This window comes from Nylanderia fulva, unplaced genomic scaffold (genome assembly GCF_048542155.1).
Source record: "Nylanderia fulva isolate GAGA-0341 unplaced genomic scaffold, ASM4854215v1 Scaffold156, whole genome shotgun sequence".
NCBI classification, from domain to species: Eukaryota; Metazoa; Arthropoda; class Insecta; order Hymenoptera; family Formicidae; genus Nylanderia; species Nylanderia fulva.
The window spans coordinates 1-58,300 of record NW_028189795.1 but is presented as its reverse complement, the minus strand read 5'-3'; the positions used below and the strand labels follow the sequence as shown (position 1 = coordinate 58,300).

Below are 58,300 nucleotides of genomic sequence, written 5' to 3'. Positions count from 1 at the left end.
AATTGACAGGCAAACTGATCGACGAACTGTCAATATATTTCGGGTTAGCTATTCGTAGAAATTGCGAATCAGTCGAAAAAATGAAGACAGCTATATGGGCCACATTACTTCACAAAATATCTACGGATAACCATCCCCAACACGACAATTGCCCGACTGGAGAAAATTCATGGTGCTCGTGGCAAAGGGCGAAATCTTCTAACACTTTGGCTACCTATACGCACAAACCACCAATGTCTGATGTAGTTTATGAAGCAATTAAGCCAGTTTACGAACAACTCACTGCGGATGATCTTCTCACTCGCTGCATCGGCGGTTTCACACAAAACAATAATGAAAGTTTGAATTCGACAGTGTGGGCGATGGCTCCAAAAACTTTGAATTCAGGCAAAAAAATTATCGATATTGCTGTGAACATCGCTTCGTGCGTTTTTAATGACGGGTTACTGTCCATTTTACACATAATCGAAGTCATGGGGATGAAAATCGGCCCGAAAAGTTATGAGCTGTGTATGGAATTAGATGAAAAGCGAATACAGAAGGCGGAGCGATCCATGACAAAGGCTGCAAAACAGGCCAGAATCGACCAGATGTCAATTCGAAAGGCCAAACATCAACAGGAAATTGACGAAGAAGGCCAATTGTATGGTGCAGGCATCGCCGATTAGAGGTATATAAAAATATTATATGATTTTACAGTACTTACAACTTTAAACGCGTTTTTCTCGAAACCACTTGTTTTTGAATGGGCGGACACATAACTCGAATAAATCTTTACCAATCGGTTTGAAATTTTCACAGTATATTCAGAATACCTTTCTCTATGGAACTGCGTAAGGTTTTTTTGTTAATATTATATGGTTTTTTTATCAACAATTTTATGGCGTTTTTTTTTGTTACATTTGCAAGTTTTTCTTAAAACGTGCGCCATTTTGCGAAAAATTAACATATCGAAAAAATCCTACGCAGTTCCATACCCATTTATATATAGAACCTAAAAAACTTTAATTTTTTGTTCTAGGTCAAAAATTACGGACTGTAGATGTCCGCCCATGGGCCCTCCTGTAAAAATAGGCGCCACAGAACAAGTGCTGCACAGCCGCCATTTTGTAATAAAAATGCGTCAAAAAATTTTAAATTGTAGTTTGTTTATGATATTATACTGCTCATTTTACAGATTTTTGATTCATCATTTCATTGACCCAAAAAAAATTCTCGAAAATAGCCTTACTTTTTCGTGCTCTACTGTGGGTTCCCCCCTTAAACCTTTTTATTTAATATAAACTTTGGAAATAATCGACCAAACTAGCAAGTAATAATCGTTTATTTTCACACGTTTTGACCATATGGTTGTGGTTCTTTTCAAGTGAGACTACAAAATAATTTATAACATATATTATTATTATCAACAAAAACACTAGTAAAATTCGCAATTGGAAACGCACGTAATACTTACGTAAATTTAGTAATAATTAAATCATCATACAGCAATAATCAATATCAATTTTTAGTGAGAAATACAAGTCAAAATTAAAATTAAATTGAAATTGTGAGACAGCCACAACATATTCCAACAAAGGATTGTCAAATTCTAATGTATTTTAAGTGAGATTATTTACACGACCTTAATTATTTTATTATATATATATCTCGTTAAGACTCTCTGCATCCCTCTGTGAGCTTATGTTGTTGTTTAGTTTTTTAATATAAATCAATTTCGGCTATCTCTCTCTCTTTTCCTCACATGTTTTTCCGTGTGTAAAATGTTAAATCTATTCCAATCAAAATCATGTTCAAATTCAGATCGATGTTTAATTATAACCGAATGTGAACTATGATGTAATTTAATATTATTGCAATGTTCTTTTTTATTTAAAATTAATATTTATGAAGATCTATATCTTATTATTTATATTATTAGAAGATATTTATTAATTTTTTATTCACCCTTTATATACATATATACATATGTATGTATATACACAGGAGTGTACGAAATATTTGGACAAACTTTTCTAGGGCGTATTCTCAAAATAAAGAAAAAATGTATACAGGATGTCTAATAATAGTCACGTCAACCGTCGTGTGCAGGTAAAGCACGTTAAACTAAATAGAGAAGTCTTATACCATTTTACTAAATTCGCAATAATTATTGAGTTATTAATTAAAATATCTAAGCAAATAAGCGGGTAGAAAGTGATAGGCCAGGTTCGATGAGCATGTTGGATGGCTGTCGCTTAGTATAAAAAGTATCATCTTACTTTTCGGTGCTACATTGCTCACCGTTCGCTGCATGACGCCGCTTCTTGATCAGATAATGCTTTTGTTACTAAGCGACAAATGTACTCATAATGACATTTTTTGCAAAATTTTTAAAGATATAACATATCCGTGTGTTGAGTAGTATACATCTATGTCTATTTTTATCATCATGTTTTAAGAAATATGAATACAATATGAGTACAGAATGCATATATTTTGCTATCTGGGATTTGTTTATATCTACAAATATATATATATATATATATATATATATATATGTATATAGGCATGGTAGTCGGGAAATCCCCAGAAGACTGCTAGCACTACTTAACCTAACTCACTATTTAGTTCCTTAGACTGTCACTGGTAGCACTTACATCAATGTCAACGTAAGAAGGCTTAAGGTCGATATAAGATGTAGACAATTTTGTGTAGCTGGTTTCATTAAAAATATTATCAAAACTATTAGGTAATTATTACTTTATATATATATATATATATATATATATATATATATGCAAGAACATGCGTCGCGCGGGAATACGTCGCGAGAGAATACATCACGAGAAGATGTATCGCGGCGAGAAATCGAGCTGTGTAAGAGAAAGAAAAAGCTTGCTGAGCGCGAGCTTGATCTCGCAGTACGCGAAATTTTGCTGTTGCGTTGACAGTTGATGAGGACGGAGGACTCTTCCGATGGAACGATAGAGACGGTGACATTCGATAACGGAGAGTTAGCTCACGTGCGTCCATGAACGAATCTGACAACAGTGGCCGATTTATTGAGCGATTTTGATGATACCTCCAACAATTTCGACACATGGGAGAAACAGCTCAGATTCTTAAAGGCGACGTACCGATTGGACGATGATTGCGCAAAGCTTCTGATCGGGATGCGATTAAAAAAGAAAGCATCTGAGTGGTTCCATTCAAGATCGGAACATATCGAGATGCCCTTTGAGAAACTTCTCGAAGAGTTGAGCGCGATTTCGACATTGTAAGAGCAGGTTGCATTTGCGGAGGCAATTCGAGAATCGCGTGTGGAAGAAAAAAGAAACGTTTCAAGAGTATCTCCACGATAAGACTATTAAAGACAACCAAGTGCCGATCGAGAAAGATGAATTGTTGGAATATATCATCAAGGGTATATCAGATGCCGCGATGCGCGACCAAGTGCGCATATAGGGATTTTTGACCGTGGAAGGTTTGCTGAAGGCGTTCGAGAAAGTAACGTTACGTGACCGCGGTATGGCGAGTTCGAGCCGGTGTTGTGGCGATAAGGGCATGACCGATAAAAAGAAAAAGAATTCGACGGACGCGAAGCGCTGTTTTAACTGTGGCGAGCGCAAACATGTCAGCGCAAATTGCCCGACAAAGGTTTTAGGAGCCAAGTGTTTTGAATGTGGTGCGCGCGGTCATATATCGGCGAAATGCCCAAAGAAAAATAACAGCGCGGGAAAATCTGTCGTCGCGTTGATTTCACGAGTGCTTAAAAAAAATACACGCAAAAAGTATCATTGAACAACCAAGTTATTACGACATTGATTGACACCGGAAGCGATATATTGTTAATGTGAGCGAACGAATATGCGATGATAGGATCGCCGAAAATGTAAATGTCGGATGCAAAGTTTTGCGGGATAAGAGGATTCAGCGCAAGAATCTGAGACAAATTTCAAGCAAATATTTTAATTGACGAACACACGTATCCGATATTCCTTTGAGTCGCGCCGGATACCGCTATACCGTATGACCTATCGGCGCTGACTTTATTGATATAATAGAAATACATTTTAAAGGGGATATGATTTCAATTAATCCTATTCGCGAACTAACGGTTGACGATGAGCCGTGATCCGAAATATTTATGGTTGACGTCATGGATGACTCTAACGTGATAGATGTGTTGTCGATGTCCGAATATAAGAATATCGTAACGGATTTGATAAATAAATATAAGTCAGTTAAGACGCCAGAAACAACGGATATTAAAATGAGCATTATTCTAAAGGATGACAAATCGGTCTATCAAAAGGCGAGGCGACTATCGCAGTATAAGAGAGATGTCGTGAACGCGCAAATTGATTGTGGAAGGAGGAAGGTGTAATTCGAGAATTTGTGTCCGATTTTGCGAGCCCCGTTGTTCTCGTAAAGAAAAAAATGGCTTCCATAGACTGTAGATTATAGAATATTGAATAAGAAAATAATCAGAGACCGCTTCCTCTCATCAAAGATCAATTGGACTGCTTGCAGAGCGCGATAGTTTTGAGTATAATCGAATAAAAGAATTGATTTTTTTAGCAGTACGAATTTTTGGGAGTTTCTTTCAGTTTGTGTAATTCTCTTTCCGTTTTTTAGAAATTTATCAACGCGGTCTTTAAAGACCTAGTGAAATAGAAAATTGTATTAGTTTATATGAATGATCTAATTGTACTTTTGATTAATAAAGACGAGGGATTAAAAAAATCTAAAAATTGTCTTGGACACTGCAAGTCAAGCCGGTCTAGTAATAAATTGGAAGAAGTGTTGTTTTCTATGTCGCGCGGTAGAATTTTTTGGACACGTCGTCGAGAACGGTAAAATATGGCCGTCGCCAGAAAAGAGTGGTTGTATGTTTTCCGGAGCCGGAGAACACACGATAGGTACAATCATTTTTGGACTTGTTAGAAGAATTCCAATATATATAGCACAGAATAATAGAACACAAACCGGGCAAGAGTATGATGCACGTCGATGCTCTCAGCTGGAATCCATTACCAACATGTTTAATAGTTAGTGAGTGCGAGAGAGGACTGCTTACGCGATTGAAGAAGACCCAGAACGCAGATGACGACTTGAGAGGGACGTTCGAGGCGATTCAACAAGGTCGAGCGGAGGGCTACTTAATCCGAGACTGAGTTCTACAAGGAGGACGATGGCGATTGCAACGTACTTCTCCTTCGACAATAGAAAAGACGCGCAACTTCGTCGTGTCTCCTTCGTGCTAGGCACGCTCTTTTCCCTCGATATCGAAATTCTGGGCGCCAGGTACGGATAGGCTGCACCACTTGAAAAGAAATTACAAAATTCTCGAAATACACGACGGCTCACCCTTGGTAGCTTAGAATCCGGATAATCGCAGAGTGGCGTGGTTCTTTCCTAGAGAGAGTACTTAAATTCTAAACCCCAGAGAGAGATAGAAGGAGCAGAAATATAATTGACACATTGAGATTTAAAATAAAATAATATAATATATTTCGGAGGAGTGTGTACAATGTCGTGGTACAATGAATTTGAGGAGCTGATTGGAGATCGTCGTTACTTCCGACGGCAATCAATGGTGTTACAATTATTATTTCTCCGGCTCGGGACTCTCGATAATCCGTTCTGTTAATATACTCCTGATAATTCGGTACAATTTACTTAAACTGACTATGTGGCGGAGACTCGATACTATTAACTAACAAAGACTCGACTTAATTAATTGACAAAGATTCTATATAATGGTTTGACAACGACTCAACAATATAATATACAAGAACGAATTTCACGCGTACATGGACTGTCAGCTCGTTATGGCGTCCCTCGGAAAGGCTCGGAAGGCTACAAGAATATACGCTATTACGCGGATTCTCTACGCAGGTCCCGTATTTCTTAAGAATAATAATCTCGATAATTTAATTAACAATCCGAGCTTCTTGACTCGGTACGCGATATCTATTTGAACCCACGGGTCCCGACCGGGTCCGCGCTTACTGAAACGTCGAAGTGGTGGTCTTACAATTTCCTCGACGTGGAACGCTGCTTCGTCGTCTGCCGGGACCGCCGTCTGGCCGAACAGTGAGCGACGTTGGGCCGACGCTACGCCGGTAGCTTCGCACGGTGACGTTGTCGTCGCCGCTTTGGGCCGGCAATCTTCGCGCGGCTGCGCACCGCGCGCCGCTCCGATCCAGGGATCGATCTGGTTATCGCTATCTCGTTGACGTCGTTCGCGGACTCCTGATTATCGCGGGACCCCGAACTCGCCCTCGGAGACTCGTCCTCTGCAGTCCTCTCAGGCGGCCTCGTTTCCATCCTGGTAATCTTCGGTCAGTTTTTCGGCGGATTCCTACGTTGCGGGAACCGTCTCGGGGTGATCAATCCCGAGCGATCCCATTGTCCTCTCGGGATGTGGCGGTGGGCCCCTCGGGAGTGATCATCTCCTTCTTGAGATGCAGGCGTCTGTTCTCTCCCATTGTATCCGCAGACGTTCGGTTCTTCGATGATGTAAGAAGTTCGCACGCAGTAACGGCCCTTGCGTGACTCAATATGATAAGTTTAATTACTTGGGTGACTTACGTGCCCCGCGCGTTCCGGCTCCGTGCGCAACGCTCTCGGCCACGCCGCTCCATCCTCTCCCTACCGCCTGTCCTATAGCCTCTTCTTCCTAAAACAGTTCTCCTCGGGACCACTCACTTCGACACGCGCCAAATAAACCGAAAACGGCGAGTCGACGATGAAGTCGTCCGCAAAATCGAAAATCGGAGCGCTCTCTGAACCGCCGAGCGCGTCCGCCCTTGTGACGGCTCTCGTGTCTCACCAAAGGCACAACACAGTGTATAGTAAGAATGGTTAATTGTGATTGATCAATTTGTTTTACGATTTTATGATTATGATTAAAACTTTACTTAAAGCGCATTTTTTGAAATGAAACTTCTTTTGGCGCGATTTAGCGCGAGAGCGTTACGTTACGGCCGACCGTCACAAAAAATGCAAGCAATAAGTTAGTGGCAGCAAGAGGAGGATGGAGGGTTCTTTTGCCTTCTTTTGCGTAATAATCTAATAAAAAAAATAATAATGCTCGTTGCATTACGGAGGATAAAATATCTATTATGATGATCGTTATTTATATTTTATCTAATCAGAAAATTGAAGATATTATAGAATTCATTCATCAATCTTTATTGGCATACACGGTCCAGGGTGCTGCGCTACTTGACTCCGATTTGGACAAAATATTTATGATCCTCAGCGGTAACTTTAACTTCGCCTCAGAGGAATCACAGCCATTGATCGAATTTTTACAAGAAAAATTACAATTGAAGATGACAAACGATTCAAAAAAAGCAATGACAAGATCTGGGACAACTTTAGATGCAGTATTCACAAGATTTCTAAACAACTTTGAGTGTAAAATTTTTATTTCATATTTCAGTTATCACAAACCCATTGTTTCGTTCTTAGAGTCACAACAAATGGAAACAGATTAATATGTCACTCTCCAGTCGAGATGTCTTACTTTTTTCTTATTTTATATTTTAGCACAAAATACAAGAAATAATTGTATATATTTTTGTATAAGTTTCACTTCTACCGTGTGCTCCTCAGCACACAAATTTTTTTATATCAAAATATGCACATTATTTCAAAAAATAGACAAGTCTCTGTTCTTCGACGTAATTTTTGTAAGTGACTCAATTATACTCATATAAACAGAGTTCACTTTGAATCATTTAATTTGATTTGTACATATTATTATCTATCTCATCTTTTATAAAAGATAAAAGAGAATTTATACTATAAGTCTTACAATATAAATATATATATATATATATATACAGGGTGAGCCATTTGAATCTATCACCCCAAATATTTCCGTTCCCTTGCATTTTACAAGAAAATGTTTCAGATAAAAGTTATATGGTTTCGAGGGGAACATAAGATGGTGTCAATAAGTTGACCTCGAATAGTTGCTTAAAGGTCACATGAAGGTCACCTTCAATATGTTAAATGGAACTGCCTATTTTTTATTGCATATTCTTGTAGCTTATCTCGAGACGTTTCCAAAACACTATAAACAAATGTATTTTCGTTAAGTATTTTTCGAGTTGTGAGGCTTGAAAGCTACAGTGTTCTGTAACGTTCTGTTCGTTAAGTAGTTTCCGAGTTGTGAGTCATCTGAATAGTCAGAACATCTGAAGGTCATCAGATATGTGGCTGTTTTAAAAATTTCAAGATGGCGGACAAAAGTTTTAGTCAACCGATTTTCACCAAATTAAGTTTACGAGGGTTTTTGGGGTTGCTGGTCACGAATCTGAAGTCAGATTTACAAAATTCAAAATGGCGGTTCCAAGATGGCAAACAATTTCAATTGGATGGTGCGCCAGCACCAAATTTAATTGCGGCTAAAACTTTCGTCCGCCATCTTGGAACCGCCATCTTGGAACCACCATCTTGGAACAGCTATTTTGAATTTTGCAAATCTGACCTCGAATTCGTGAGCAGCGACCCTAACGATGCGCGACTAGTTCATGTAGCTCTTCCGCTAGGTTGCTATGACCATGACTACATATCATCCTGCAATCAAAAAGCAGACGTGAATGCTTAAATAGCAACGATATCTCCGCTTATTTGTATCTATTGAGAAATCAATACTTTTAGAACTCAAATAATTACCTATCTTTAATATGGCAGCCTACCCACCAAACGAAATCGTGGACATGATTAAAATATTGGGGGAATGTAGGAATAATTTTTCGAGAGCTGAACGTCTGTATGCTCAACGTTATCCTGATAGACGGCATCCAACTAGGATAACCATTAAAACCCTTACGAAGAGAGCAAGTGATGGGTCTATGGTTCGCCGATCACGACATCATGAATATGATGTTAATAATAATCGTGTTATAACCATTTTAGCGAAAATTTATCGCGATCGTCATATTAGCACTCGTCAAATCGTAAGAGAAATTGGCATACCTCAGCGAACAGTTGCGAGAATATTAAAGGCGAGAAAATTTCATGCATATCACATTACGTTGACACAACGTTTGAATTTTAATGATTATTTACTTCGTGTAAATTTTTGTGAATGGGCTCTGCAAATGATCCAACAAGATGGAAACTTTTTCCGGTACGTACTCTTTTCGGATGAGGCAACTTTCAGTAGCAATGGAACTTTAAATAGACATAATTGTCACTACTGGTCCGATGAAAATCCCCATTGGTTTCGTTCAATTATTTTTCAAAATCGTTGGTCTTTAATGGTCTGGTGTGGCATCGTAAATGGCTATTTAATAGGTCCTTATTTTTTTGAAGAAAACGTTAACGGACAAAACTTTTTGCAGTTTCTTCGAGACGATTTACCGGTACTATTGAAAGATGTTGATTTATTCACCAGAGAACGGATGTGGCTTCAATTGGATGGTGCGCCAGCACATTATTCAAATATTGTAAGAAATTATTTGAATAACCGATACAATGGTAGGTGGATTGGGAGATTGGGCGCGGTCGCGTGGTCTCCTCGTTCGCCAGATCTAACTTCTCCCGATTTTTTCTTGTGGGGAATGCTGAAAAATATTGTCTATAGCGAAAAACCAACAAGCAAGGAGAATATGAAGGAACGTATTCGGACTGCTTGTGCCGCAATATCTCAAGAAATTCTTTTGAGAACAGTCACATCATTCAGAAGGCGTATTGACCTATGCATTCAAGAAAATAGACGTAATTTCGAACATTTAATTCGCTAAATAAAGCACCCCGATAGTGAAAGGCAAGGGGACTCACGTAAATAAAGCACCCCGATAGTGAGAGGTAAGGGGACTCACGTAAATAAAGCACCCCAAAGGGAACAAAAAACTACCACGTCCACGCCGTTGTTCCTGGGTAGTGCTAAGAGTAGTAATTTCTATTAATTTCGGCTAAAAATTTCGTCCGCCATCTTGGAACCGCCATTTTGAATTTTGTAAATCTGACTTCAGATTCGTGATCAGCAACTCCAGAAACCCTCGTAAACTTAATTTGGTGAAAATCGGTTGACTAAAACTTTTGTCCGCCATCTTGAAATTTTTAAAACAGCCACATATCTGATGACCTTCAGATGTTCTGACTATTCAGATGACTCACAACTCGGAAACTACTTAACGAACAGAACGTTACAGAACACTGTAGCTTTCAAGCCTCACAACTCGAAAAATACTTAACGAAAATACATTTGTTTATAGTGTTTTGGAAACGTCTCGAGATAAGCTACAAGAATATGCAATAAAAAATAGGCAGTTCCATTTAACATATTGAAGGTGACCTTCATGTGACCTTTAAGCAACTATTCGAGGTCAACTTATTGACACCATCTTATGTCCCCCTCGAAACCATATAACTTTTATCTGAAACATTTTCTTGTAAAATGCAAGGGAACGGAAATATTTGGGGTGATAGATTCAAATGGCTCACCCTGTATATATATATATATACATATATATATATATAGGGTGTCTCAGACCTACTGTATAACCTATTACAGATTCCTGGAATCATTTGGAAACGATTTTCTCAGTGAAAAATAAAAGCACTAATTTTCGAGTTATAAAAGCGGTTGAAAATAAAGGGTTTTTTACAAACTAAACTTTTAATTCAAAAAAAAATATTAATATACAATAATATTCTTCAGTTAATTTCAAGTTTTAATAGAGAATTTTAATTTTATATATATGGGGCATTCTGTACCAAATCAACGACTTTTTTCCCTGACCATTTTTGTATTTGCTTCATTTTTTCTCTTTTTGTACCTATTGAAAGTAGCATCCATAAATTTTTTTAGATTTTTATTTTTATTAATTACCGAGTCCTATATTTTTAAAAACATTGATTTTTTTGAATTAAAAAAATTTCAAATATTTATAACTTGAAGAAAAATAAATATATTGTTATTAATAAAGTGGTAATTTTTTTGTTCTTGAATGTATTTCTCAAATAAAATATTGAAATAATTAAAAAAAGAAATTAAAAATAAATGTGAGACGACCCAACTGGCTTAAATTAATTCTTATTATTATTAGTTTGATGCCATGTACAAGAAAAGACAACGTTTCGACCTTAGGTTTAGGTCCTTATCAAGTCTAAAATTAACATTAAAAAATACAATAGATGTACATACAAGAATTTTGATTTTTAAGAAAGTAAAGCGCAAACCAAGATTATAATAACAATTTAAACGTACCTTACAAATTCTTTAGTGCAATATATAATTAATTTTTTTTATTTTACATATTTCAATATAAATACTGTGTCACGTAAACGTTCAGTATGGATGGTAAAGACGAACTAAGTTAAACAGCTTTGATTATTCTATCATAGATCGGATTCAAATTCTCTGTGTCTTTCTGTAGGTTGATCGTGTTATTAAATTTTTTTATAAAAAACATTTCGGCAATCTCTCTTTTCCTAGTGTTTGTTTCTCGATGTAAAATATTTAAGTTTGTCCATTTAAAGTCATGCGAAAAATCATTTCTATGTTTGCTTATAACATTTTGATTGCTGACATGCATTTTTATATTATTCATATGTTCTTTAATCCGAGTATTAAGGTATCTTTTAGTTTGTCCGATGTATGTGGCGTCACAGTCATTGCAGTCAACTTTATAAACTATCTCGGTCATATCGGCTTTAGGTAATTTGTCTTTTCGGGGTTTAATAAACGTATCAAGTTTTTTTGGAATCGTATAAATAACACTTAAGCCTGTTTTCTTAATAGATCTCTCAATAGTCTCACTTAGGTTCTTAACATACGGCATTAAAATACAAGACGAAATATCAAATACATTATTTTTGTCAACTACATTATGAGAATTTTCTAAAAAACATGTTCTTTTATACATATATCGGTCAATGACCGTCCTAGGGAAACAATTATTCAACAAGATTTTTTTAACCATCTGTAAGTTCTCATTATGAAATCGTTTATCCGATGACAAAATAGCGTGGTCGACTAAGTTATTAATCGTGTTAACTTTGTATTTAAACGGATGGTTAGAGTGGTAGTTTAAATATCTACCAGAGAAGGTGGGTTTCGGGTACCAACTAGTCAATAGTTTACCATTGTTTCTAAAAACCAATGTATCCAGAAAGTTAATCTTGTTATTTATCTCTGTTTCATGTGTAAATTGCAAACGGTGATGGTATTTATTAAACGTAGTCAAAATGTTATCAATTTTATTGCGTGGTACTATTGCAAAAATATCATCAACGTACCTATAATAAACTGAAATGTCAAATTGTAAAGAGCTTAAACATTCTGTCTCAAGATCAGCCATAACTAAGTCTGCTAAAATAGGTAAAAGGGGGGAACCCATTGGCGTACCATGTATCTGTTCATAAAATTGATCGTTGAAACGAAAACTAGTAGATTCTAATACAGCGTCGATTCCATATAAAAATTGTGTCAAACTAAAATTTGTGTTACATGAAATATCTTTCCAACGTTTTTCAATAGCTTTTAAAACTAATTCCTTAGGAATGTTTGTGAATAAAGAAGTGACGTCAAGAGAAATTAACATTTCATTATCTTCAATACTCAAATTCTTGATTTTATTCGCGAACGTCCAACCGTCTTTTATATGTGAGATAGGTTTCGTAATTGATCGTTCCAATATATCATGTAAAAAACGCGCTATACTGTACACCGGGCTCCCAAGTGACGAAACAATTATACGTAAAGGCGCGTTAACTTTGTGAATTTTCGGTAGACCGTAACATCGAGGAAGGTTCCCATTTGTGGTATTAAGACGTTTAAATGTCATTTCATTAATCAATTTGTTATCTCGCCATGATTTGATTAAAGAATTGATTCTACCCGAAACTTTCTTGAGCGGATCTTTTTTCAGTTTAGTATATGTACATTGATCACTTAGTGAAACATTCATTTTGTCAATATAATCTTTTTTGTCCATAATAACTGTAGTTTGACCCTTATCGGCTGTCGTAACTAAAATGTCATCGTTATCACGTAGATAACTATGACATTGTTTAGAGTTGTTTATAATGTATCTATCTATGTAGCTAGTGTGTTTCTTTTTGCTAAGAAATCCATATGCCGCTTTAGTTACCTCGTTTCTTGTCGATTCAACAAGAGCATTAGGAATCTTAGTGCAATTAATTTCTAGGTTCTTAGCTATATCGATAACAATGTTAGTGCGGTCATTCTTATAATTCTGTGAGACAGGCAACCCGAATTTATCACCTAAGCTTAAAAAATCTAGAATGTTCTCTGGAATAATTTTATTGCTCAAATTTACTATCCATTTCGATCTGTCAATTTTACTAAAGGGGTTAAGTGAAACATTATTATTTCGTATTAAATTATTGAACTTTTTAATCGCGTTATCCTTTTTCGTTTTATTAAAAATAAATAATTTATGTTGATTAAGTTCAAAAAATCTGTTAATTAAAGTACGTGGAAGTGAGTCAAACATCCTTTTTTCGATGTTATAGAGTTTGGAATGTAAGAACTTTATGTTATAATTTAAATCTTTAATTTCTAAGTTCAACAATCTAATTCGAGTTCGTCTAGAAAAATAATCAAATTTTTGGTTTACGCTATTACTGTAGAAAAAGATGTTCAATTTCAATTTCTTGATGTGTGGTGGAAGTAAATCCAATCTTCTGCATCGGAGCAGGAAAATTAGTTGATGTTTCGATGTAAATAACTTCTTCTTGGTATCAATCCATGATTTCAGCAATAATGTGTGGTTAAAACCATAATGATCAGAGATTGTTTGAAAAAAATCACCTCTCCGTGTAAGCACCATCATTCGGTCAATGTGCAGTAAAATTAATAGTAGATATCTTGTATCGCCAGTGATGAATAAAATTAAAAATAAATGTGAGACGACCCAACTGGCTTAAATTAATTCTTATTATTATTAGTTTGATGCCATGTACAAGAAAAGACAACGTTTCGACCTTAGGTTTAGGTCCTTATCAAGTCTAAAATTAACATTAAAAAATACAATAGATGTACATACAAGAATTTTGATTTTTAAGAAAGTAAAGCGCAAACCAAGATTATAATAACAATTTAAACGTACCTTACAAATTCTTTAGTGCAATATATAATTAATTTTTTTCATTTTACATATTTCAATATAAATACTGTGTCACGTAAACGTTCAGTATGGATGGTAAAGACGAACTAAGTTAAACAGCTTTGATTATTCTATCATAGATCGGATTCAAATTCTCTGTGTCTTTCTGTAGGTTGATCGTGTTATTAAATTTTTTTATATAATAAATAACAAGATTAACTTTCTGGATACATTGGTTTTTAGAAACAATGGTAAACTATTGACTAGTTGGTACCAGAAACCCACCTTCTCTGGTAGATATTTAAACTACCACTCTAACCATCCGTTTAAATACAAAGTTAACACGATTAATAACTTAGTCGACCACGCTATTTTGTCATCGGATAAACGATTTCATAATGAGAACTTACAGATGGTTAAAAAAATCTTGTTGAATAATTGTTTCTCTAGGACGGTCATTGAGCGATATATGTATAAAAGAACATGTTTTTTAGAAAATTCTCATAATGTAGTTGACAAAAATAATGTATTTGATATTTCGTCTTGTATTTTAATGCCGTATGTTAAGAACCTAAGTGAGACTTTGGTGACCCCGACGTGATATTAAAGCCGACGCATTTTAAAGGCTGATGCGGAATAAGTGCCAAGTGATCGTCGTATTTGAAGTCTGCGAAATATTATCATCGCTTGGAAGAATTGCTGGATATTCTGATTTTAAGAGATTCATTCTCCGGATCTTTGAAACATCAGAGGCGGATTAGTCCTTCACGGAAATTCTCAAATCATTTTATCGGATTCCTGGAACAAGAGGAAAATGTCAATCGATAGATCACCAGTTAGACCCTGTTCGGATACACAGATTGATATGGATTTGGCGAGCGGATCAAATCAGGTTGGATCAGAAAATATTAATATTTTATCTTCTCAAACTGGACATCAGGTGAGTGATCCTATGTTACAAATTCACTCAAATGAGTTTCGTTTATTAAAACTACCGACTTTCTGGCATAAACAACCTAAACTCTGGTTTGCTTCTATTGAAAGTGAGTTTACGGTTTATCGAATTCGATCAGATGATATTAAATATAGTTCTGTCATTCGTCATCTTGATGAACAAGCCTTAGTAAACATATCTGAAGTCATTGAAAATCCACCTGAAACAGATAAATATAATTATTTAAAGAAAATATTAATAAATCGCTTTACGGATTCAGAGGAAAAACGTTTGAGACAAATATTAGCTGGAATTGAACTTAATGATAAAAAGCCTTCGGAATTACTTCGAGAAATTCGTCATTTGTCTGGAGGATCTTTAGCAGATAGTGTTTTGCAAATGATTTGGCTTCAACGCTTACCACATAGAATTCAAACGACTTTAGCCGTAGTAGAGGATGTTCCTCTTGTTAAACTTGCGGAATTAGCCGATAAAATTGCTGATCGGGACGGCGGTTTGCAAGTCGCGGAAGTTTCCAATAATACAAGTAATAAATCTTCGGATTTCGCGGATTTGCTACGAAGAATCGAAGCTCTAGAAGTTTCTCGTCGTCGAGATCGTTCCAAAAGCCGGTCTAGAGAGAATAGAAGATTTAGATCGTTATCGCGTAAGAAAGACAAATCAAATAAAGATATTAAAGATACATCAATTTGTTTTTACCATAAGAAGTTTGGTGATAAGGCTAAACGATGTACTTTACCTTGTTCTATGTCCAAAACATTCTTGGCTTCACAGGAAAACTAAAAACGCCGCTTAAGACTGAGGCTGCTTACGACGGTGTTTCTAACAATCGCCTCATTATTTTTGACAGACATTCAAATTTGAATTTTCTTGTCGATACGGGCGCTGATATATCGTTGTTACCTAAAAAAGTTTTATTGAAGCCGTGGCATACTAATTTAAAACTTTTTGCCGCAAATGGTACTCAAATTAATACTTACGGTTCTAAAACTTTAATTTTGAACCTCGGTTTAAGGAGAGAATTCAAATGGAAATTTTGTGTCGCGGATATTCAACGTCCTATTTTAGGCGCCGATTTCCTTTGTCATTTTAATCTCCTAATTGACATTAAAAACAAGAAATTGATTGATAATGTTACCGGTCTTATGAATACTGGAAAAATTCAAGAAATTGCGCATTTGTCAATTTTTACCACATCTCCTGATTCTGTGTACCACAAATTTTTAACCGAATTTCCAGGACTCACCCGTTTTTCTCCAATTTCCTCGGTAAAAACACATGGTGTTGAACATCATATCGTTACGGAAGGTTCTCCTAAATTTTCGACTCCCAGAAGACTTACTCCTGAGAAACTTAAATGTGCCAAGGAAGAATTCAAGTCTATGATGGAGCAAGGAATTTGCAGGCCTTCAAGCAGCTCCTGGGCAGCCCCTCTACATATGGTACCTAAAAAGGAACAAAATTCTTGGAGACTGTGTGGTGATTATCGTGCACTCAATTCAGTGACTATCCCGGATCGTTATCCCTTACCTCATATTCAAGATTTTTCTTCTTCACTTTTTGGTAAGAATATCTTTTCTAAAATCGACTTAGTTAAAGCGTACTATCAAGTACCCGTCGCTAAAGAAGATATTCACAAAACAGCTGTCACTACTCCATTTGGGCTTTTTGAATTTGTCGTAATGCCTTTCGGTTTACGAAACGCAGCCCAAACTTTTCAACGGCTCATGAACTCTTTACTTAATGATTTGAGTTTTGCCTTTTGTTATCTTGATGACATTCTTATTGCTTCTAAAGATGAGAAAGAACATATTGCTCACTTACGCATTATTTTTGATCGTCTTCAACAAGCTGGAATGACAATCAATGTCGCTAAATGTCTTTTCGGTCAAAGCGAGATTTCTTTTCTTGGTTACTTAGTTTCTAACCAAGGAGTTAAACCTACATCCGAAAAAGTGAAATCAATTATTGATTATCCTAAACCTAAGACACTTCATGAATTACGCAGATTCTTAGGAATTATCAATTATTATCGTCGCTGTCTCAAGGATGCTGCAAATCATCAAGCTCTGTTAACAGAATATTTAAAGGACAGTCGCAAGAGGGATAGAAGAATTATTTCTTGGACTAAAGAAGCGGAATTAGCTTTCGAGTCATGTAAAGAAGAACTTTTACAAGTTACTACCCTTTCTCATCCTGCTCCTCATGCTCCTCTTATTTTAACTTGTGATGCTTCTGACTTTGCTGTTGGTGCATCACTTGAACAGTCTATTGACGACGATATCAAACCAATAGCATTTTTCTCAAAGAAACTAGACAAAGCTCAAAGAAATTATAGCACTTATGATAGAGAACTTCTTAGCATTTATTTGGCTATTAAACATTTCAGGCATTTTGTTGAAGGAAGACAATTGATTATCAGAACTGATCATAAACCTTTGATTTTTGCTTTCCGTCAGAAATTGGATAAAGCGTCACCAAGACAGATCAGACAATTGGACTTTATTGCTCAATTCTCTACAAATATTACCTATATTTCTGGAAAAATGAATTCAGTTGCTGATGCTCTGTCAAGAATTGAATCTATTTCAATGCCTATTATAGTTTCTTTAGTAGAACTTGCTAATTATCAGAAAGAAGATGAAGAACTTCAAGTTTTACTTTCTTCAAATTCTTTACTTCTGTTGAAGAAACTTATTCTTTCAGTCCTCAATGTTTAAAGTCGACCAGACTGGCAATAATTTATTATAAATAATTATTTGAAATACAACAACAACGTGACTAAGATTCTTGTGAACAGTTAACATCTATTTAATATGTGCTTACTTCTGTCAGTCTTACATTGTTCATCAAAACAAGCGTTAACATTGTCGGTAGTTTGCATAGAAGTTGATTTACTGTTTTAAATTTGATGTACTTGAAAAGGGCTGCAATGACAGCCGAAACGTTGTTGTTGTATTTCAAATAATTATTTATAATAAATTATTGCCAGTCTGGTCGACTTTAAACATTGAGGAGTGGTTTTTTATTAATTATTACTGGCAACCTTAAGGATTATTATTTATTCTTTCAGGATCAACCATACCTATTTATTGTGATTGCTCTTCGGAATCAATTCGTCCATATGTTCCTAAACTCTTACGCAAGAGAATTTTTGATGTTGTTCATGGACTCGCTCACCCCAGCGGCAGATTGACATCTAAACAATTACTACTGAAATTCATTTGGCCTTCTTTGAAGAAAGATGTGAAGGAATGGACTCGAACTTGTCTTCCATGTCAACGTGCGAAGATTTCAAGACACACCAAGAATTCTCCAATTAAGATTGCAATTCCTGATCAACGCTTTCAGCATGTGCATTTAGACATTGTTGGACCACTTCCTATTTGTCAAAATTACCGTTATTGTCTTACTATGATTGATCGTTTTTCCAGATGGCCTGAAGCTGTTCCTATTTCTGAGATTTCTGCTGAAACTATTTCTACAACATTTTATTCACATTGGGTAGCACGTTTTGGTTCTCCTATCAGCATTACAACAGATCAAGGTCCTCAGTTTGAAGCAGCTTTATTCAAAGCTTTAACAAACCTAATTGGATGCCAAAGGATTAGAACTTCTGCTTATCATCCTGCTTCAAATGGAATTCTGGAAAGATGGCATAGGACTTTGAAAGCAGCGATTATGTGCCACGAAACAACCAACTGGGTAGAATCTTTACCTTCAGTTCTTTTGGGATTACGTTCGTGTTTCAAAGAAGATTTAAAAGCTTCACCTGCAGAACTTCTTTATGGATCCACTCTTCGTATTCCTGGAGAATTTTTCATTGAAGAAGATTTTCCTGCAGATCCTGAAATCTTTCTTGAAAAACACAGGATTCATATGAGGAATATCAGATCATCTCCTACAAGTCATCATTGCAAAAGATCACCTTTTGTTCACAAGAATCTTTTTGATTGTACTCATGTTTGGATTCGAGAAGATACTGTTAGGAAGTCACTACAACCTCCTTATTCTGGCCCTTTTCCTATTGAGAAACGTATCTCTGATCATTTATTTGCAGTTAATGTTTCAGGAAGAGTTGTCAATATTTCGACAGAACGTCTCAAGCCAGCCTTCATTCCTAGAACTTCAGATTCTACTGAACTTTCTACCAGATCTTCAGCTTCTGTTCCTGCTATTTCAACTCCTGTTCCTGCTATTTCAACTCCTGTTCCTGCTACTTCAGCTCCTGTTCCTGCTACTTCAGCTCCTGTTTCTGCTACTTCAAATCCTTCTTCTTCTTCTACTGTTGGAAAAGCTTTACGCACCTACCCACCAAAGAAGAAGAAAGTCCATTTCGCAACGAATATCGTCACTTGGGGGGGAGTACTGTAGCATTCATCATCCACACCTTTCATTTACACTCTACACTTTTATTACACCTTACACTTTTCACTGCACTTTTACACTTTTTACATCTTTATACATTTGTAATAACTTCAATTCATTAATATACATAATGTTTTTAAGAAAAATCAATATTTCCATAACAACACATTCATTCATTTATTTGTTACATATTAATTCTTTTTGTTCTTTTGCTTTATACTTTCAATGAATAAACATTACTTTTTCAAAGATCTGGTGAATTTATTTATAAGTCGCTACAAGACTATTGAGAGATCTATTAAGAAAACAGGCTTAAGTGTTATTTATACGATTCCAAAAAAACTTGATACGTTTATTAAACCCCGAAAAGACAAATTACCTAAAGCCGATATGACCGAGATAGTTTATAAAGTTGACTGCAATGACTGTGACGCCACATACATCGGACAAACTAAAAGACACCTTAATACTCGGATTAAAGAACATATGAATAATATAAAAATGCATGTCAGCAATCAAAATGTTATAAGCAAACATAGAAATGATTTTTCGCATGACTTTAAATGGACAAACTTAAATATTTTACATCGAGAAACAAACACTAGGAAAAGAGAGATTGCCGAAATGTTTTTTATAAAAAAATTTAATAACACGATCAACCTACAGAAAGACACAGAGAATTTGAATCCGATCTATGATAGAATAATCAAAGCTGTTTAACTTAGTTCGTCTTTACCATCCATACTGAACGTTTACGTGACACAGTATTTATATTGAAATATGTAAAATGAAAAAAATTAATTATATATTGCACTAAAGAATTTGTAAGGTACGTTTAAATTGTTATTATAATCTTGGTTTGCGCTTTACTTTCTTAAAAATCAAAATTCTTGTATGTACATCTATTGTATTTTTTAATGTTAATTTTAGACTTGATAAGGACCTAAACCTAAGGTCGAAACGTTGTCTTTTCTTGTACATGGCATCAAACTAATAATAATAAGAATTAATTTAAGCCAGTTGGGTCGTCTCACATTTATTTTTAATTTTATTCATCACTGGCGATACAAGATATCTACTATTAAAAAAAGAAAATTTAATAGTATTTTAATTAATTTTAACAAAAATTATTTAGTTTTTTTCAATGAAACCCCTTCGATTTTTTCATAAAAATGTATAACATTTTAGACTTCAAAAAAATTTTTTAAGCTATTGGCGAAAAGGTGATTCAAATATTTTCGATTTTTAAGGCCATTTTTCGAATTTTTTTTCAAAAAATCGCATTTTTTGGTTGTTTACACATTATTTTGATTAAAAAAATTAATATTTACAAAATTAATAAGCACTAATTTCGAAAAGTCAAAAAAATTGCAATATTTGTAATTTTTAAAAATTTTTGCTATTTTTTCAAAAATTGTGTTTGTCAGTTGTTTAGACAACTTTAATTAAGAAGAACACACTTCAAAAAAAAAAGATATTAATACAATCAAACGTATTTTAGTGGAAATTAGTACATGGAAACACTTTTTGTTGTTAATTTATATAGTTTAAATAATTAATAAATTATTAATATTAATATACGATTTTATTATTAATATGGCACGTCAATGTTCGGCGGATTATTCTTATTATTATACAAGTGTTTTTATATAACTAATTTCCATTAAAATACGTTTGATTGCATTAATATCTTTTGTGCAACCGGCGCGCAAAAAGTCGCCCTTTACGCACATGATGGAATTTTAGAAAGGGCTCCCTTTCCATGCACCGGTCACACAAAATATCGTAGCCAACATGTGCGGGTCATAAATCAGCCGATCGTGCGGATTGTCACTCTCGGCTTCACCTCGTGCGCCAAACTTCCGCATTCTCGGCCGATTTACGATCCCCCGCACTTGTTAGCTAATATACTATTATTTTAAGAGTGTTCTTCTTAATCGGAGTTGCCTAAACAACTGACAAACACTATTTTCGAAAAAATAGCAAAAATCTTTAAAAATTACAAATATTGCAATTTTTTCCTGACTTTTCGAAATTAATGCTTATTAATTTTGTACATATTAATTTTTTTAAATCAAAAAAATGTGTAAACAACCAAAAAATGCAATTTTTTGAAAAAATTCGAAAAATGGCCTTAAAATCAAAAATACATTTGAATTCCCTTTTTGCCAATAGCTCAAAAAAATTTTTTTAAGTCTAAAATGTTATACATTTTTAGGAAAAAAATCGAAGGGGTCTTATTGAGGAAAACTAAATAACTTTGAGCTCGTAGTCCATACATTATTAAAAAATGGATATCCGTTGGCTTTTATATTTTCAACAATTACAGAACGCATAAAAACAACAATATTTTCGAATAATATTGATACGATTAACATTAACAATATAAACAACACACACGTGAATTTCTTTTTTAATACCCGGGAAAAAAAAGTTCATGTATAATTATATATATTGTCCATGTATAATTATATATAAATGTATATAAATATATATAAATATATACAGGGTGTCCGGTAACTAACGGACCAATGATTAAGGGCGGATTCTCTGGCCAATTTGGAGACGATTTTTCCTTAGCAAAAATATTGAGAAATCAATAATTTTCGAGTTATAAGCAATTGAAAAAAATGGGTTTTTTGAAAACTAAACGTTTTGGAGTTAAAAGTCTAACATAATTACATTCTTCAGTTAATTTTAGGTAGAGTTTACTATAATAAAATTTTAATTTGAGGCTTAGTTATAAAGATACATAATGACAAATATTGGAAAGTTGTAAAAAATGATGACCTTTTTCGACATTTTTGCTGAGGAAAAATCGTTCCCAAATTGACCAAAGAATCCACTTGTAATCGTTGGTCCGTTAGTTACCGGACACCCTGTATAATTTATATATAAATATATATAATTGTATAAAATTATATATAAATATATATAATTTCATATACGATTATATATGATAATATATAACATCATATATGATTATATATAACTATGTATATAATTATATACAAATATATTTGATTACATATAAATATAATATGTTATATTCAATTATATAAAATTATATGTAAATATATATAATTTCATATACAGTTATATATGACAAAATATAACATCATACAAGATTATATAGAACTATATATAATCATGATTACAGAAAATTTGTCCATATATAATTATATGCAAATATTTGATTGTATATATATATATATAATCAATTGTATAAAATTATATGCAATTATATATAGCATTATATGCAATTATATAAAATTATATGTATATAAAAAATTTTCTCTCTTTATATAAAATCAAGTATATAAAATCAAATATAATTTTAATCTAACGGGAAAATTTTAGTTTGTATATGAGTCATTCTACGTCAATCGCGGACCACCTTTCTGCCGAGAATAGATTACAATTTAAAAATTTTTTTGAGTGTGCAAAAGAGTGATGGCAAAAAGACCTGTTTTTTTCGCCCATTTTATAAGCGAATTTTGGGACCTCTGAAACTTTTTTTATATCAAATAGTACTATATGATGAGACATTAATCCCAGAGAAATTTTAAGATGAGCATAGGCATGGTTTCTTAGATATGAAGAAGTGAAAGTGATAATTTCTAATAAAACTGACTAAAAATCATCACTTTCTCCTTTGTATCTCCGGAACTATGCTTATATTCATCTAAAAATTTTACTGGGATTAATGTTTCATCTAATAGTACTATTTGCCATGAAAAAAAGTTTGAAATTCCCAAAAATGGGCGAAATTTGCCATCATTTTTTGCTAAAAAAAATATAATCTTTTAAATGCCGTGTGCTAAAAATTACGATACATAATAGCGGATCCAACATAAAAATCATCTTGAAATTTTTAATGAACTTGATCAATTTTTATTACATATTCGTGTAGCTTACCTCGAGAGATTTTCAAAACTAATACTTTTTTATTCAGTTTTTTTAAAATTATACTTGAAGTTTATAGTATTTTGACAGCTTTACTTTAATATTAAAGATTGATTGTAACATACAGTATTGAAAAAAAATGTTCACCTATTCAATTATTGATGAAAAAACTACAAAAAATTATTAAGAATTAATAATAACATAGAGCTCAATTAGAAAGTGAAGTTCTTGTCCGATCATTAAAGTTAAGAATACTTAAGCATGTCAGTATTTAGATGGGTGACCGCTTGGGAGCATTATTATTTTGTATAATAATATATAATTATATATATTTATATATAATCATATATATTTATATATGGGCATATTTCATATATATTTATATATATATTGCTTTATATATATTTATATATGTTTATATATGGATTTTTTTCCCGGGTATTCCATACGTTTCAATATTTTCCGAACAGTTTGTAATTTGTGATCCGTGATTTGTAAATGAAATTGTCATACACTGGTTTAAACAAAATGAACAAATTTATTTATGTCTTAAAAGATCGATTAAATATGGAAATGCGCAACAATGTGGTATATAAAATTTCGTGTAAAGACTGTGATGCTTTATACGCTTGACAAACTGGGAGATTACTCAAAACTCGCATCGTATTCATATTATTCCGTAATCATATTATTAGAAATATGAATCAACGGTAATCACGGATCATAGACTTAATAACTACGAGTTCGATTGGCAGGGGGTGGAATTATTGAATAAGGAGAGTGTCTGTGGCAAACGCCTTATGTCCGAGAAATGATTTTCATAAAAAGACAATTTAATAGTCTGAATTTACAGAGCGACACGGAAAATATGCATCATGCATCATGCGATTTAATAAAGATATTACCGAAATTATAAATTTATTTTAATTTTACTTTAATTTTATTTACAATTTTATTTTATTTTATTTATGTATATTTTATTTATTTCTTTAATTTTTATTTATTTATGTTAAATTTTTAATATTTATTAATTTTTTATTAATTTAATTTAATTTAATTTAATTTATTTCAATTTTATTTGTGCTGTTTAGTTAACAATTAATTTTAATAATAAACAGATGTATGACGATTGGATTTATTTATTATTTTATAATGTAGGACTTCGCTAAAATTTTGTATAATAAAAACGTAGATATTTGAGAATCGCCAGACAGAATTTAAAAAAGTAAAACTTTTCTCTCGACCGTACTGGCAAATATTATTTATTAAATCACAACGTTTCGACCCTTCCTTGAGTCCTTGAGTTTCTCATAATTCGTCTAAGAGTCTTGACGTGTTGGCAAACCGACACTATGTTCGTTTTTGACATCTTAAAATTATAATTTTATTTTTATTTTCACAAATCACTTGATAAGAACTCAAGGAAGGGTCAAAACGTTGTGATTTAATAAATAATATTTGCCAGTACGGTCGAGAGAAGAGTTTTATTTTGTATAATGTTTAGACTGTCTTTTTTAATGACTTTGACTCTATAATATATAAACGCGTAAGTCAAAGTCAGTTTTGATCAGTGTCTTTCGTTTATCATTATGTATGTACCTCGTTCTCTGCACATCGAAGTATTCTTATCGGCGACTACCAGAATAAGATGCAGACACTGATCTGATAGGCTTCATTGCAAAACAACAATTTTGTTTATACCATTGGTTACATTGTAAATAATTTTATTATATTCCGGATCCATTATTATATTATATTATACCTTATTATATTTTAGAAGGCTGAAGATGATCCAAATGATAAGACCAAAACGTACAATAAATATATAAATTAGAGTTAATTGACAAGCTCGATAGTTAAAAGTATAAGATTTAATTTTTATTAGGCCTTTTTCGAGCACAAAGTTAGAATAAAATAAAATAAAAAAGACATAAATATCAAATGTAACATTTATTAGAAGCGGAACGTTTCGTACTTTTACTTAAGACTTCTTCAGCCACAATATACAAACGCTATAAACGTGTGTCAAATGATAAAAATTATTCTGTATGTATACGTGTCAAAATTATTCGGCGTATAATAATCACGTTTACTTAACAATAACTATTGAGTTATGAAGACAATGACATCAATCTTAATGCGACGACAAACATTTGACTAAAAAAATCGTGAAAGTTTTCAATTCATGTCATGATAGGATTCAGTTCACGATGGAAATAGAGGAGAATAGATAAACTTTTTAAATTTAAAGATTATGATTAATAAAAATAATAAAATTGTCACAGATTGGTTCCATAAAAAACACATTTAGACAGATATTTATCGTATTTTTCTAATTATTCTTTGTGTCATAAAATAGGCACAATTTATAATTTGATAGATAGAACCGTATTATTGTCACATCCTCAATATCATAATAAAAACTTGAAATATGTAATAGACAAATTGTTGGAAAATGGATATCCCCTGTCTTTTATCTTTAAGCATGTTAAGGTCAGGATAAAAAATTAATGTTTACGAAATTATGTCAAAGTAATACTGTTGATAACCAATTTAATGAAAAACCAGATGCGAAATTTATAGCAATTCCTTATATTAAATATTTAACTAAACATATTTGCAAGTCCTTTCGGAATACAGATTTTGAAGCGGGACATAAATGCTTGAATAGGCTTGATAATATTGTTGAGGTTCATAAGGATACCACTCCAAAAGAATATAACAATGTTATATATAAGATCGAATGCAAAGAGTGCTCAGCATCATATGTTGGACAAACTAAGCGACAATTACATACTAGGATAAGAGAACACAAGACGAATATTAAACAACATGAGACAAAACACACGGTAGTGTCTCAACATATCATGGAAATCAATCATAATTTCGACTGGGATAATCCCAAGATTTTAGATCACGAAAGAAATTATTATAAAAGGTTGATCTCGGAGACTATCCACATAAAACAACAACACAATGGTCTAAATGCAACAGAAGATAGCGAATATTTAAATTCTTCTTACTTTCTTGTTATTAGATTCTATTTTTAATAAACAAAATTATACAACATGATTGTCATTGTCCTTTCGTCACTGTTTGCTTAGTATATTAATACCGTCGCTTTAAGATTGATGTCATTGTCTGTTCATAACTCAATGGTTATTGTTAAGTAAATTGTGATTATTATACACCAAATAATTTTGACACGTATACATACAGAATAATTTTTATTATTTGACACACTGTAAAATTTATTTATTCAAACTTGGACAAACGATTGGTGAGTTTAGTTTAATTATGTAGACAACACCCACATAAAATTTAATATTCTTAAAATTGTTAAAGTTAATTTTTATATTATGTTTATAGCGTTTGTATATTGCGGCTGAAGAAGTCTTAAGTAAAAGTACGAAACGTTCCGCTTCTAATAAATGTTACATTTGATATTTATGTCTTTCTTATTTTATTTTATTTTAACTTTGTGCTCAAAAAAGGCCTAATAAAAAATAAATCTTATATATAAATTAGATTGAGCAAAATAATTATATCAGCGTACTAATTACCTCGCTTGACTCTCAATTGGCCCTTCGCTTTCCTTTATATCATATTAAATAAGTTTGGTTAAAATTGACTAAAACACTATTAAATTTTTTTTTTTAATTATTTCAATATTTTATTTGAAAAATACATTCAAAGACAAAAAATGACCACCTTATTAATGACAATATATTTATTTTTTTTCAAGTTATAATTATTTGAAATTTTTTAAATTTAAAAAAATCAAAAAAATCAAAATTCAAAAAAATTTTTAAATTAATGTTTTTAAAAATATATAACTTGGTAATTAATAAAGATAAAAATCTAAAAAAATTCATGGAAGCTACTTTCAATAGATACAAAAAGATAAAAAATGAAGCAAATAAAAAATGGTCGGGAAAAAAATCGTTGATTTGGTATTGAATGCTTCATATATGTATGTATATCAGCGATCTCAAGAGCATAGAATAACGTTTGCACGAAAACAACGGTATCTTTTTAAGAAATAAAGGATTTGTTTAGAGTCGAACCAGTTTTAAACTATAAAGAGTACGTAGACTTCTGATAGCCACAGAAATTTTTTTGTTCACTTTGTGTTGCAAACTGATTTGGAAATGTAGACAAGAAAACTCTAAAAGTACTAATCTTATATAGTATAAAATGGATTTCAATCAATTAATAAACAGTAACTGAGCCAGTCAACCAATTTGCAGAATCTGAGTTTTTCTCGTTATAAATCAGTAACTGTCTATTATTTAATTTTAGCCTTACATTTTTTATCTAGCAGGTCATAACTGCAACATATAAGAAAATCAGCAGATTTAATCGAAATCCATTTCAGATTAGTGCAGATAGTTTTCAGGTCTTTTATCTTTTTTCAAAGCATATTACATCTTTTATTCAGCAGGGCATAAACTACAATAACATACAGCCTTGGCCAAAGGTATTAGGCACCCTATAATAATTCTATTATCTTATAATGTTTCTCTGTGTAAAAAAGAAATGAAATCATAGAATTTATAAAAGAAAGTGTTTTTTATTGTTTTTTTTCAATATTAGTGGCGCTTCCTTTTGCTTTAATTACAGCAGCAATTGTTTTGGGCATAGTGGCTACTAAATTGACGACATATATTATTCTGGTACTACATTTTCCATTATTCTTTCTTTAAAATTTCTTTTTAAAAATGCGCACTAACATATTTGCAACAATAGTGACATCTGACAGCAGACTAGCACTATCACTCCTAAAATGTGAATATAGCAATTAAAGTAAATCAATTGTTTTTTGACCCATTAACTGAGATATCTATTGTTAAAAATACTCTTTAAACATTTCAATATAATAAAAATTAACAATAGAATCATTTTCAATAAATATTCAAAAGATGTCTCGTAAAATAAAGGTGCCTAACTTTTGGCCAAGGCTGTATGAATAAGCCAGCTGATTTGATCGGGATCTGTATTAGAATTAGCGAGTTCTTTTTCCACACATCAGAAAAGTTGCCACCGCCTTCCTTTCTGCGCGTACGGCCCTGTGTAGCGAAGAAATCACGTGATCGCTGCGACAATCTCGAGCGAAGTCTATTGTGGGTCACGTGCGGGGAGAAGCGAGCAACGAGCAGCTCGAGTTGCTGGACTGGACTGGCAGTGGCGGTAGTAGAGGAGTAGGTATGTCGCGCGAGGTGAATGCGCGCCCGATCACTTCATTCACTTGTCGGTCGCCGTCTATCGGACATGTTTTGCGTTCATGTTCGCCTCCAGTTCTCGTATACAATTACATTTCGTCGATTATTATTTCAACGTAAACAAAATATATGGCACGATCTTTGGGGATATTCAGTGGTATAAATATAATTGTATTAGCGATCAGTGAGTTTTTGGTGCTCTCTGGTGATTCGCGGGAAATGTATCGTTGCCTGACCGGCCATTGAAAAGTGCAAACCAACTCTGCCACTGCCGCTCCCGTTCGAGCATTTTTTTGCACGCGAAAAGGATCTACGCTTTACAATTTCACGGATGAGATGACGGTCGCCGGACAGGTAGATCTACCGAATCTGACTACTAATCAAAAATCGTGTGTTCCTATAATTTTAGATAAAATGCATGTATCTGTTTTTGACGTAAGTTTTGAGAAATTTATTTAAAAAATTGATTTTTTAATTATTAGATATGGTTCCTTTATAAAAAAATTTAAAAATAAATATCGCTATTATTTGTTGATTTTTCACTTGTAAAATTTTATTTTTCAAGAATTGAAATTTCATCTTCGTATTATTTACAGATTATTTAAAAATAATAATTGAAAAAATTTACTACGTAATTTCAAAAACTGCAATTCTTTAATTAAATCAACTTTAAATCTTGAAAAATATCTATTCTTTTTTTATTACATATGTATCAATATAGCAAGTAAATAATTGACACACATAATAATCTTTAGTAAAAAATCTTCAAAAATAATAAAAGAAACATATAGTTCTATTTGCTAATTTTGTTACCTCTCGATAATTCGCTATTGCTTAATTTTTCAATTGTTTTAGTTTTATATGAAAGAATTTATATAGTCTACCCCGGATATGACACCAAATTACGACACGCGTGTTATCGCTCATTTCGTGGCGTGATGTTAGTCGGCGTAATCGGGCTGACGTTAAACGTGACTATAATTATCTGCGTGATTAGTTGTCATCCGGTTTACATTGCCTCATCACTTGACTGCTAATTGATCGCCCTATATTGTCGATAACTGCACGATAAGAAACGCGAAACTGTGCATGGACACACTATTAATTAATTTGGAATTTTTGAATACAATCTAACATTTGATCGATCAATCAACAAACGAGATAAATTCTTGAAATGTTTGGATGATCGTTCTCAAGTTGAAAGATATATTTGATTTATTTGAATTGTCTTTATTTATTTGTTTATCTTTAGATAAAATTAGGCAATGTATTATGAATAGGGAGCTGAACGCGTGAGAGAATATGAGCTTTATTTTTTGTAATAAATATTAATTTTGCTTTTAAAAATTTTTCTTAATATCTGAATTATTTCAAACAATCAAATTTTTTGATTCGCTAAAATAGATTGACCATTCTGTTCAAATTATTCAAATTTAAATTTTTGCTAATGTTTAAAAATTTATGAGTACTTGATACATATAAATATAATTGTATAAATAGATATTTATATATTTACAGTTTTTTCAAGGAAAATGATAAGGGTAAATCTTTTAAAATATTTTAATTAGTTTAGAATCAAGTTTTTTTAACATTTTTTACTTGTTAACAGAACGGGATTTTCGGCGAATTAAATTTTAAAACGAAGAATTGACAATGAAATCATATCTTTCAGTTATTTTCATGTAGACTTCATTTTTTAATTCAAAAAATTAATTACTCTTATTTAAAAAATTCTAATTTAATTGTATTTTTATACAAAAAATTATTAAAATTATCAAGTTGCAGTAAATAATAATGTATAAATAATGATAAATTAGAAATCCTTGATCAACAATTATTTGTTTATTTTCCGTAGGGGGTTCGAGGATATTGAAATTAAATCTCAAGTATGAGATTATTTCATATTTTAAGTCTTGGTAGTATACTGAGAGATTGATACGTGCTTTGTGCACAGTAGTTTATTTCCAACGAAAACTTAATTTTCGTTGGAAATGTACGCAGCATCATCCGCGCGTATGGCTCTTTAGGCCTTCTCATTCATGATTATTATTTAAATCCTTGATATTTTTGCTAAAGAAAAATTACTTTTAAAACACTCAACAAGAATATTGATGGCTTTTAGAAAACATATTCTGAAATTCCATATATGATTGATATATGTATATCGTAATACTTTTATTTCATCTACTTTAATATATGTATTAATTTAGTTTTTATATACATCTACTTTTATTGTAAGAATTTTTTCTTTTTTTCATGTTTTTATTTTAATTATACAGTTAATTGATGATGGTAGTGAAGCCGAAATTTAATTTTAAACTAATAAATAATACCTAAAATTATTTCGTTTTTTTCTCCTCTCTGTCTTTATCTACTCTGTTTGGCTCTTATTATTGCTTTTATTACTTATATATCATACATATAAATATAATATTCACATACTACAAAAAAAGTTAAGGGTAGGATGATCAAAAAGTGAACTTTACAAGATATTTTATATTTTAATTTGACAATATTATAATTGATAATATAGCTGTTAGTTACAAAATATATATATTATATATATAAAAATGTTTTATTAAAAATATTTAAGATGACAGATTTTTTAATAACTTTTTTCAAATTTTTTTATTACATGTGATGAGAGCTTGCGTAAAATAGATTAATTTTTACTATATAAATTTTTTTTAAACTTTTGTGTGGACCGTTACGCTGAGCCTATATAATATATGTATATAAATTACACACACACGCGTGCGCGCGCGCATGTGTGTGTGTGTGTGTGTGTGTAATTTATATATATTATATAGGGTCAGTGTAACGGTCCACACAAAAGTTTAAAAAAAATTTATATATTAAAAATTAATCTTATATAGGGTCAGTGTAACGGTCCACACAAAAGTTTAAAAAAAATTTATATATTAAAAATTAATCTATTTTACGCAAGCTATCATCACATGTAATAAAAAAAATTTGAAAAAAATTATTAAAAAATCTGTCACCTTAAATATTTTTAATAAAACATTTTTATATATATAATATATATATTTTGTAACTAACAGCTATATTATCAATTATAATATTGTCAAATTAAAATATAAAATATCTTGTAAAGTTCACTTTCTGATCATCCTACCCTTAACTTAAAAAAAAAAAAAAAAATATATATATATATATATATATATATACATTATATACATACATACATACATACATACATACATACATACATATATATATATATATATATATATATTTTTTTTTTAACAAGTTTGTCTAATTTGCTTTGTCCTTGTTTTTTGTTTCGTTTGCTCTAAGACTCATACTGATTGACAATTTAATTATGTATTGACACATCGTTAATTTTTAGTTTTTTAATGATATGAATTTATTTTCGCTTTAACACTTCATTTATTAAGAATCTAATTATATATTGTTACACTGAGGAAGACCAAGTAGGGTCCGAAACGTTTGTACAGAGATTCTTATTAATTAAATGTTTTATATTTAGTTAAAGAATTTAATTATTATTTCATCTCATTAATATATACACCTAATATTGCTCGTTTAGTTGGTCAATATTAACAAATTCTTTTATATATATATATATATATATATATATATATATAAATTGTTATTATATAATAAATGATTATTATGATCGAACAATTGTGTTTGTACATTATCGAGAATTTCCGGGTTGGAATACTTGACATTCTGGCCTTTCACGCAATCACGAGAGAGCATAGCAAAGTGGACAAGCGCGATCAGCTCCATTAATCACTCGAAACTCGGCCCGCATCTGCTTTGTTGAAAGTATGTCGAATCCGGTTGAATCTCATACTACGCCTTGATGAAGATAGCTACAGAAATGCGCGACTACTATATGTATAAAAGGACAGAAATATAAACTTTCATGCCAATTAAACATCTGAATTTTTTCAATAATCTGCACTTTTAAATTAATTGTAATTAAACATTTTTTAATCATATAGGTATCTATTTTTTTAACAATAAAAAACGTGTCATATTTCATACAAAATTCGCACAGTAAATAACAAAACTGACTGTGCATTTATATATAATGCAATAAATGTAGAAATTTGGTTAGGAAGTAATATGTTCTTAAATTAAATTAAATTTTACATATACATATTTAATTTATTCAGATAGTCATCTTTGATAATATTATTAAATTAATTAGCAATTGAACTGAATCTTTGAAGTGCAGTCAAAACATTGTCGCGACTATTGTAGAATCAATAAATTAATTTCATTTTGTCCCAGTTAGAAGTAAAAGTTTATAGAAGAATAATAAATCAAGGAATTTTGAAAAAAATGTACCAAATGTCTTAAGAAATTTCATAGAATAATTTTATTCAAAATTTTTAATGCTTTAAAGTAAAAATAAAAAAATATAAGAATTAAAAATGTAAATAAATATAATAAATGTAATAAATATAATAAATGTACATATATATTATTAAAAAATGTAAAATTTGTTTAAAGTAAATAAAAAATAAAAATAAATGCGTTTATTTAGTACATAAGTCACACTTTTACATAAAATGTTAAACAGTAAAAATGGAGCGGCAATAAAATTGACAATTAAGTTTTTTCACAATTTCTACTATTTCCAAGATTGATCAACAGACTGAATTATGCGCTTATAATTCAAATTATTTTTTTATCTATGCTATGATTTTCATAATGTCCAAAAAATTCTCATTATTACTTGTAAGTAGACCCTGAAAGTTATGGGTGCTTTTCAGCAAGCAACACAGGCAACACAAAGACACACTGTGTGCAACATAAGTGCTTTTCTACTATTACACAATTTAACACAACCTTACTCAGCTCTTTAGCTAAGTCGCTTTGTGCTCAATTGTGTTACACTAGTGTTACACAGTGTCTATCTGTGTCTTCCTTGCTGAAAAGCACCCTATGTCTCTTATGCTATAGTCAAAGTTACTTGAACGTCAAAGTATAATTCCGATATCAATATCCGGAATTCTTCGTCATATTGTGATTAAATAAAACTTATTGGGGATATACAAGTTTTCGAAAATTTTAGCTAAGCAAGTATTTTTTAGAGACAGTGTTGTGCTTTTAAATTAAGATTATTTTAAAATTAGATAGAGAGATAAAGAAAAATGAGTTAAAAATATGTAAAATCTTAGATATGATGAAGATGATTTTGTTTTAAATACATATCTAAATAACATTATGGTATATATACAGGGTATCCCATAATTCGCGAACCACCGCGAATGGGCAGATAGAGCGTGTTGAACTGAATAGAAAAGTCCTGTATCATTTTGCGATATTCGCAATAATTATTGAGTTATTAACTAAAATATCTAAACGAATGAGCGGGTAGGCCGGACTCGGTGTGCATGTCGGATGACTTATTTGCTATATGCCGCTTAAATCAAAAGTATCATCTTTTACTTTTCGACGCCACTACATTGGTCGCCGCTCGCTGCATGACGCCGCCTCTCGATCAAATAATGCTTTCTACCTGTTGATTCGTTTAGATATTTTAGTTAATAACTCAATAATTATTGCGAATATCGCAAAATGATACAGGACTTTTCTATTCAGTTTAACACGCTCTATCTGCCCATTCCCGGTGGTTCGCGAATTATGGGACACCCTGTATATATATATAGCGAAATCAAAGATGTCGAAATGAAGAATTTTTTATTTCGCTGCGCGATTTCCCTTCCAAAAACAAGAATCGAATCACCGACCGATATTGCTCTTTTTCCATTTTTCTAAAATCCGCGGACACGCTCGCTTTTTCCACACGCGGCCAAAACAAAACTACGAGTCCGACTCGGCTGAAATTTTGACAGTAGCCGTCTACGAGAATGTACTACACGATAGTAAAACTCTTGCGATACTGGCACCATCGGGCGATGAGGTTAAGTACTTATTGGACTGCCCTCGTATATATATATTTCATCTAGATAACTTCTAAATAATATTATTTTCCAGATAACATTAGAGATTTCTATTTAAATATTATTTTTAAGATCGCTTATATAAACACAGTTACGGACAAATGTAAATTATAAAAAAGATATAAAAATATACTCATACTTTTACTTATAAGTTTTTATCGCTTACTGCTTAAGTTCTACTACTTAACTGTTTTTATATGTTATGCTTCTAAATCAAATTATCTGATTATTCTAGATAATGCAGTAAAGATAATATTTTTTTATCTAAGATGCGGGTACACAGATAATACATATTTTTATTGTTTATATAAATCTATAAAGATAAGATGATGTTAAAACTTCATCTACTAGATACATTTAGACTACAATAAACATTACTATTTAGAGATCAGGGGAATTGTTATGTAACCATTTACAAACATGACTTTTTGTTATAAATCTAATTGCGATTCCGATTTCAATTTTTTTAGGTTATTCGAAATCTTAAGATACAAATAAATTCGGATCAATTACTTTGGTTATCAATGATAATTGTCATTATCTCATTCCAATCAGAATTGTGAGTTTTCACTTGTTTGCAAAGTGTCAATATTTGCTAAATATTATAATTAAGAAATTTATTTCGAATATAAAAGATTATGTATAGAATGATCCACATAAAGTTAATACAAACCAATAAAAATATTTATCATATCAAAGTTTATCAGAAAGTTTCGTTTTCAGGAGGTCTTTCGAACTATGTAAACATAAATTTGTAATATAAATGTAAACATAAATTTCTTGTTGTCATTTTAAGAAAGGCGAGAGATAACTTTATAATTTCAAATAAATCCCCCTCCCCTAAAAATGTTACTTTGGAAGAAAAAAAAATAAATAAAAAATTTGTAACACTTTATTTTGATGTTATTAGGAATGTTTGTAGGTGACAGTTTTTCAAGGTCATTTCAAGGTCAACTTGATTTTTTAAATGGAATCACCCTAAGTGTTTTATGTAAATAGCTATTATTATATTAATATCATTCTACATATTCTGCATAAAAAAATTATAAAGATAAAACAGTAAAAAAATTGAATGGCTTACGATATATTTTATATCTTAATTTGATATTGTTACGCCTCTGGTTTATGCCACGACCGAGTATGCTTTGAAAACGAAGGATCATCCCGTTGTCAAAGAGTTGTCATCGGTCAGCTGTTATCAAATCTGGACATCGCTGTCATCGTGCGCGGGCGTTTGGTAATTTCTCCGATAGATATATCCAATATCTTTGTTGCCATTGTTCTCTCTTGCTTTCTTTAGTAAAGCATTTCTTTCTCAAACATGTCTTATTTATTTTCGGTGCGAGTGTGTGAGTATTTGTGTGTCGCGGCGATTCGTTATTTTGCGAATCCAGACCGCATACGTAACTATATATATAATATAATATATTATATATACAAATTCAAGATGCATACATGCTAATGAGAGCCAAATGCAGAAGTTTAAGCGCAATAATTTTGTTATAAAGTATTTCTTTATTTAAATTGAATGTTTTGGTCCTTTCTTTGGACCATTTTCAATAGACTAATTATTAATCAAAAAATTTGAATTTGTATGTTCTGACTTTAATGACTTTTGATATCCAATTGGACATTGTTTATTGGCGAACTAAACACAGAAAACTTTTGGATTGGTTAATTGTGCTACTCACTCTAGGCATCGTCGATACGAGTGGTTATGTAGGTCTAATCGCATTGTGTCCATTTTGATTTTTTCCATCTTTTATATCTTAAACTGTTTAATTGTTGCAATTTGTTGGGAAATTTTTTATCATCTACAACTCCAATTGCGCCAAGCAATTTCCACCTGTTTATGCATTTAAAGAAATGTCTATAACATCATAGGGAATTCAGATAAGAAATATTTTTACCAACTTTCAGTATTAATAATAATATAAATAATTTTTAAATCGGTCAATAGAGTCCAAGCGCGAAAAATTAATTCTTTGGAACTGTATCTCTTGGTTTGAGATTACTAAGTTCCATCATAGGGAATTCAGATAAGAAATATTTTTACCAACTTTCAGTATTAATAATAATATAAATAATTTTTAAATCGGTCAATAGAGTCCAAGCGCGAAAAATTAATTCTTTGGAACTGTATCTCTTGGTTTGAGATTACTAAGTTCCATATATAAATTAATCTCGAACTTACATATGAATACGAACCTATATTTTTCTCGCCTATTTCTCCATATGTAAGTTTGAGATTATTTTATAACTTAGTAATCTCAAACCAAGAGATACAATTCCGAAGAATTAATTTTTCGCGCTTGGGCTCTATTGACTGATTTAAACATTTTATATTTATATTATAGGAAATATTTTATAATTCGAAAATAACGATGGTGAACTGAAGAATAATAAGTATAAAATTAGAACTTAAATATAAAATTAGAACAATTAAAATTAAAAAATTAATAAGAATGAACTTATAAATAATATATTATATGCACAATATGAACTAAAAAGTACAAATGTAAAAGGAAACGTTAAGTACATCTTTTTCTATTTTTTTCCAGCCAAAATAATATTTTACAAAAATCAATTATTATCAAAAATATTATCTTCTCAAAAATTCTATTTTGTTTTTATTAAAACACAAGAAAAAAGCTTAAAATATTAGTATTTAAAGATAATGAAATAAAAAAATTGTAAGTAAATTTAGGAAAATATAATGTATATAATTGAGATAAATTATTTTCTGTAACATAATTAGTATATATAATTCAAAAATATTAATTATTATACAGAGTGTATCAAAAATATGGGTAATCACAGATATCGATTTGTTTTTAAAAAAAGTACACATTGTGATTATGTTAAGTAAAAAGAAATAATTATGTTAAAAAAAGTGTTATGTTCGTTGACAAAAAATGGCGTTACATAATATAACAGCATCTGACGCTCCAACTCATGCCAACATAAATGAATTTTGTACTGCGATCGTCATATAATCTCATAATTGTTGTATTTATAATAAGGTCGAAATGACTAAATCAATTTTTTAACATATTATTAGGATATTGAGAAAGACTGTCGTACAGTCGAAACGTTTATCTTAACTTTTATATAGTATGACGTAAATTAATAAATAAAAATTTTTCAATTAATAGCATATAAGCTCGTTAAGTTGGCCTTTTATTATATCACATATTTTAAATACAAAAGTTTTAGGGTTTAAATGTGCGCACCTGATAATGGCCTTGAACTTGACCTTGAGGTCAAATTAAGAGGTCAAATTAAAGTCAACTTGACTTCTTTACACAAATATATATATATATATATATATATATATATATATATATATACACATGTACCCAATAATATATATAATAATAAAAATATCTCTCACCTAAAGTAAGAGTCTAAAATTGTTCTCATTTTATTGATCTCAGTTTAATATACGAACATCTGACATGATTTATTAGCTTATTTATTATTATTAATTACATTATAGTTTCATTGTTATTATTAAATATACACGTGGTGGAATTTATATATGTATATTGTACTTATAATCATCGAATATTAAGCATTTCTATCTAATATTTATTTAATATAAAATAAATAATATTTTTGGAAAAGAGCTAATGCGGGAGAGAAAGTGCAGAACTTTCTTCGGAAAATTGGTGTCTTATTCCGGATAATCTACCTTTTTGCAGACTTTCCAACAATTTTATAGCTCTTATTTGTAATTATTTAAATTTTTTAATAATTATATTACATTTATTAATATTAATTATTTAATATTAATAATTAATTAAGCTATTGTAAATATAATGAGTGCAATATACTATTGATTTTATAATCTTATTATTATATTTTACCTTCATATATACGCACACATACACATACATATGTAAGTATTACAATAAAAATAAATTATATACAGAGTATGTGTTAAATTATACTTTGAGAAACTAACTGAATCCTAGATTTTTGAAATTCGTTTATTTCAAAAACGAAGTAAGTACGAATAAAAATATTGTATAACTTCTACGTGCGAAAAAATTCAATTGCATTTTTTACATAAAATAGTTTAAGGATTGTAGACAAAATTTGGAAGAATAAAATTTACAGGCTAATATTTCTTTAAGCAGCGAAAGAAATATTACATAATAAACAAAATAATTATATCTATTACAGAAATGTAGAGTATCTGTTTTTATGTACAAGAATATTATCATGCATACAAACTTTGTTAATGGAATAAATTAATTTTTTTAAACAGCAAATTATTATATGCAAGATGTGTTTATCGAATATCTATATATATATTATTCTTTAAAAGCATCAAGAATTATAATGTAGGATTTGTTTATGGAATAGATCCTTTAGAAAGAATAAAAACTGCAAGAAAGGTTTATTTACAGAATATAGATTTGTTTATTTGGAAATAAGAATTTCAAAGAGAAATGCAACTACACTGTTGATTTATATTAATAACAAAGAAGGATCATTTTAATGTGATATAAAAAAAGATAAATTACTTGCTTCAACTAACCTAGAAATTCTGTCCAAAAAAACTTGCACAGTTTTACTTTTTTATAAACAAATTTTCTATCACATTCAAATTAATTTAATAAAATTTTGAATTGTATATGCTTATAAAAATTTTTTAATTACACACGACTTTATTACAAAATATAATTATATTATAAATATACGTTATCAACTAAGTAAGTGTCAATAAATCATTGTCTTATTATTCGCTGATTTTAAATAAAATTCAATTAATTAGAATTTCTCTTGATTTAAGACATATGTACATCAAAATATATACATATATATATTTTTAAACATTTGAAAAAATGAAAGAAGATATTTTATCAAATTAAGGATGGATGGGAGACATCTAAAAATGGTACAAAATTGATAAAAATTATATAGATTGCTTCTATTTTAACTCATTTAAAAGTTATTACAATTTAAATTTCTGCTAGTTTTATATATAATCTTATGAAAATTTGTTACTTTGATTAATTATATTACGTTAAAAATATCGAAAAATTAGTACGTATTTTTAATTTTTTACATGTATAACTGGAATTTTAAAGAACAATGTTAAATTACATTAACATTCACTAAACCATTTAGAAGAAAATAATAATAATAATTTGTTGAAATTCTGCCTTTTCCCGATTTCTGAGCATTCGGTTGTATCAACGCTTGAAAACAGCAGAAAGTTAATATTAAACGATAGAGATTCTCTATAGGATGAATAGCGTTGATACTTTTGTCTCCGATTGTACCTCCCATACATTCTAAAATTTTGATATAGAGTAAAATTAATACAAATTAATTCAATTTTTACTAAAAATATCTTGCTAATCTAAAAGGCGTTGTTGCGCCTACGTTCTTTTATATAAAAGATTTCTTTTTTAGAATCTCGAGAATACAGATCCGAATATATTCTGTATTGTCTCACACTTAATCAGGACTAAATAAATGACTTAATTATTTCTATTTATATATGTAACGTACATATATACATATCGTTTCTCGTCATTCCTCACGTGTGTACCCGATATGTTAAGTTAGATCCGGGAGTGGGGGAATGAGACGATGCGAATGAAGGTTATCGAGAAATTCGTCGCGATATATGCACCATCACCGGTTTAGTGTTTGATTTCGAAATCAACCGATGCCAAATTGTTGAATACGAAAAGTATCTCTGACGCTTATATATTTTTTACAACTTTTACACCTGTAACATTACGTTGTGCCGCTGAAACAAGCAATTCTGATAATTATCATGTCTCTCTTTCTCTCTCTCTTTCCTTGTTCACGTCTCTCTACTTTCACCTGGAACTCCGCAAATGGTTACATCCGCCAACCTGAGAGAGCTATGCCCTATTTACGATAATTTATTGAACCAGAGAGACGAACCGCGCGCGAATTTTCTTATGCGATTATATTTTGTCCAATATTTATAGCGTCAATTATTACACAAATTCTAAGAAAAATATAGATGGATTAAGTAAAAATAGAAATCAAAATTTTTTCATTATTTTAAATCAAACAAGATGGTCTTATAAATTATTGAATATGTTGAAAACGATGCCGCAAGCCAATTTTCATCAGCACGTCAGATTTTTTTCGAAATAATTGAGGTTTAATATGCAAAAATGGCTTTCTTTGCGATGTATATAAGATTTTTTATGAAAAAGGGATAAGATTTTTCATGCAAATTCTAATCAGAATGTATTGTTCTTTAACAAAATGCATTTTTTAATTTCATTATCTTACTTTTTAGCCATATCAAGAAAGATTAAAGCTAGGAATTACTCATTTGGAGACATTCCTGTATAATATGTTTATGATATTTGATCAGACTTTTCAGATAACGTTAACCTTTTTCATCAAAATATCACAAAAAGTTATTTTTTTACAAACCTCAATTATTTTGGAAATCTAACATAGTAAACGTTGATTTATTGCATTATAGACATTATAGATAAAGTAGTGAGACACTCTTATAACATATCAAACAATATATAAAAAGAAAACCTTAATTGTGTCTTAAAAGATGTCTCGTCAGTAATAATGAATGTCATCTTAAAGAGAATTTTCATTTGAAAAAGACCTAAACCAGAGGTCGAAACGTAAGGAGATATTTAATTTAATTTAATAAAAAATTTGTTGCCCAGTATTAGTCGTTTTTTAATGTTAAATACATACTTTTTCGTTTTTTATTTCTTACTGGCGAATTCATTACATACACTTAATCAATTAAGACATATATATCCAAAAAAAGTTTTGTTAAAAATTTTTTTTTTTTTAATATTAATGTGATTAAACAGATATTAATGTATTAAAAATATGTATTATATATTATGTATTATTATATATTATGTATTATTATTATTTATTAACATATATTAATGTGTTTAACCGTGGTTCTCACCATGAAACTTTTGTATAAAGTATTTTTTAATATTCCAAATACTTTTCAAAAAATATATCAAGAAAAATTAAAAGTTGTTCTATATGTATATACATATAAGGAGTAATTTAACACCTTAGAATTGTTTTGGGCCGCACTAAAAGTTTTTAATTTAATATACATATTTATCCTTGTTATATACATACACATATAAAATTTCACAAAATCAGATGTTTCGGATTTGTGAGGTTCTCTAATCTCTTGTCAGTTGAATTTGAAACCACTTGAGGGAAGCATGATGAACTAATTATTTGTTAAGACAATGAATATTAAAAATAAAGCAATTTAGGACCGCAAAATCCATGAAAACAAACCCAAAATTATATTGTATATCCATTTGAGGAAGAATCGCTCTTCATATTTCTACAAATTATTTCTTTTTAAGAACTTTTTAGGAATTTTTGTCTGACAATGAATTATAATTGTCTCATTATGATTGCTTCGAATTAGAAAGTTTTCAAACGTGTCGAATTTATTCTACTCGTGTTAAAATGATTTTTTGCACTACAGGCATCTTTAATTTTACGATGCACACGCATATCTTTATACTTTACAATATTTTCCAACTTAGCACAGTGGAGTTACAACCTGTTAAAACGAAAGAGTAAGTGTATAAAGTAATAAATAAAAAAACACCCCAGCAAACATTAAGTAATAATTATATTACTGTTAGTTATAATTTCCTACACAACAATGTAAATGCGATATAACACACGTATAAAAACACACGTATAAAAACACACGTATAAAAACATACGTATAAAAACACACGTATAAAAACACACGTGTTATATTGCATTTATATTATTGAATGGGAAATTATAACTAAGAATAATATAATTGTTCCTTGATGTTTGCTGGGACGCTTTAAAATTTGGAATAAAATTATTAATCTGTCTAGGGAAAAAATTTTTTTTTAAATGTTAAAGACAAAAAAATTATAAAAATATAAAGAGCTTATATATATAGTCCCAAATAAATAAATATGAAGATTTAGATTTGCATTTATTGATTTTATACTTATTATTTTATAATTATTGATCTCTATTTTATACTTATTTTATATTTATTGATCTTGGATGGTCATTTTTAATATTATTAAAATATTATTAAAGAATATCTAATGTCAAAAGAAAAATTTGAATTATTTATTTATATTACCAATATAATATTAAAATAATATTTTATATAATTGCATTTTTAAGAAATAAAAAACTATATTTACTTTGCACTAATTGATTCTTCTCGTTACTTTGTGCATAAAAGTAATAAGATAAAATCGACAAAAAAATGAATATTTTATGAAATATTTCATAGTTTGTGTAAAATTATATCAAATTAAAGTATATATTAACTTATAAACTATTTACTTTTTGACTATCTTATCTTCATAACCTTTGTTTCAGAATATTGCGTGAAATCGATTTATATTTAAAAAAATTAGGATGGTTCCATTTTAAAAAATATTAATGACCTTCAAATGATTTCGAAAAACGCCCTTTAGGTTAGCGCCACCTTTTTCCCCCTTGAAATCTTTTACTTGGAATTTTGTAACTTACGAAACATTTCTTTCGTATTTTCCGTATTTTTCGAAATATTTGCCTAGGTAAATTAAAATAAAATACTCTGCATAAAGTATGTAAAAAATCATAAAAGTTTTTTCTAAAATACTTTTTTATTTCATCGTTTCGATGATAATTATTTAAAATTAGATATATGATAACTAAAGTTTCGCAAGGGGGCTAAAAATCGGACTTTTTTACATTCTCCTTTCTTAAAGATGTCTGAAAGATTTCTTAATAATATTTTATGCGCTAGTTTTACACATGGTGCTGTCTGGAAAGTGTCACAATTATCTGGAATTGATTCGGTTTTCTTGAAATATATTGTAAACATAAAAATCTAAGGAAGTAACTTTTCTATGTGTATAATTTGAAATTTAAGGAGTGAGACTCTTCAATTCTTATGTTAACGCTTAAGTGCCAGCAAACACCAAGTAACTATTATATAACTGTTAATTATAATTTCCTCAACAATGTAAATGTAATATAACACACGTGTGTTATAAAAACTCTTTTAATAAATTAAGATCGCCAGTAATGATTAAAAACTTTAAATTTTATTCAAAATCGACCCAACTGGCAAAATTACAAAATAATTGCATGACGTTTCGGCCCTTCATAGTTTCGTCAGTGGGCAGTCCAACTTACAATTTAGCACTTTACCTACATGAAATTTTACGTGTATCTTTACCGAAACCTGCATCTTTTGTTAAGGATAGTTGGACTTTTGCGAAAATGATTAGACAAACGAGGATTAGTGCAAATGATATGTTATTTTTGTTTGATGTTATTTTTTTATTTACAAACATCCCTAAAGATTTAGCTTTGAAAGCAATTGAAACTAGATGGTATTTTATCACTCCATACACTGACTTGACTTTACAACAATTCTTACACGCCTTGACTGTTGTTTTTGACTTGACAAGTTTTCGGGGTTTGACGGAGAGTATTATGAACAGATCTACGGATGTCCAATAGGGTCTCCCTTATCACCAATCATAGCTAATATGGTTATAGATGACCTTGAGAGTCATTGTATGAATAATTTAGACTTTATTATTCTAGTCTATTTTAGATATGTAGACGACATATTCTTAATAACTACTGAGACAGAAATGAAAGTAATTTTAGAAATGATTTCCAAAATTTCAATGGTTATTATAAACGCCTCAAATTCACGCTGGAAATTGAGAAGAGTGAGTCCTTGAATTTTTTGGATGTGACAGTGATAAATGATGGTGGTAAATTATATACAAATTTGTACAGGAAACCTACATTTCGACATCTTAATTTCCACTCAAACCACTCATTTAATTATAAGATTAACACCATCAAAAGTTTGGTAGATAGGGCAATTTTGTTATCAGATGTTGGGTTCCATGAAAATAATATAAAAATTGTTAAAGAGATCTTGGTCAACCGCCGCTAAAACTATATTATAAAATGAGAAGAATAAATTATGCTATGTTGTATAGTTACAATTTATTTAGTGTATATTTTTTATCTTTCTTTGCAAGACTAACATTCATTCAGAAAATTTGGTAATATACAAAATCTTTTATTATGAGGAAAAGTCATTATTTTTAAAATAATGACTATAGCATTTAGACTTATAAAGTCTTGATGGTCCGCAGCTACTGTGACATTATCGTAATATTTAATATAAAATTTTCTCCGTGTAGGATTACATTATTCAAATATTTTATTAAAATGAGTTTGAGCGGTCTTTTTCAGATACACTAATTACAAATCTATTTATTAAATGAGAAATCTAGCATAGCGGATTCAAGATGTCCGATACAAAATATTTTGTATTGTCCGGATAAAATCAGGTTATTCACTTATTTTAGAGAAGAAAAAGAAATACAAGGTCTTTTAAGATTTTTTATAGCGCACTGCCAGAATAAAAAAAAGTTTACGAAGAAAAAAATAGCGACAATACAAGCTGGTGAAAGTTAAATTGTAAATACAATTAAGTAGTAGGTAAAGATCCTGTATTTATTTTTCTTCTATAAAATAAGTAAACAACCTGATTTTATCCAGGGTGTGCAAAAATGATGTTTTATCGATAAAAACGATGGCTTTAGGATTTCTTTAATATTTCAAAATTATTTCTCTTTATTTTTCAAACTTTATCATGACTATGCTTAATGTAAATTTTATTTGTCGCAGAGATACGTAGACTGCACAGTATTGAATGCAAGCAGTATGCCAGACGCTGAAGATTCCTCATATGACAGTGATTACGAAGCTGAAGATTTAACAACGACAACAATGACGCCAATGATGACAACGACAACGATTGCACGCAGTTCAGAATCTCAAGTATCTCCAGCAGCACATACAGAGATTTCTCGCACTGCATCTGATACTCTAGCAACTGAGTTTGCAGAGTATGTCACTGTAGAGGAATCTTCGTCTATACAGAACCCTGGTAAGTTTTTCCTTTAAGATTTTCTTCTGAAATTGGAAATATGTATATTAGGGAACTTATCCTCAATTTCAATAGTCTTGACATATATAAATTTTGAATAATCGAAGAATTTTAGTTATCGCGTATTTTGTTTATTTAAGAGTTATTAACAATTAACAATTTACCTGCGCCTAATATATTTCTCATTCATATACAAAAAAAATTATAAAAAAAATAAAAAAGATCATAAAAGAAAAATTTTATATTTTTTAATAACACAAAAAATATCTATCTAGGTTACACCGCTCGCGTAGAGTTTGCTCTAAAACTAGGCTATACCGAAAAATTGGTACAAGCAGCTTTGCAGAAATTAGGTCCGGACCCTAGTCAAAACGAGCTATTAGCCGAGTTAATCAAGCTCGGAGCTGCTTGTATCCCGAAATTTACCGATTGTCCCGAGGAAGCTGATAATTTACTAGAGACTGAAACGGAAAACGACGAAGGCGAAGGGTCGATTTTGCCTTCAACGACGGTAATGAATAGAATCTTATCGACGGATTTAAGATCTATTGTCATCGATGGCAGCAATGTCGCTATGAGTCACGGCAACAAAGAGATATTTTCCTGTCGTGGCATCAAAATCTGTGTTGACTGGTTCCGTGCTAGAGGCCACAAGGAGATCACAGTCTTCGTTCCCAAGTGGCGGAAAGAAGCCTCTAGACTCGACAATCCGGTTGCCGACCAGGAAATTTTAAGCGAACTCGAGAGAGATCGTTTACTGGTGTTCACACCCTCTAGGTTAGTGGGACAATTGTATGAAATTTGTTCGAATTTGTTGTGAATAATATATTTTATAGTTCTCTCTCTCAATCTGTGTGTGTATTGGATTCGTAGATTGGTAGGTGGAAAACGTATGGTGTGTTACGATGATCGATACATCTTGAAGCTGGCCGCGGAAGTCGATGGCATTGTTGTCAGCAATGATAACTACCGGGACTTGGCACAGGAAAACCCTGAGTTTAGAAGGGTTGTCGAAGGGAGAATCCTTATGTACAGTTTTGTAAATGATCGATTCATGCCACCAGACGATCCACTCGGTAGGAGTGGACCTACGCTGGAGAATTTTCTCAGGATCGCTCCCAAAAAGGTCGATTCGGCACCTCCATGTCCTTACGCCAAAGTAATTTTTTCCCTTGTTTTAGTCATTTTCATTATATTTTGCAAAACTTTAAATTAAAGAGAAGACAGCGTGTACATATTGTGACACCGTCTCTTATTTCTAAAAGATACAGAACTTGGGGACAAATGATCCTAAGACCTAGAAAAAGCAAGGGTGTTGGATCTAATGAGCCTAATGCGAGGCTCTAGGATCCAAACATCTAGCTAACTGCAAGAGTGAGAAGAGATAATGGATCTAAATAAAATAAAATTATATTATTAAACATTTTTAAATAAAATACACTTGTAAACTTAAATTATATTTGTTTAAATAAAATAGACTTGTAAACTTAAATTATATTTGTTTAAATAAAATAGACTTGTAAACTTAAAATTATTCGCTTTTTAAATTTTTAGAAATGCACTTATGGCAATAAGTGCAAGTTCTGGCATCCCGAAAGAGGACCACATCCACATAAATCCGTGACGGAGCGATTAGTGGAACATGCTCAACGTCACTTACAAGCTCGTGGGCCCAGTCTAAGTCTACCACTACCGTCCAAAACCACATCTATATCATCTCCACAACATCCATCTCTCTGTAAAGCCAGATCTGCTATACCGCCGACAGTCATTCAATCTTTGTCGCCCGTTCCAAAGAGCAGATCAGTGGAGAACGTCACATCTGACTTGTTCTCAACTAGTCCGGTTTTATACAGCCAACAGATGCCTCTTGCACAGAATATTCAAAGTAATAATTTCAAAAAATAACGTTACAAATAGTTTATAAATTGTATGATAAAAATTTTAAAAAGTTGTTCAATCTAAAATAATTAAAATAATTTGTATGTGTATGTATTTTTTTTTATTAAAGCCTATCCACCTACAGTGAATTGGGCTACATCAAGGGTGAGCAATCCCGAGCCAGAACCAGCGAATATGCATCGCAAATTGCAGCGACAATTGACCCTGAACCCAGTATGCGACCCGCGACTTTATCAACTCAGGCGACATCAACAGCAGCAGCAGCAGCAGCAGCAACAACAACAGCAACAACAGCAGCAGCAAGCTGATCAATTGCAACAATCAGTTATCAGTCCTTCGCGCTCCAATGTGCAACATCGATCATTGACGAGACATACTAGTAATGAGCCGTCATATCCAATTACTACCATGAGGTGTGTGAGTTCGATTTATTTAAATACTATCTACAACGCGTGTTTTGCCTAAATAATTAACATATTATATCATTGAATATTGTGTGTGTGTCTCCTTTCCTTCTTTCTCTTTTCTCTTTAATGCATGTGTCAAAACATTTAAAAGTGATAATTTTTTAATCTGCTTTATCAATAACTACAGATTCATTCGCGACTGCTAATGCTAACTGATGAATCTGTAGGTAAAAATAGATTGATTTATAAAAACAGAGTGAAGGAAATAAAAGATGAAATAATATGTAAAAAGGAAGTCAAGATAACGATTAAAGTAATTTGAGACGAATTGTGAGATAGTGTTAGAAAAAATGAGGGAAGAGCTTGGGGACCATTGAGAGAAGTAAAAAGAAATTATAGTAAAGCAATTAAAGAGAAGAAAATGTTAAACGAGATATAACAGGAAATTGAAGCTATTAAAAAATTGATGAAAGAAAAGATTCAGATATCAAAAATATGGCTACGGCAGTACCAAGTTAAAAAAGAAAAGCAGGGGAATAGTGATTTTGAGTTGTGAGACTGAAAAAGAAATGAAAAAGTATTAAGGTGATGTTGGAATCTATTCTATTTTACCGACAAAATGTTAATTTGTAGTTTTGTGTTTATTTTTTATTGCTTTTATAAAATTAAGAATTCTTTTCAGGGATTGATGTTAATAAAGGTATAGATGGTCATTTTTGATTAAAAAAATTTTTTTTTTTAATTTACCGACAAGCTGTCAGTTGATATAAAAATTTATTTTATATTAAAGTTATACAGTTTAAAAGTACAAAATAAGCTCAGGAGGGCAAGGAGGGCATATGAAAGAATGACAGGAAACCTTTTGAAATTAAGTTTAGAGGTTTAGCCTTAAAAAAATAACAAAAAGTCAGATTTATGTAAAACATATACAATATTGAAGTAATAACATAAAAAGGAGCAATAAATAAGTTCCCGAATATTGTACATAAAATTTTTAGTATATATACATATATATATAAACAAAAAATAAAAATAAAATTACAAGCAATAATTTATCGATAAAATTTTTACAGACAGTCAGCTCCAGCATCACCTTAAAGGCTATATAGTACAAACCGAACTGGGCGAGAATTTTAAAATTACTGCGAGTTATGGCAAATGAAATCTTAATATATAAAAACAAGTGTCCTGACTGACTCACTCATCAGTGCCCAGCTCAAACCTTTAGACCTAGAAAGTTGAAATTTGGGGAGCGTATACCTTACATGGCGTAGGGGCACACTAAGAACGGATTTTGCTTCAATCAATCCCTAAAAAAGTGACAAGGGAAAAAATATGTGTTTATGGATTTCTTAATATCTCCGAAGCCTGATAAGATGTAGATTTTGCTCTTGCTTATAACAGTTACTCATACAAATACCTAAAAATCAATTTCTGTATTTTATCCCAATCATCCCCTAAGGGGTGAAAAGGGAAAAATGTGTTTTTACAAATTTCTCAATATTTCCGAAGCCTGATGAAATATATATCTCATTATTGCTTACAAAGGTTACCCATACCTAAAAATAAATTTCTGCATTTTACCCTAATCATCTTTTATGTCCGGTCTGGTTGTCGCCTCAACCATCGTGTGCAGGTAAACCGAATAGGAAAGTCCTCTACCGTTTTGCGATTTTCGCAATAATTATTGAGTTATTAAATAAAAAAAATCGGCCAATCCACGCGAATAGAAGCGCGCGACGAGAAGAGACGTCCTACCGTAACACGATACACGGCGCGCCGCAAAGCGGAAGGAGGAGCGAACGATGACTGTCTACGAATCGTGTTCGAAAAATCTTCGTGTATCGTGTTAGTAGGACGTCTCTTCTTGTCGCGCGCTTCTATTCGCGTAGATTGGCCGATCTTTCTTATTTGATAATTCAATTATATATATATATACATATATATATATATAATTGAATTATCAATTATATATATATATATATATATATATATATATATATATTTATATATAGAGTTGAACTGTTCAAAATGAGGTGTCTTGTTAGACTGTTGGTTTCCTTTTTTTATAATATTTTTAATTAAAAAAAAACTGGTGTTAAAGCTGTGAGAAGAAGCGACATAAATGCCTATAAATATTAAGAATTTCTCGCTTAAAAACGAAAAAATAATTTACGAGGTCCGACTAACATTATAAAATCACATCACGGCAAATACTTATATAAATTAAATATGACAAATTGTAACACGCATAAATTTCTTATAAATTCTCGACTCGAAGTAACGGACTATTAGTAATTTTTAAGAATATTATGATTTATTTTTTTGTAAGAATTATAAAGTACTTAACATTGTTATACTGAGGAAGACCGCGTGCGGTTGAAACGTTTATATGGAAGTTTTTTATATTTTTAATATATTGTTTATTGTCTGAGATATATATGGAATAAATTTTAATTAGATACATCTTAAATATTGCTCGATAAGTTGGCCTTTTTGAATACATTTGTTGTTTTATACTAGGATTGTATCTTTCGCCAAATCGTCATTATTTTGTTAATATGTTAAAAATAGATTACATTTATAATTATATTAATAATAGAAATTCTAATATTTAATTATTATTTAATAAAAATAAAAATTAAGAAATTATTACAAACGGCCCAACTGGCTTCGAAGATCTTTATTAATTCAGTATTATAGAAATTTATTTCAGACTACGTTTCGATCTTTCGTTTACGTTCTTTTCAAGATTAAAAATTAAATAACCAAATTACAAAAATATATCAGGAAATCATTTTATGGTAACAGCGTAATACAAGCGTAAACCAAGTCCAACAAAAATTATTACAAAACAGTTCATCTAAAACATATATAAAAATAAAAATTATGTAATTAAAAATAACAATTTGGCGGAAAGTATAATCCCAGCATACTTTTTGTATACTGACAAGTAAAGGTACGTACCCAACTGTCAGTCACTGTGAGAAACAGCTCTCTCTTAAATAAATCCCTGCCACTTTTAAAGACAATCCTTAGGACTTATTTATTGTCATAGCAAAGTAGAATTTTAATGGGAACTGCAACCTTTTAAATTCAAACGGGTAGTCTAATGGTGTAAGTAATACTCTAAAAACTCACCTTTAAAAAAAGGTAAAAAAAGGCGACCAGTTAAGGGCACGCCATTAACAAAAATTATCCATTGCAAACCCATGTAGAATCCTATCCTATTGCAAACCCATGTAGAATCCTATGAAAAATTAATCATTGCAAACCCATGTAGAATCCTAGGCAAAATTAACCATTGCAAACCCATGTAGAATCGTACCCATTGCAAACCTATGTAGAATCCTATGAAAAATTAACCATTGCAAACTCATGTAGAATCCTATGAAAAATTAACCATTGCAAACCTATGTAGAATTGTATTAAAAATTATCCATTGCAAACTTATGTAGAATCCTACATTGCAAACCCATGTACAATAGAATTGTATGAAAAATTATCGATTATAAACCCATGTACAATCGTAACAAAAGTAATGAAATAAAAAAAAAATTGCGCCAAGTGAAAGTAGAAACTTGTACCAGTGGAAAATTAAAGTTGCAGACATATATAGAGTCGTATAATGAATCAGTAAAAATTTAAATTTGCAAATGTAGAATCGTACCATAAAAAGACTTATCTTTTAAAAAAAAAGATAAACAAGATGCCAAGTCCATGCGCCATGTGAAAAAGAAATAAAAAAATTTTAGTTAAAAAAACTGGGAGCGCTGCTAAATAATATTCTAACAATATTAAAATTAAATTGTTACTTTTAAACTCATTACAGTTAAAATATGTTTTGTGTTTAAATTAATTAATGTTACTTTAAGCTGCATTGTAATTTTGAAACTTAGCAGCGCTCCCAGTTTTTTAACTAAAATTTTTTTATTTCTTTTTCACATGGCGCATGGACTTGGCATCTTGTTTATCTTTTTTTTTAAAAGATAAGTTTTTTTATGGTACGATTCTACATTTGCAAATTTAAATTTTTACTGATTCATTATACGACTCTATATATGTCTGCAACTTTAATTTTCCACTGGTACAAGTTTCTACTTTCACTTGGCGCAATTTTTTTTTTATTTCATTACTTTTGTTACGATTGTACATGGGTTTATAATCGATAATTTTTCATACAATTCTATTGTACATGGGTTTGCAATGTAGGATTCTACATAAGTTTGCAATGGATAATTTTTAATACAATTCTACATGGGTTTGCAATGGTTAATTTTTCATAGGATTCTACATGAGTTTGCAATGGTTAATTTTTCATAGGATTCTACATAGGTTTGCAATGGGTACGATTCTACATGGGTTTGCAATGGTTAATTTTGCCTAGGATTCTACATGGGTTTGCAATGATTAATTTTTCATAGGATTCTACATGGGTTTGCAATAGGATAGGATTCTACATGGGTTTGCAATGGATAATTTTTGTTAATGGCGTGCCCTTAACTGGTCGCCTTTTTTTACCTTTCTTTAAAGGTGAGTTTTTAGAGATTATATCATTCATTTTTGTATATTTTTATGACCGGAATAGAACAATTATTAAACATGTTTATCTAAACTTCTTTGCTTAAAATGATGTGTACAATCATATCCTAGAATCCTGATCATTCCTCCTAAAGCACCCTATTTATATAAATTTACCCATATGTGTGTGTGTGTGTGTATGTGTGTGTGTGTGTGTATATGTGTGCGTGTGTGTGTACTAATGTCGAGCATTTTTTATACATTTTCTATTAAATTTAGATAAAAGTTGCAGGATTTCGAAAAAGAAAAAGTTGACACAGACTTTTTCCTAAACGGCGATTTTCAAGGTTATTTAAAGGTCACTTATATTTTCAAAATAGAATTACCTTAATTTTTCTCATATAAATCGATTTAACTCGCAATATTTACTATAAAAAGTTGTAAAGGTATAATTTTTACATAATCTTACATAAACTTCGAAATATTACAAATATTTTATTTTATGAAATATTTCAGTTTATGTAAAATTATGTTAACTATCTTTTAAATTATTCACTTTTAGCCATCTTACCCTTACAACCTTTTATAGTGAATATTGCAACAAATTGGTTTATATATATAATATATATATAACATCAGTTATTATTAATTGATGTTTACATTTATTTTTAGACTTACTAGAGCTCAAATGCTCCACATTTTTTGCAAAAACTGTTTATTCTACAGATTTCAAATATGCTTTTAAATGATGATTGAATATTTCCTTTTTTTAATTATTTTTATTATTATTTTTCAATCTCAATCAACTTTTATAACTTTATGCCAGCACGATACAAATACATGTGTCTTTATTTTTTTTATTATTTTCATTATTATTTTTCAATCTCAATCAACTTCTATAACCTTATGCCAGCAGGATACAAATACATGTATGTCTTTATTATTGTATCAACTCTTGTCTTTTCCATGTAACCATGTCTTCATAGTTTGAATTATCCCTTCATCTTCTCAATCTTTCGCAGAGATTTAATTAATTAAATACACTTCACACGAAATAAAGTTTGCTGGAAGATATACAGCAAACGATAAAAAGTTTGCTGGAAGATATACAGCAAACTGTAAAAACATGATTACGTGGAAAGAACAAGAGTTGGTACAGTAAAGGCAAGTAAGTAAGTACATGTAATGTATCGTATTGGCATAACGCTATATCCGCGGAGCAGATAATGTGGCTGTAGAGGTAGTCTGCAGTGCAGCTAATGTGGACGTAGATGTTGATTGAGATAATTGTCTAATATAAAATAGAATTTAAAAATTTAGTTTAAAAAGCTGTTGCATATATAAATAAAGTTTATTTTTTCTAAATTTGGAATATGTTTAATTAATTAATTTTTTAAGTCTATGTTTAATAAATTTTTTAAGTCTGTATTCAATAATTTTATTCATTTGATAAATACATGTATGTCTTTATTTTGATATGTTTAATATAATTAGAAATTCATTATTAATTAGATATGTAAACTATAAATTCATATATAATATTTGAAAATATATGTGAATATTTAAATTTTTATCTTCTCCTTCCTCTCCTTCAATCTCTTTAATATCAATATGTGTATGTGTGTACACGCGCGCACATTTGTACGTATTTATTTAATTATTGGATAGTTGAGAGTACTTAATTGATAAAAAATTATGACAATAATAATCCTTGTTTTTTTTTCTTATTATTTACTCAGATTTTTTTGTCTATCTTATAAGATAAACACTTTAGAGATTGAATATTTCAAGTAAACTAATTGTAAGTAAATTTCACATTAATGCATATAGACGTTTAATCATGAATGTACTAAATAAGTACACAAGACGAACAGTGAGTGAGTGAGTGAGAATGAGAGAGTGTGTGTGTGTGTGCGTGTGTGTGTGAGAAAGAGAGAGAGAGAGAGAGAGAGAGAGAGAGTTAGCCAACATAACCCCGCACGCTGCCGATCATGAATGTACTAAATAAGTACACAAGACGAACAGTGAGTGAGTGAGTGAGAATGAGAGAGTGTGTGTGTGTGTGCGTGTGTGTGTGAGAAAGAGAGAGAGAGAGAGAGAGAGAGAGAGAGAGAGAGAGTTAGCCAACATAACCCCGCACGCTGCCGATATGGCGGAGCGCCACTATCGCCATCTGTTGTAAAACGTGCGAGATGGACAAAATTACCACTACATGCATCTTGCATGTGTTGTGTACGTGTGATATATGTGTGCGCATGTGTTGTATACGTGTGAATACGTGTAGCACGATACTACTATGTATGCGTGGTCGATGATGATAATGATGATGATAATGATGATAATGATGACGGGGACGTTTCTTAATAGAAATTTTTCATATTTCGACTTTGCATTTATATATCTCTGCTTACAAATCACGTAGAGCAGAAATAAAGACACTTTTATTATATAATTCGAACTCAATCTATCGATTAAGTCTAGTATAAACTCGATTGCTTCAGCCATTATTGAGGATTCGAAATATTATAAAGACTCAAATGTCCGACTCGCGTTAAGATACACGGTGTCTCCGCTACGCCCTTAACTGGTCGCGAGACACTACCGTGTCTCTTGATACGTGGTATGAACACTGACTCTCCCTTAGCTAAACCAGTAAACACTGTTGCTTCGATTACATTTCTTTGGAGGGTTTTCACTCGAGTTTTGAATTCTATACATAAAGAGTTCGGGCAAAGCCGTGACGGGGAACGCTAGTCTAAGATAAAAATTAGCGGAGGATTGCCAAGATGGCGGAAAAGGAAAGGACAGATTTGTGTGTGCTCCGATAATTAAGTGGTTGGGTAAGGTAATGATGAAGGAAGAGGATACATACAGTGGTGAACAGGGAAGAGTAGAGGTAGAGAAAGAAAAGGAGAAGAAGAAAAAGGATGATTAAATGAGGAGAATAAAAGGAGGAAGGAAAGTTGGAGCAGAGCTAGGCTGTGGAACAGTTGGACACATGGCGGATGGCACGGAAAAGACGCACGGTCAAGAAAGGAAAGGAGAAGAAAAGGAGGAGGCAAGAAACAGGAGAAAGAAGACGGAAGGAAAAAGGTACGGAAATGCGCAGGGAGATATGAGTGCATGGATGCGACGTGGAGTGAAAATTAAAGGAGAAAAGAGAAGGATAAGACGAGGAAAAGAGAAAGGGAGAGTGAGAAAAGAGCAAAAGATCAATAAGGCAGTCAGGAGCGGCGGATAAAGAAAAAGGAATGCTAGCAGCGGATGCCGCGAGAGGATGCTAGTAGTACACGTGGACAGAAAGAAAGTACTACGCACATGATATACGCAGGAAGCGGTGGTTTGAGTGCAGAGATAATTAGAAGGTAGAGGAGCTTAAGGAGTGAAGAAGAGAGAGGGGAATAGGAAAAAGAAGAAAAACACAGGAAAGAGAAGAGAAGTTATAGAAGTAATGTAAAGGAAGAAATCGGAGGAAAGAAAGTACAGAGGAGGAAAGCGAGGAGGTTAAAGATAAGACGGCGAATACATGCAAGGTGAAGTGGAAAAGTCAGTGAGAGGGTGGTGTAGGAGGGAGAGGAAATGGATAAAAGAAAGGGAAGAAAATGGCGAGGAACAAGATCTGTGGATGCAGGAAGAAATTAAAAGAGCTAAATAGGAAGATAAATAAAGTGATTACGATGATAGAAAGGTATGAGGTGTGAAGTAGAAAGGAGAGGAGTGATAAGGTGTGTAAAGTAAAGAATAGAGGCAAAGAAAAATGGAGAAGAAGGTGTACGAAATGGTGTAAGAAGAGGAGGCAGGATACGAGGGGGCAGCGTAAAGAGAGGGAGATAAAGCGAAGAGAAAGTGAAGGGTATAGCGGCAAGGAAAGGTGGAGGAGAAAGTGTACGAGGCGATGTAAGAAGAGAGATAAAATGCAAGGTGTGTAGCGTAAGGAGAGGAAAGGAGAGCTAGTTTAAGAGGTTACAAGGAAGAGAAGATAGTATGAAGAAAGGGTTAAGGAGAGTGACGGCAAGGAGAAGGAAAAGGGAAAGTATAGGAGATGGTGTAAGAAGAAGAGACAAGATACATGGCGTGCAGAGTAAGCTGAGTAAGGAGGTAAAGATAGAGTGAGGAAAAGGTGAAGAAGGATAGAGGCAAGGAAAGGTGGAAGAGTGAGTGTTCGAGGGTGTGTGAGAAGAAGACAGGATGCAAGATGCATAGCGTAAGGAGGGGAGAAGAAAGGAAAGGAGAATAAGGGAAGAAAAAAGGTAAAAGAAAGAAAGCGCGGGTGTGAGGAGAAAGCAGAGGAGACAATCAGGCTTCTAAAAAGAATGGTGTCAGGAATACAGGTTACAAGATGTACAGCATAAGGAGATGAAGTTAGACGAAGAAAGGATAAAGGAGTATATAATGTAGATGAGGATTTGACGAAAGAAGAAAGAAGGATTAGGGAGAAGATGAAGAAGAGCAAGGGTAAAAAGAGGAAGGAGAAAGAATGTGGCAGTAAGCCAAAAAAGGAGGTGAGTGGAAGGAAAAGAATGGATTTGGGATGAAGAGAGAGAGAAAGAGAGAGGGGGGAGGGGGGGGGGGAATAGTGTAGTTTTGAAGATGAAGGAAAGAGGAAGAAGGGAAAAAGAAAAGGTGTGAGGAAGGGGGGAGAGAATAAGGAGATGAGAAGAGAGAAAGGGGGAGAGAAGGAGGAGATGAGAAGAAAATAAGACAAGGAAGAGGGGGGGAAAAAGTATAGACGGAGGAACAAGAGAGGAAGAAGGGGAAAAAGGAAGGAGAGGTAATAAGGAGAGGAGAAACGTGAAGGGGATGGAAAGGATGTCAGGGGAGTAGGGTGTTTAGAAAAATTTTAAAGTCGCAAAATGGCCAGGAGAGAAGGAAGGAGGAAAAGATTTATGTATATATATAAGGAAATGGGTATGGAAATAAGAGTAAGGAAAGAGAAGAAAGGATAGAGTTTAGGAAATGAGAGGAGGCAGGAGAGTAGGACGGGGCATTCGTTTTTGTTTTTTGATTTTGTTGAAGGAAAGAGCAAAGATGGAGAGCGGAGAGAGGTAAAGACGAGGAGACGACAGCTAAGGAACACTCATCCCGATGAGTACGAAAAAGAGGGAGAAGTAGGAGAAGGAGAAGAAAGAAAGGAGGAGACTAGTTGTCAGAGAGGGATAGGAGGGATATTTAGTGGAAGCGGATTTAGAGAGAGGTTGGAGGAGAAGAGGGAAAGAGAAGAATGGGAAAGAAATAGGAGAAGAGTAGGGAGGGGGAAGAGAAATAGAGTAGTTTTAGGTGAAGGAGAAGGGAGGAAAGAAGAGAAAGGGGGAGGAAATGAGAGGATAAGGAAGAAGAAAGGAAAGAGAAAGATGAAGGGGGTAGAAAGGAGGTAAGGGGGAGGGGAAGAATGATTAAAAAAAATTGTAAGGTCGCAAAATGACCAGGTGAGAGGAAGGAGGAAAGGATTTATGTATGTATATAAGAGAATGGGTAGAGAGGAAAGGATAAGAAGAGAGAAGAGAGAATAGGCAAGGGAGGAAGGCAGGAGAGGAGAAAGGAGGACGGGGTTTTTGTTTTGTTTTGTGTTAAAGGAAAAGGAAGATGGAGAACGGAGTGAGGAGAGGATGAGGAAAGGACAATTGAGAAATGCTTAGACAGAGGGACAAGGAAAGGAGGGAGGAGAAAAAGAAGGAGAAGGCAGAGGGAGAGGAAGAAAGGAGGAAACCAGTCGATGGACAAAGATAGCGGAGAGACTGTTGGACAGAGGAGTTGTTACATAATACTTGAACTAGAATATAATGTAAAATGTATTGTATGAATTGGAAAGAAAGAAGGAGGTTGTTTGGCAAACCCTGTGAAACGCGCTGGCATCCTCAAGGAGAGTTCCGGAATAAATTGATTGATTAATTGAGATACAAATTAGCAAAGAAGAAATGAAACTGAATGATGATAGTTTAAAGCTCCTGGATCCTTGCCATGTTAGATTGTGACGTCAGAGGCAAAAAA

The 58,300-nt window shown here is 31.6% G+C and overlaps 3 protein-coding genes and 2 long non-coding RNA genes across 12 annotated transcripts in view; 3 read left to right on the top strand and 2 right to left on the bottom strand.

Annotated features, from left to right (window-relative positions):
• Window positions 1-668, top strand: part of LOC114932117 (uncharacterized) — a 1,669-nt gene extending 1,001 nt beyond the window's left edge. For both annotated transcript variants that reach the window (XM_029304294.2, XM_085480681.1), the window contains one exon: window positions 1-668. This exon is cut by the window's left edge. In XM_029304294.2, the coding sequence (XP_029160127.2) occupies window positions 1-668 (668 nt within the window).
• Window positions 669-8,687: 8,019 nt separating this feature from the next.
• LOC146723992 (uncharacterized) lies at window positions 8,688-9,749 on the top strand. The gene has a single exon (XM_085480679.1). It carries the CDS (start codon window positions 8,688-8,690, stop codon window positions 9,747-9,749), a length of 1,062 nt encoding a protein of 353 aa, XP_085336805.1.
• Window positions 9,750-15,005: 5,256 nt separating this feature from the next.
• LOC146723991 (uncharacterized) lies at window positions 15,006-15,888 on the bottom strand. The gene is made up of 3 exons (XR_014924253.1): window positions 15,776-15,888; window positions 15,437-15,649; window positions 15,006-15,235 (listed from the first exon to the last, which is right to left on the bottom strand). It is a non-coding gene; the product is annotated as an uncharacterized LOC146723991 (long non-coding RNA).
• On the bottom strand, window positions 15,883-16,679 carry LOC146723990 (uncharacterized). Of its 2 annotated transcripts, XR_014924254.1 has the most exons (4): window positions 16,567-16,679; window positions 16,283-16,482; window positions 16,017-16,133; window positions 15,883-15,939 (listed from the first exon to the last, which is right to left on the bottom strand). It is a non-coding gene; the product is annotated as an uncharacterized LOC146723990 (long non-coding RNA). The 2 variants fall into 2 exon arrangements; XR_014924255.1 differs by lacking the exon at window positions 16,567-16,679 and having other exon boundaries at window positions 16,283-16,533.
• Window positions 16,680-28,521: 11,842 nt separating this feature from the next.
• Window positions 28,522-58,286, top strand: Regnase-1 (zinc finger CCCH-type containing protein regnase 1). Of its 6 annotated transcripts, XR_003819170.2 has the most exons (8): window positions 28,522-28,886; window positions 45,221-45,482; window positions 45,758-46,259; window positions 46,356-46,641; window positions 47,037-47,370; window positions 47,494-47,797; window positions 47,943-48,772; window positions 48,865-49,611. XR_003819170.2 is itself a non-coding variant. In XM_085480672.1 (7 exons), exons 1-7 carry the CDS (start codon window positions 28,869-28,871, stop codon window positions 57,920-57,922), a joined length of 1,743 nt encoding a protein of 580 aa, XP_085336798.1. In that variant the 5' UTR covers window positions 28,522-28,868; the 3' UTR covers window positions 57,923-58,286. The 6 variants fall into 6 exon arrangements, 5 of the variants coding, with proteins under 5 accessions (XP_085336798.1, XP_029156119.1, XP_085336797.1 ...); XM_085480672.1 differs by lacking the exons at window positions 47,943-48,772; window positions 48,865-49,611 and adding an exon at window positions 57,886-58,286; XM_029300286.2 differs by lacking the exon at window positions 47,943-48,772.
• The last annotated feature ends 14 nt before the right edge of the window (window positions 58,287-58,300 follow it).

Coding starts and splice junctions, on each gene's coding strand:
- LOC146723992 (XM_085480679.1), top strand. CDS start 8,688: ATGGCAGCCTACCCACCAAACGAAATCGTGGACATGATTAAAATATTG.
- Regnase-1 (XM_085480669.1), top strand. Junction 45,483..45,757: donor TTCGTCTATACAGAACCCTG/GTAAGTTTTTCC, acceptor ATATCTATCTAG/GTTACACCGCTCGCGTAGAG. Junction 47,798..47,942: donor TATCCAATTACTACCATGAG/GTGTGTGAGTTC, acceptor AACATTTAAAAG/TGATAATTTTTTAATCTGCT.